General features: G+C 35.8%; 7 protein-coding genes across 10 annotated transcripts; 6 read left to right on the top strand and 1 right to left on the bottom strand.

The window, feature by feature from the left end:
• The first annotated feature begins 5,243 nt into the window (after positions 1–5,243).
• Positions 5,244–7,358, top strand: LOC116171636 (adenylate cyclase type 6-like). Of its 2 annotated transcripts, none has more exons than XM_031488584.1 (10): positions 5,244–5,357; positions 5,407–5,491; positions 5,544–5,660; positions 5,710–5,814; positions 5,862–6,025; positions 6,073–6,212; positions 6,261–6,367; positions 6,420–6,639; positions 6,686–6,942; positions 6,992–7,358. In XM_031488584.1, exons 1-10 carry the CDS (start codon positions 5,281–5,283, stop codon positions 7,235–7,237), a joined length of 1,518 nt encoding a protein of 505 aa, XP_031344444.1. In that variant the 5' UTR covers positions 5,244–5,280; the 3' UTR covers positions 7,238–7,358. The 2 variants fall into 2 exon arrangements, with proteins under 2 accessions (XP_031344444.1, XP_031344443.1); XM_031488583.1 differs by having other exon boundaries at positions 6,414–6,639.
• A 2,486-nt stretch (positions 7,359–9,844) lies between these two features.
• Positions 9,845–18,931, bottom strand: LOC116170861 (dual specificity protein phosphatase 14). 2 transcript variants are annotated; one of them, XM_031487395.1, is made up of 3 exons: positions 18,744–18,931; positions 14,681–14,939; positions 9,845–10,355 (listed from the first exon to the last, which is right to left on the bottom strand). In XM_031487395.1, the coding sequence occupies exons 1-3, from the start codon at positions 18,839–18,841 to the stop codon at positions 10,032–10,034; spliced, it is 681 nt and encodes a 226-aa protein (XP_031343255.1). In that variant the 5' UTR covers positions 18,842–18,931; the 3' UTR covers positions 9,845–10,031. The 2 variants fall into 2 exon arrangements, with proteins under 2 accessions (XP_031343255.1, XP_031343256.1); XM_031487396.1 differs by lacking the exon at positions 18,744–18,931 and adding an exon at positions 15,008–15,120.
• A 5,996-nt stretch (positions 18,932–24,927) lies between these two features.
• On the top strand, positions 24,928–31,918 carry LOC116170858 (vesicular glutamate transporter 1-like). Its single transcript, XM_031487391.1, has 8 exons — positions 24,928–25,037; positions 28,382–28,553; positions 28,623–28,856; positions 28,906–29,080; positions 30,632–30,886; positions 30,933–31,209; positions 31,255–31,375; positions 31,425–31,918. Exons 1-8 carry the CDS (start codon positions 24,979–24,981, stop codon positions 31,608–31,610), a joined length of 1,479 nt encoding a protein of 492 aa, XP_031343251.1. The 5' UTR covers positions 24,928–24,978; the 3' UTR covers positions 31,611–31,918.
• A 2,984-nt stretch (positions 31,919–34,902) lies between these two features.
• On the top strand, positions 34,903–39,065 carry LOC116170856 (sialin-like). 2 transcript variants are annotated; one of them, XM_031487388.1, is made up of 8 exons: positions 34,903–35,055; positions 35,772–36,003; positions 36,054–36,287; positions 36,339–36,513; positions 38,063–38,317; positions 38,364–38,640; positions 38,691–38,811; positions 38,861–39,065. In XM_031487388.1, exons 1-8 carry the CDS (start codon positions 34,931–34,933, stop codon positions 39,044–39,046), a joined length of 1,605 nt encoding a protein of 534 aa, XP_031343248.1. In that variant the 5' UTR covers positions 34,903–34,930; the 3' UTR covers positions 39,047–39,065. The 2 variants fall into 2 exon arrangements, with proteins under 2 accessions (XP_031343248.1, XP_031343249.1); XM_031487389.1 differs by having other exon boundaries at positions 35,744–36,003.
• Positions 39,066–41,119: 2,054 nt separating this feature from the next.
• On the top strand, positions 41,120–45,323 carry LOC116170859 (sialin-like). Its single transcript, XM_031487392.1, has 8 exons — positions 41,120–41,257; positions 42,290–42,461; positions 43,464–43,697; positions 43,747–43,921; positions 43,975–44,229; positions 44,275–44,551; positions 44,600–44,720; positions 44,774–45,323. Exons 1-8 carry the CDS (start codon positions 41,193–41,195, stop codon positions 44,933–44,935), a joined length of 1,461 nt encoding a protein of 486 aa, XP_031343252.1. The 5' UTR covers positions 41,120–41,192; the 3' UTR covers positions 44,936–45,323.
• A 7,089-nt stretch (positions 45,324–52,412) lies between these two features.
• On the top strand, positions 52,413–61,789 carry LOC116170860 (sialin-like). Its single transcript, XM_031487394.1, has 8 exons — positions 52,413–52,551; positions 59,611–59,782; positions 60,004–60,237; positions 60,285–60,459; positions 60,514–60,768; positions 60,817–61,093; positions 61,145–61,265; positions 61,317–61,789. Exons 1-8 carry the CDS (start codon positions 52,493–52,495, stop codon positions 61,476–61,478), a joined length of 1,455 nt encoding a protein of 484 aa, XP_031343254.1. The 5' UTR covers positions 52,413–52,492; the 3' UTR covers positions 61,479–61,789.
• Positions 61,790–65,193: 3,404 nt separating this feature from the next.
• Positions 65,194–68,860, top strand: LOC116170857 (vesicular glutamate transporter 1-like). The gene is made up of 8 exons (XM_031487390.1): positions 65,194–65,351; positions 67,002–67,170; positions 67,282–67,515; positions 67,562–67,736; positions 67,783–68,037; positions 68,090–68,366; positions 68,415–68,535; positions 68,589–68,860. Exons 1-8 carry the CDS (start codon positions 65,281–65,283, stop codon positions 68,769–68,771), a joined length of 1,485 nt encoding a protein of 494 aa, XP_031343250.1. The 5' UTR covers positions 65,194–65,280; the 3' UTR covers positions 68,772–68,860.
• Positions 68,861–70,718: the final 1,858 nt, after the last annotated feature.

Below are 70,718 nucleotides of genomic sequence, written 5' to 3'. Positions count from 1 at the left end.
CCTGCATAACAACATGTTTCCATTTTCCCTAACTTAAAAATCGGAGAAGACCGAGGTATGTTTTAAGTGCACTCCTAAAGACAGGGGCAAAAATCTGTATAAAATTCATGGTGTCAGTTTATGGATACTAGACTTTCATTTTATCGTTAAAAAACAATGTACCCAAATGTACATAAGAGAAGCAAACAAAACGCAATCAATTTCAAAAGATATTTTGTGCATTCTGGGCACGCTTTTATACTATTACTCCCTAACAATTTTCTATACTTTACAGAAGTTGTGGCAAGTGCTGCATCATTTATGTCAAGAAACATTAAGCGTTATATCGATTTCGCACCAAATTCCGTAACCGATGTACTTTAAAATAACTTCGACGTGCCGAATAAGTTTTCGCATTAACGACGTACCACAACGTTGAATATCTCCATTGATTTTATATTATCCTGCTTTTCGTTTTTCGCCCGTCCAATATTTCGCTCCGTAGCTTTACATACCTAAATATTTTGTTTCCCTATGAAAAACAGTAAGCTAATCTAAAACCATCAATTTCAATTTGATACACATCATCCAAAACGAACTGGTAGGTAAGTGTTTTTGCGGACCTTTTTTCCCTTAACCGCTTCTGTTCACTTTCTCTTTCTAGTCGCCCTGAAATTGGAGTACAACTTTTTTCCCAACTATCAAAAGCAAGAAAGTATATTAGGCGATTATAATTAAGTGGTGTCTGTAAATAAATAGTGCTTTACACAAAATCTATCTGAAATTGAATGTAATTAAGTTATTAAAATAGGGGGGGGTTTGAATTACTCTTGCAATGTACCTCAATGTTGCTTCTTTGCATATAAGAGGGCTGAACTTCCCTTCTTGAAAGAAAATGTTGGGTTTCTAACTGAACTTGGCAATTAAGTGACCAACGGCTAGCTCATAACACAAATTTTACTATGGTTTACCCACTTACTGAACATCTCTCCTTTTCTAATTCCTTGAAAATTAACTTCAAATGTTCTGATTTACTTACAAAATTCAAACACTACATCACCATACAGTTTTTGATCTGTTGACGAAAAAATTAAATAGTGAAAGAATTCTAAGTTATATTTCACTTTACAATTTTACTAGTTACGTTTTCTCTATACATTTTCAATTAGCTAGGTTAATTTTCATGGCTACGGTTTTTTAACTAACCTGAACTTAATATCGAATCTAATAACAAATATACGGCACATTTTGTTACACACAGTTCACCCAAAGCATAATCACATGGACCCACTAAATTGGAAGTTCTCTTAATTGAAGTTTGAACGAACCAACTCTAAATGAAACTGACTATTATCTAACAAATTCAATTCTAGTGGGTTTCTAAATGAAATACATCCAATACTAAAACGGCTTCAAATACCCATAAAATGATCTCTTTAAGAACGTACAAATCAAAATTTTAAAATCGGTTCAAAAATAACAAAGAACGTGCGCAGCTTTTCACCAGTTTAAAAGTGCTACTCTTAAAAATTTCAGTAGGATCTGATTACAAATAAGGAAGTTACTTCTGCACATGCGTGCACGCATCTTTTTACATGTACCAATGATTTCGAATAGAAAAGTTGCGCATCAAACCGTTACACGTTCCGAGCGAATTAGAAGATAGAAGGGCGCCTGGTCACTCAAGATAAATACTGCATTTCTTCCGATTTCCGAAAATACTTGCATTCGAAAAGAAAACTCCAGCCGCATAATTTCTTTCCTAATTTTCTTCTAATTTCTTACACATGTTGTAAGATCTGTAAAATCCGCACAGATTCACAGCTTATTTTTAGTTTGTGCGCGAGTTTACGCACAGAGCGCCCAGGGCTACGAGTCAACGCCGCTCTCACACACTTGATGTTTTCTGGTGTTCTTGGGCGAAAATCACTCAGGAAAAATAGACAACGGAGCTGCAGTTCCGTCGGAAAAACTTATTCGGTGATGCAAATGTTTTCCGGGCATAGTTTTCTTTTAACGGCGAATCCATCTGATTAAGAGTTACGAGCAAGTCACAATAATTTTATTAACACAATGGTTTGGTGTTAACGAGTTTTAATAAAAGTCGAAACGTTTTTTTAATTATCCTAAAACAGGAGAAACTATGTAACAATTTTGCATCTTTTACGACTACGAAGATTGAGTTCAAAATATACTCGCGCACTTAACTAGTTTGTCCTTGACCGCGCACGGTATTATAATCTTCCTATGGAACGCGTTTTACTCGACGTTAATTGGTTATTGCTTCCTCGCTAAATGCCCAATAATCCGTATTTTACTGCTTGGATGAAACTGACACGTTACAACTAATTCACTTTGTTTGTTTAGCGAAATTGTGCAAATTGATTTGTGAAACGGTAGCTTTCAATTTATTTTGGCCGGTCGGCAGGCTGGATGACAGCAAATGCGGTCCCGTATATAAATCGACGAAGAGTGTACATGTACCTACCGGTGCCGTGTAATTAACAACTTTAGGGATGGGGCTACATGATGTGGGGTTGATGATATCTGGGCGACATCCCAGAGCGCGGTGTACTAACCTAGTGATTTTTCAGTTTCTGACCATCTTCTACAGTTTTAGTCCGATTTTTTTCCTCCTGCGTAACGAAATTTTGTTTTTTTTCCCAGGGGCGAGATGAACACCTTTTGCAAGACGCACGTTTTCGAGGGGTAGTCTACTTCGGACGCCCCAAAGGTATCTTCCGCTGCGAATTTTTTCACGCGATTTAAAGTTTCTTAAAGCTCGAATCGCGGTCTATCTTTCTAGTGTGGCCAATAGAATCTCGAACTATGGGAAGTGCCACAAAAAATGAGGACTATTTTATGGAAGGATTTTAGCGAAATCCACTAAAATGTGAATCGCGGGTGAACGGGCCGTCGGAAGGGGTTACCGACAAAGGGTGGTAGCATTCAACAAGATCGTATTGATCGCGTGGGAGCGAAACTGACTAATAGAATACTGATCTACCAGACAAAATTACGCTGAAGTCCCTTCGATCTCACACGAGTACTTTGATACTTTTTTCACTTACAACTGTAAATCGTGTTGTTAAATTTTACGTTCGAATAAAGAAAAAAACAAAATACTCGTAATCACCACCCGAAGCTCTCTGAAAAGGTGCTCTTTTTTTTATTACTCTGGTAACCCAAAACCCGAACTAATCTCGCGTATTTGCTCGAAATAAAACTAATAACGCAGATTACGTGTTAACTATATCGTTGCCCGGGACTGAATGCATCCCAAAAATCACCCTGTCAGGATCAGTATTTTCTCATTAACTACCAGTCACAAAATGTCTTCCTATCAATGAGAGACGGTAATCTTTACTTGTTGATTCGTTTTTTTTTTCATTTCTGCACTACTAATTACATAAAATCCCACAAGACCAACATATACCACGCAGCATTTTCCAAGATCCTGAAATGATTAAGACTCTCCGGTGCTACCTTCCCCTGCAGTACGTTAACCTTCCCCCCTGACGTTTCTCGGAAACTAAAAAAATTGTTAACGGATTTTGAGTAATATCACAGCACGGAGGTGGTATGGGATACCTCCAGCAAAGGAAAATCCGTTTATTATTGTAGCAACTGATTTTGGGTATAAACACAGAACCGAGGAGTCTGAGGTTTTTTTCCACAGCAAAGGAAAAGATTATTATTAGGGAATTTTTCAATTTTGCTATTAATACCCCCCCCCAATTGTACGTAGATTTCGTTCGAATGACTATACCACTGATTTCATGATGATTGTAGAAAACGAATTCCTTGCTGAGGCTGAATAAACGTAAGATAATAATAATAATAGTATGATATAGATTTATTCCACTAGCAACATATTTAATGGAAATCTTAAAATACAAAATAAAGTAAGGTATATATTTCAGATTAATATGTATTTTTAAAAAAAGTAAGTTAATAACAGAATGTGAAATGAAATCGATTTCTCAAATAATGGGAATTCTTATGTCCACCAGTGGGTAACGTAAATGTTAAATATGTCGACCATTTTACTGATGTTCGATTACCAACCGTTCCTCCAAATTGTACACATAGGATTTCTATAAAATTCGAAAAAATAGATCCAAATTTAGAGCTACCGTTACACTACCCTTGGCGACCTTTATTTAACAAAAATGTGTTATATATTTGAATACCTTTCAAGCCATTGCATTTCATTATCGTTTTATTCACTACCTACTCTCACGCAATGCCATAGCCTCACAAAAATATTGTAGTATTCCAAATATAAATTAATCTACCTTTTATATGAAAAAATAATCCTGAACAAATAAACCCCAAAAGCGGCAGAGCAGTGTGACTCCACTGGGTATTTGACCCAATAGGCTGGTTACATGTGGTATGTACGAGTCAGGGTACGAGTATAATGTCAACTGTGTAAAGCTTGAACCGAATAGGTTCAAGCGTTTGCCGTGACTCTACGGGGTCATTAGATTTGACCCATTTTCAATAGGCTTGTTACATGCGGTATAGGTCACCTGTGCAAAGTTCGTTCGTGTTCACGGACAGACGGACAGGCACATAGCTGTAAAAATTAAATGTGTGTGCGTGTGTTAATTCTTGCGAAAAAATTCGATGTAGGAAGTAATATTCCGACTACTCGTTAGGAAAGGTTGAACCCTGGATTGACCATATACGAAAATGTGATACAATTAGGTTGTTTTCTGTTTATGATGCTCTAAAGGTGAGCGCCCTACACTTTTTTGTATCAACATTGTTCATAGAACTAAATCATTTTTTTGCGTGCTTCCACAATTCGTTAACTCCCTAATGCACTTTCAATCGCATTGATGTCATCAAGATTACACTGCTATTCTGGCGTACATTTGAGGATAGCATTTCAGCAGTCCAATCAGGCGTATAATCGAAATTTAATTGAAGCAATTTGAAAGCCATTTGATATTCACTTTATGCAAAACTTTGGTTATGCAATCGAATCGATCCATTCAGTAAATACTGACCATAATCTATACATAGCATCAAACTAATAGCTAAAGTATGAAAGGTTGTTCTGCTCAAACCGAATCTGTAAATAACAAGTTTTATCTTATTTTGGAGGCAGATGAGTGCAAAATTACGTTCCATTAAAGTAATTTAATTAAAAATACTCAATTTGCCAACTCAAGGTTTGAATTATTTAAAAGATTTACTTCTTGAAAAATGAAATTTACACAAGTTACAAATCAATGAACTAAAATTCATGTAACCAGATTTATTTTTCAGTACGTCAAGGAGCGTGACAGGATGCTCAACCTATACTTCTTCTGCTCCATCATATGCTTCTTTACAATTTTAGTTGTCGAATTCACCATTACTCATATGTAAGTGTTATAACCCGTAAGACTGTGGGTGTCATCTGGAAATTTTTAGGAATCTGATGGTGGTAGGAATTAATCTGGCAATCGTGTTCATTTTAGTTGTAGTACAGCTCCTAGTCTCCGTTGAAAATCTGAGCGTAAGAGAAAAGTAAAACACTTCCCGATATACATTCCCCGCTTGTTTTTCAGAAAGTGAACGTGAATCTACGAAATATTTCTAAACGAATCCACGAGAACCGAAATCTTGCTCAAGGAATATCATTCATTATAATTTGCTGCGTGTACTGTGCTGCCCTTTTACCAAGTGTAAGTACACTCAAAACCAGGCAACGCGGGGTTACTAGAACACTTTTAGTTTTCTACTTCCAAGCTCGCATTCTTCTGCGTCAACGTTACAACGACCGATTTAGCTAACTCGACAAGCTACAAGCAGCAGTGCGATTCAGCTACATATATTGACGTACGAGACCATACTTCAATCTTTATAACAGACTTTTTTGTTTTTAGCATGTTTTATTGTTAGTAATATTGTCAATGACCACTTGCGCAGTGTATCAAGTGCTGGTATCGTTACTTAAGACAATCATACTGGTAGGAATTGTAGGGAGCTATTTTTTTATTTGTATATACGTCGACGAAAAATGTGGAGGTACCTTTAAGGACAAACCAGGGTTAGTTAGCGCGTTGGTGTTAATCGCCCTAACTTTTTTTCTTTCAGGTCTTTGATAGATAATACAATTACAAGTCAATACATCAATGTCATTATTTTAGTAGCATTCGTAGTGGCGTTAATTATACATGGCCAGCAAATTGAGGCTACGTACAGGTTAGACTTTGTCTGGAAACTGCAGGCAACTGGTAAGTTTAAAGTTGTGAACGATGCAATGTAACATTTGGATGTTGCAGAAGAGAAAGAGGACATGGAGAACTTGGAAGCATACAATAAAAAGCTCTTGGCTAACATACTGCCAGTACATGTAGCCGAGCACTTCTTAAACAGCGACAATAATGACGTAAAGTATTAGATTTTGATAGCTTACCTGATAATTGCATGATCAGTTTCAGGAGTTGTACCACGAACAATGTGATTTTGTATGCATCATGTTTGCTTCCATTCCCAATTTTTCCGAATTTTATGTCGAGTTGGAGGGCAACAACGAAGGCGTTGAGTGTTTGAGGTTGCTTAACGAAATTATTGCAGACTTCGACGAGTTGCTGTCGGAAGAGCAGTTTCGTTACATTGAAAAGATTAAATCGACTGGAGCAACCTATATGGCTGCGTCAGGTGGGTCGCGACTGGTTACCAGCTTGTAATGAGTTTCTATCAACAGGCCTTACTCAGAACACTTGTGATATGAAACAATTTCAACACGTGACTGCGATGGCGGATTATGCGTTGCGTATACGAGAACAGCTGGCTGTGGTGAATGAGCATTCTTTTAATAATTTCCGGATACGAATCGGAATTAATATTGGACCTGTGGTTGCTGGCGTGATTGGTGCCCGAAAACCGCAGTACGACATATGGGGAAATGCCGTTAATGTTGCCAGCCGTATGGACAGTACTGGACTAGTTGACAAGATACAAGTGTGTTATTTACAAAATGGAATTGTATACAAGGTTGTGTTGATTTTAGGTGACCAAAGAAGTCTACCAAATATTAAGCAAGAGGGGTTACCCGTTAACGTGCAGAGGGACCATAGAGGTGAAAGGAAAGGGAAATATGGAAACATACTTCTTGAATGGTTATCGGCCACCTCCGAAACCAGATACGAACATTAGACCAAATCCTTTGTACGGCATAAACGCTTTAGGCAAACACCTCCCTTTCACAAACCTTGCTGCATCCTCAAGTAACATACTTAGCGATGAATTTGTGTAACTCGTTAAACATTCCAAAACTAAAGCCAAAGATGTACTAGTTTACTAATGTTATAATGCTCCCGACCTCCTCTTCTTAAGTTACAGTAAATAGTTTTCTATGTGAACATATTAGTTTACTATATGTTTATAATAAATATTTTCTTAATTTTTTCTTGTAAAATTGTATTACCCTTCTTAACCTTATATCAGAATGCTAAAACGACCACCCACTTTATATGTGCGTCCGTATTACAGGTTGATAATAGAATTTTAAGATCACCTGCAAAATTTTGGTGTAAAAACCAAATCCCCTATCTCATATGGATAAACTACGGATATTTTGTACAAATTTGGTTTGTCATAATGCAGTAATAAGCGTTTTTCGTACTCAAAGGGCTCTTGACCTGCACCCAGTAACTTTTTAGATTTGATCGTTTCGGAGTTTCAAAATCAAATTAAATCATATTTTGAAGACAAATGGAGGAAAGAAGCAATCAGCTACTAGAATCTACAACTTTGAAGAAACTACAACAAATAAAACATGACCACATTGGGAGAACCTCGAGGGGTGTTTTACCCGTAAAAGTCATTAAACCCTTTCAATGCCCTGTAACTGTGGTTCATCTCCCGTACTTTCAATGCATTTCCCTTGAATCGATTAAAATTAAAATATACAATCAGTTTTCCAAATTTCATCCAAGATCGTTTGTCTACACACTCTGTCAAAACGAGCCTGTTAACACTGCCATCGAAGGATTTGAGACTCAGTCGCTTTACGCTGTTCAAAGCGAAAATTGGAAGAGAAGAGCTCCTCGGGAGGATTCGCTTCAGAGGGAATAGAAGTAGACATGAGCGAGTGAGAGCGTTTAGAAAAAGTATAGCCGATCTCTTGCAATGAAGTTGCCTTCAACCACGTCGGATAGTCAAATGGTCAGATTTTAAAAGGCATATCGTAGACACACCGCGGATTTATCGCTGTCAACGGTCGAATACGATGTCGGTCAAATAAGCCAACTCTCCATGTGTTTTATTTATACTGTGGTACGACTGCTGTTGTCTCTAGAATTAGGACACTTTCACGCTCCTTTATTTTATTTGGAGGTTTGTGTAACACAGACTCTGGATTTCCTCAAAGCGAAATATTGTAACACTCTTCAAGTTTCCAAATGAAACCGATTACAATTAACATGACTTACGCCCTTAAAAGGATTCTTCCGACCAATTCAAACAACCCCGTAAGAAGAACCAATTAAATCTGTCAGCATTCGCGTAGGACAATGACAAATGTGTTTGAGTCAGGTCGGCCGACCTAATGCACAAACCTAAAATGTGAATGCAATATTACGTAATGTGAAGTCCGCAGGTTTATATAACCTACCAGAATTCACGCTACGGATAATACAGGCCATTAATTAGACAAAAAGTTGGCAAAAATGGGGGTTGGATAATTAACTCGATAATTAATTAAAGTGAAAATGAACGGAATACAGTTTGGTCGGAAAGTAATCTGGAGAAAAGTCATAAGTGAAGTACAAAATCACGCTTCTTTGAGACAAGGAGGAGCACAAACAAGCGGGGAGGAGCAAAGGAGGTACTTCAAAGAAAATAAGAACCGTTTCATAATTAAATAAAAATTATTGCGTCATTATTTATCCCTTTCCTCTTTACTTAAGAGACCAGAATAGGATTAGTGACTGACAACTTGCCGGCGCAAATTTATTTACGTAATTAGTAATTACATAATAAGAACCACCACCAATTTAATTAAGATATATGGAGATAAAGATCATTACATTAGTGTTAAAGGCTTTTCAGTACACGGTACACGGATCGATGCCTATGCTCGTCCTCGTACTAATGAGAGTTCTGCACTAAAATAACCATCTGCTTTGGAGTTTCCAAAATGGAGATTTTTGCTTTAAAATAGATTCGTAAAGACCAAATTTTAAAATAATTCTCCAAAACTGCATACCCTTACTGTTTTCCGTGTACGGTACCAAATTCAGCAATGTACCAGAGCTCCTCGATATACTTGGTTATCTGAAAAATTTTTCCAAAGGGGGATGGAGCATTTCGTCAATGAGCTGTAAGACACAAAAAATATTCAAGCAATATGGCCACAATCAGTGTTGTGACTGGTTCTGATAGGTTATTAATTTCCAAAAGGATGGTTCTGCGAACTGGAAGTTGTCCCTTGCATCTATAGACCATATTTGTATAGGAGATTCAAAATTGTCTCAATTCATTCCCAAGCCAATTACACTGAAGGAAAGAATGCGCAACTGTTCCTGAAATTAAATAATAGTAACAGAGTGTATTTTTGCATATTAAGACAACAAAAAATGTGAAGCAATGTATACCCGTCAGCCAATTATACAAAAATGCCACTTCTCTGCGTTCTCCCAATTAAAATAGTACACGAGTTTGTTTAAACAACATTATTAAGCTAATCGCGCCTATACTACACACAGAACAGCTTATAAATTGTAAATATTTGCACAAAGGAATGAATGCTTCATCAAAATGCTTCAGATGATATCCGTAATATTCTGCCAAAATTCTTGATTGAGACAAATGCGATTCCATATTTCTTTGCTAATCGTGACAAAGGGTGAAGAAGCAGTAATCTTAAACTATACTTTATTATTATTGTCATCGTATACTATTTTTTTTTATATACAATATTGGTCCACATCTAATAATATAATTAATTAATCGATTAGATTCGGTTATAAAACTAAAGAGCAATGTCCTTTTAGCTATTCACAAAAATTACTTGTCGCATTACAACGTACGGAAGGAATATATCTTCTTTAGTCCGCCGATTTCTTATATTTTTTTCGAAAGTGATTCAGCGACTTATATTCGCAATCGTAAACATCTGGCAGTTCCAAATTTAACATCTCGTTATAAACTAACTTGACCGTATTATTGCCAAACAGTTCCCTCTCGTACTCGATTAGCTGCCGAAAGAATCCGCAGTTCGGTTTGATGATCGGTCGTCTTAGTTTGAGATAATTGTAGGATTCTATTAGGGATAGTTTGTGGTACTTCATCAAGTAGGCGATGCATAGGGTTGCCGATCGGCTTACGCCCGCCGTGCAATGTATTAACGTTTTTCCATCCCTCAGCGAAATCTGTAATGGAAAAGAGTGTTACGTTTACAGAAAAGACGAATTAAATTATAAATAACTATAATGCTCTGTGTTGAACGAAACTCTAACCTTTTTTTTTGAATTTAAACAAGAAAAAAACTGAGGAGAGAGCTACGCATTTGATACCATAAAAGCTTTCGGTTTATAAAGTCAAATTTTACTCTTGCGATGGTGCCAACAATTTGCTTAATAAAAAAATAAGCGCTTGGTTGATTTTAATAAGTATCTAAGTTTGAAGCCCAATATATTTTGTATTATACCTACTTTATTGAATGTACCCTTAGTTTGAGTAACTGGATGCGGTTTTAATGTGTTAGGAGTGTGGTTGGTAAAAATGGGGGGAATATCACTTTTGCTTTTGGTATTGTAATGACAGCTTATTATTTTGCGAAAGAAGTTGAAATCTAAAGTGGAAAATTTCAGAATCATCATGCTAAAATTGGTTAAATTATCTAAACGTACGAACTAAACTCATTTTCACAGGATTCCTTATTTGGTTAACAAAGTTTTTTTAGGTTATGCCATGTTTTCATTTAATTAATGAAAAGATCAGTTCTTAATCAATTAAAATTGGTATAAGAACGCTATGTAAATAGTATGTAGCGATTTATTAATAATAAATCGAATTGCGCATGCGCAAAACAAATTTTTTTATCGGCATTAGTTTTACTTTTATTTGAGGTGCCCATACACAATTTCATTTAAAGTTCTTAACAAATAACAAAATTGGAATTGTGCAAATACAAAAATTGGGTTGCGCATGGCAATTTTTTTTTATTCATCTGCATAGATACCAGAGATTTATGGAATATTTACTGACACAGAAAACCGGATATTCATATGTTCTTTGTAACAAAAATTATAAAAGAACCCCTTTTTTGTGGGTTTGGGCAGTTTTTGGGCTGTAACTTTTTGGCCCGTTAGTCTACATAGCCGAAAAACAATATCGACTTTTCTTATATCCTGAAAAAGATGTTGTATCAATCAAAGCGATCGGACGTCTCTACGCAAAGTTATCGTGCACACGGACAGACATACGGACAGACGGACGGACAGACAGACAGCCATACAAAATTACCTATAAACGATCTCGAGGGTCGTTAATAATGTCCTTGCATTAAATGGGATATAATACATTAACATATCTGACACTGAAACATAAACACACCTCAGAATGCCAACGTTTTTTTTTGTGTTTTACTTAAATTTAGAAATATAATAAATACAACCTGTCTGACAATTATTATCATCGCGTGTTTTTAAATACTTTAAATGAATCACGTGGAAAATCTGCCAAAAGTGTCCATGCCAAAAATATGGTCAATTTTAGTAAGTACAACAAAAGAAAAATGTTCACACTATTTTTATACTGGCACATGAACGATTTACGAATTTAAAACCGAAAATTACGTGAACAATGGAAGACCTGAGAGTCTATCGATTATTTGTGTGAAGTTGCTAGTGCCAAAACTTTCAAGATGTAATATACAATAGTTATTTTTATATTTCAATGTTAAGGAGATAACTGTTTACGTGCCATTGCACGCCTACAGGGCCAAAAGTACTGTTACATAGAATAATGAGGATAATACAGTAGGTGCCTTTCAGGGGTAAATAAATGCAATATTTCTTGAATTCCAAAATGAAAAGAGATCATTATTTTTGTTGACTTATTTAATGCTCAACAGTTACCCGAAATCTATGTTCAAAAATAGTCGTTTTTTTTATAAAACGTGTTTTAAAGGTACATATAAACAAACGCTTTGAGAGTACAAAAAGTTAGATTTTGGAACGTGCAAATGCTGTAGGTTTGTTAAATAGATTTCGAAAATAAACTCATCAGAAAGTTATAGGTACTCGGGAATTAAAACAATGTCTCTTACTATTGTGTGGCTCATTAGCAGCAATCGATTTTCAGTACTTAAAATGGTTTTTTTCAATAAATGTGTGCAATTCTCCCACAAAATTAATGTGCTACGTTTATGTTATCTTTCTGAATTCTTAACTGTTTATACTACCATGTAATTCTTCATATTTGTATTTCATGGTTATGATTAGGGTGGTTTTTTTGTGGAGACATGTTAAAACGGTTTACATTTAGATGAAATTAATTATGATAATTCCCACTGAAAAACTGAAGAAATTCATAAATATTGATATACAAACGGTTGCAAAATTAAAACTTTGTCATGAGGGTTTGACAAACAAACAATAGTTATTTGTACAACTAGTTTTGAAAGTCATACTTTTTTTCATGAATTTGCAGTTTGATTAATGAGGGCGAACTATTTTCCTTAATTTGTGTTTTTATATTAAATTTTGTTAAGTAATATAATAGTTTTTTACATTTCTATACCTATCCAAAAAGGTGTGCATTTTGAGAATAAAAATAGTGTTTAGTATTAAAAGATGCAGACGCCACTCACCAGAATTTTAAGGTATGTAGATTGGCAGCTAACCTTTTATAATTGTGGATACCATAAAAAGCTTTTTTTTACACTGTTGGGTTCAAGATTTACCTACTAGTGCGCCATAAAGTTAGCGTGGGATTTTGTTAGGGCGACTTTAAATAAAGAAAATTAATGAGTCGATTTTCCAGAAAGTCTTTAAATCAGGACAATTAATAAATAATTAACGTGCGATTTTTTGGGGACATCTTTAAATAAATACAATAGGTAATATGCGTTTTTTTTGGAAACGTCTTCTAAGGACACTCAATAATTAACGTGTGACCTTTTCTGAGACATTTTTGAATATGAAAGGTTACGGTAATTTTATGACGTGAGGAATCCTGTGAAGGGAAAACAAGTTTATTTTTAAATTAATAATTAACTTTAACGTGTTTTAAATAAGCTCAAATCACGAGAGAGTGACTACTCGGAATCATAATTAAAGAAACTGTCGCCAAGATTATAAAAGCATAGGTACTGATAATGTGATATAATAAATTATATATTATCAATGAGAACTGCTTAGAATAGCTACCTGGAATTTTTCGCGGAAGGTACTTGTAGCTTTGTTGAAAATAATGAATGTAGAAATAGACATTAAGATAATTGCCGAGGGAGGAAAAACTGACAATTAGGGGGTGCAAGAGAAAAAGGGTAGCTTGGGGTATATTTTATGTTAACGTAATTTAGTAGAGCCAGTGGAGTAACAAAAAAGTTTTAAATTACCTTCAATTAATTATAGGGCAATAATTTTTTGCGAGAAACTTAGGTATCGTAATTTTAAAGATTCAAGCGTCCCGACGGCAATTTTCCCTTAGGAATAAATTACAATTCTCTGGACGTGAGGGAGCTTGTGTAGTCTTCGAAAATGCAATGGAATTATTATTTTAAAATAGTCCACGGAAATATATTATTACTTTTATGTTATTTTTGGTGTGCTCTTTAAACGTCAAACTGATACTTTGTAGATTAGGTTTAATTTGACCACATTTTAATAAGCAAGATAGAATTTGAGAGTATGTATATCCAAAAGCAAAGGGTTGGGGGAAGTGAGTTATATTATCCCACGGGCCACGGGTACGTATATAAGGAAATTTTGCACTCTTTCTCTTCTAATGCCAAATAAGGCACGAGGATTGAACCTCCAAAGGCAAGAGGAGTAAAAATTTGGGCTGGCTTGGTCTTTGCCGAAACCAAGGACGAAACCGTGAAAAATTTTCATGTTGATCATCAAACATATCAAATTTACCTGCTGGGCTTCCAAGGATAGGTACAATAACATTTTCCGCTGTATGAAGGGGATGTATGCCACGACGCTTATCGACTTTACACGTTTGTCTATAAATAGTTATATGATTGAAAAATGAGCATAGGGGCTGTGAGTTAGAAACCATATTAGGAACGTCAATGGAAGAGCTATACCTCCGAATTCAAGTAGGTACAATAAGCTATCGTTTTGAGACTCATCTGAGTTTCTGTAATTCGTTAAAAAAGCTTAAAAATTGGACAAAAACGGTGTCTCTTTAATTCCTAATAAATCTAATTCTTCATTTAAAATTTCGGACAATACATTTTTGTGCTACTTTTCAGAAAAATAGTACAGAAACTGTTCTTTATTACCTCGTGGTTTAAACAAACCCCACAGAGTAAAATGAGTAGGTAACTTCTTGGTACAGAACATACTAGGTATATTGAACTGATACAAGGTTTCATTATGTTACCAAGGAACGAAACAAATACGTCTAGTTTGACTCACTTTTCTAAATTTAGATCATGATTGAATTTCGAAATGAACATAACGGCAACAACGGGATAATTTTAGAGCGCAATAAATAAGATAAATTGGAGTAAACTTACTTGATGAATTAAATCAGCGGATATGTCAAAATACTGTCTAATATTTTGATTAGGCGAATCGAAGGCTCGTATTCGGTAATATTTTACGGTTTTTTCAGGCAGCGGCGTGTCTGGAAGCTCAACGGTAGCATTAATCACAAAGGAGACGCCGAGAAGTTGGAGCGTAGAAGTATGTACCGAAGTGGCAGAACATAAAAACAAACTCCTTGTAACTTCTGTAATGTTTAAATTTAGGTCAACGGTGCACGATGATTCTGAACTGAAACGACGAAGGAATGTTAAGAATTGCGAATGTTTGGTTAATTTGTTAGTGTGTCAAATTATTACCATGCACGCCAATTACACAAAATTTTAATATTAATAAACTTATCCATGGTCGAGTATGTGCTAGACATATGTGTCCCCAATGTTTGTCTGTTGATAGGTATATGTTATGACTTCGTTTAAGTTATTGTGATATTTATAACTGAGTGTGTTTATAAACTATCTCAAAAATTGGAAACGTAAAAAACACCAAGCAGTATTTCATTCTTTAGATAATTAAGAAAGAACATCTTTTGAACGACCCTTAATAATATAGATGAAACATAGAAATTCAAAAATTACCCCCTTAAATTTTTATATCCATCCTCCTTCACAATGTGACTTGAAACGAAGTAAAGACAGATTTCTGAAAAAAAATTCTCGACTGTGACTAATAATTGTAGGTACCACATTCTCATTCTCATTCTTTTTAAGCCGTTCTTCTTCATATTTGTTACATTCTCACTGTTTATGTGTGACAAATTACCAAATCATCGGGATCCCTGTTTAGAACTTATTATATTCTGGTGTTTTTTAATCTCCTCTTGCCATTTCTCTCAATGTTATTGCAATCTTTCTTATTTTTAGTATGGCTACTTTTTTTGCCTTGAGAAAAGAACCTGAAAGTAAAATGAGAACGACTTGACGAAATGGAGGGAAACCTGGGGTGGTAGGTACATGAAAATGGAATTGGAGGACTTGGATAACGATGCGAGGTAACGTGTATACTGTATAATTTGCGTTGATTTAATTTTAGGTTTTACCCTAGTAAATTGTATCGAAATTCTGTCGGTTCTTAATTCAACAGAGTGCTCTGTTGTACATTTCAAAGGTTGGCTTAATTGTACTCGTATACCTAGTCTCGTATTTTTGGTACATTTCGGTTGGTTTGTGGGATATAAGGAGAGGTAGATATAGCACGTGACGAACATTTAGAACAGCCCCTATATCACCTAAACTATGTAATTTTGTTGTTACTTTGAAATTCATATCACCAAAATTCACTTTGTATTGCGATCAAGCACTAATTAATCGATTTCAATTTCCCATTTGCCTATTTATCATCATTTTTTACTTTCCATCTTCGTTGAAATGATTTATTTTGTTTTAAGATCATTTTGTTATGAATTGGAGTACTGCTATCTTAGTATATTTTCAAGTTTATCGTGTACTTTCAGATTATGGAATGAACATTTGCTTCCGCAGAAAGCTCTAAAGAAGTCGAAGAACTGTGTGTAAGTCCATTTTAATCCTAATTTGTTGGGAGATCTTACATTAGATGGTTGTACATTTGTGTTGGTATTTTTTGCCCACATTATATGTTGCTGGAAAGCGTGTGGTAAACAGGAACAAGGACCCCAAGGGATAAACTTTGATTCTCCTTATTGACCAAGCTTCCAACTTCCACTTGCAACCACCTACCCTACGTGAACTTCAACAGAGTGACATTCAAACTCCTCTCCAAGACGAAGGTGGATGCAGAGGAGGTGATAAATATGGAGTGCGAAGAGGCTACATCAGTTGAGGGGGCTCAGGAGAACCACAACCAACTGTGCCAACCACAGCACAAATTCCAGAAAATGACTCCAAAGAGCCTTACAAAAAGGAACAGAGGGTAGAATCGGTTTCTTGAAGAAAATTGAAGGGGTTATACCTTGGAGCTTTTACTTCAACAACACTTTCCGGGATCAAAAACCCTCGCTCAAAATAACACGGGCGAACCAATTACTTTTCAACCACTTCTCAGAGGGAACAGACTAACAGAGGAGATTAGGTTTTGGCTCTACAAATAGTGAACCTACCCAAAATTAGGTGGGCAGTGAAGACTTTCCATCCGTATAAATCCCCAGGGATGGATATGGAAAATACCGGTGGGCATAAGATCCTTGCCCCATTTACTTCAAATGAAATTTTATCTAATGCTTTCGTAAATAAGGAAGTTGGCATTGCGCATGCGCAAAACAATATTTGGAAAACGTTATTAATTTTTCTTATATTCGTAGTGTTTGCATATAAAATTTCATTTAAACATGTTTATAAATAAAAAATTTGGCATTGCACATGCGTTAAACCAAATTTTTCACAATGCGCATGCGTAAAACCAATATCGGAAACCCACAGGATCCTTGTACCAAGCCCTTTTAAATGACCCCATATCGACGGACGACCGGACGAAAATATGCCAATAGCGATTTTTCACTTTGAGGAAAATACACTAATAATAATAATAGTAATGGGGGAATATTATAGAGGCACTTGGAATAAAGTTTAGGGGAACAATGAATTTTAGAAGTGAGGATACGGATTCAAACGTAACTGAAAAGGAACGTGGCGCCAAATGGACACTTGAGAGGAAATTGAGCAGAGCTTAAGTGGAACATTGAAAGAAAACTTTAAAGGTACTCGAGGAGAACTTGAGATGTATTTGTAAATTGAAAATAATTGATAGAAACTTGAGCGAAGCTTATAAGTTAATTGAGAGAAACTTGAGAAACTCTTGAAAAGTAACGAAGGGAACAAAAAAATTATAGAATTGGAAAACTTTATAGAACCCTACGAAGAATTTTAGGGAGACGATGAACTTAAAACGATCTTAGGACAAACTTGATGAGCGCTTGAGTGGAAATTTGGGGAAGCATACTTGAATTACGCTTCTTGTACATTATACTTTTTTCGTCAAACTATAATTCCGAAGCTATGTTTCTTGGATAAAACATGAGAAATGAAAGGGAGAGCTTCAAGAGGAATTGAGAATAATTTCAAGGGAGAATTTGAGAGAAATCTTTAACAATTACTTGACGATATTATAGAAAACTTTGGAGAAATTGAGGAACGTGTTTTTAGATTACTATGGAAACTTTGTAACAATAATTTAAAAAGTAAAATTCTTTATTTTCTTTTTGTTCAAAGAAAAATTCACCCTCACCCCGCTACTAAGAAGTTTGCTACAAAATTGTAAAAATGCCCACGCAAATTCGCTTTCAGTATATTTTTCCCTGGAATATTTGTCCCAAAGAAAATCTTTCGAGAATTTACCGGAAAATAGCATGTTGCTACCATTAAGCCAACACTATACAGTTGTCATGCAAACTCTCGGGAGAATTTTCGATAAGAAAAATTCATGAGTTATTCCAAGGGCGTATTTTTCAAGAGCCGTCATTTGGAGCCGAGCTTTCCAAGGTCAGGCATTATTTTTCTTGGGGTGATTTGGTTTTCGCCTGATCAGTTTAATTAAGTAAATTTAACTATGCTACTTCCAGGGCTACTTCTAACATGTAGTGTACATTTTTTGGCTAAAAAAAGGAAATATTATTACCATGTAGGGACGAATCCTTTTTTAAGGAGAAAATTCTAGGAGCATGTATTCTTCCATGAGCGGAAGCGAATTTACCTGGATGAAAGTTTTTTTGAGACGAATAATCAGGTACCGAGTATTCTGGGAGCGAACGCTACGCAACGAAGCTTATGGGTAAGCTTTCCCCAATTATAACATTTTAGGTGAAGTGCGAAAAAGAATTAGACACAATATAACTAAAAACCAACATAGTCAGACAGGTTCATCACCAACGCATGTACGAAACTAAGAGGAAATCGTGGAAAGCATCAACCTTGTATTTATTTTCTAAGGTCAACATAAAAGACCTACTTTCGACAGACAACAAAACATGTCACTTGGTTAAAAAAAACTATATCAAAACAGCAACTAACTTTGCTAAACTCAAATACCACATAAAGCTCGACAAGCACACATTCAAATTACCTGGAAGTAGAAACTGTTTCCACACTTTTACTTAAAATATCTTGCACCTCATTATCTTTTCGACCATTAAACACATACTCAACATTAATAAATTCCATGACTACGTTTTTTTCGATAAAAAAACGTGCGATCCACCAAACCCAAGTGAAAGTTATAACATCTGAGAAACAAATGAAGAAAGCGTGCCAAGAGTTTGAGTCATTCGTATTGGTGCTCACCTGCGATTTTCCGAAGGAATTTCATATAAAAGTCGCGCACGCGCCCGAACACGTTCATATCGGTGACCAGAGGAGAAACATATCTTACATTCCTAGCAATTTTTTTTCTATTTCAAACATTTGCCACCATCGTGTTTAATCTCTAAAAATACACTAACTTTAATAGTACACATTAATAGTAACAGCGGCGAATGCTTTTCATTCATAAATTAACAGGCCGCACCATGAACCAGTTCGCTAATCAGTATCGAGGGCAATTTATTGACACCACGATATTGAAATAACCCCAAGTTACTGATGTTCTACATATCCATAAATTTCCGTTGACTAATTTTCACCACATGGCAGAAATTCCAGTCAGGTATTTTATTTAACAGGTAGAGTAGAGACACTTTATTTTTCGACGTCGTGTTTGTACATAAACGGACGCCGACGCTCTAAAGATCAAAGATGTAAATTAAAAGGTACTTGTGGCAGTCAAAAATTTGCGTCAGGATACATTTGTTAGACTTTTTAATGCGTTGCAACACTTTAAAAAAACTTATTTACTTGGCAACATATTTCTTTGACAAGTAGGCTTTAGTAATATGTCTTGAAAGATAAATCGGTAACCAAGCGCGTTCTGTTCAGATTGAGTTATATGCATATATCTTTCAGATGTTTCTTTTCTAATAAAGAAAAAGCTATGTCTAATAAGAAAAAGGGTTATTTTTCATTTTTTCAATCGCCAAAGATATTTATATGTCTACAAATCGGCTCGATTCTTTTTTTTTAATTGCAATATTTATTATTAAATGAATTTTATCTTGAACCATTTCCAGTAGTGTAAGAAGAGCAAATTCATAGATCTCAGACTATTCCAACAGAAAATATCTCTAGTTCGTCTTGATTAAAGACAACTTCAAAAAAACTGGAGAACTTTAAATGAAGGTTAAAAGGGGTTTGAAAATAGCTTGACAACAATTTAAAAACCCCGAAAGTGGCTAATGAGGAAATTAAAAAAAGCTAGAGCATGAAGGGAATTTGGAAAATATTTGATAGGAACTTGACAGTGTGGGGGGAACTTAATGTGGGAATTGAACAGTACATGAGGGGAAATCGATTTGACCACCTTTTGTTTGGTTAAAACCTTTGCATACTAGACTTCTAGTTCGTTTAATGATGTTTACGGCTTTAAGGGTGGCTCGTTATTCATAAAAAACAATTTTTTTTAACAATAATTTGATACCACATACTTAATGTTTTTAGTTCAATCTGCATTAAAAAAGTCATTTTAAATTATTTTCACTTTTATGGAAACGCCTACTAGGTTTCTTTACTTAAAACGAGCTATAAATTGGGTATGCAAAAGTTTTAAAAAACAAAAGGTGGTCAAATCGATTTTCCCAAGTCACATTTTAACATAATCATAATACACTAGGAGAGAATTTATACATTTAAATAAGATTAAAATGACAAAAATTGACATATGAGCTGTCATTGTATTCCAAATGTAATAATAATAATAACGGTCTTTATTGATTATGTTTTTGCTAGCCACGAAAAATACATTGCCTAGGGCGAGATTCAGGAGTAGAAAGTCTACCCCTGCTCTTCCATCTAACCCATAATGATTCCACTTAATCGACAATGTTGTGGTCATTAGTACGTAGATATATAACATGGATTTTACAAGACATTGAATCACAGAAAAGAAATAAAAATATTAAAAATAAGATAAGTAAAATAGAAACAAAATTCAAAAGTGCTCTAATTATTATTACCGTAGCAACTTCGAAATAATGCGAGTTCTAAATGCTTTGAAAGTGTACTTACTGATGTCCACATCTAGTGTATTAAACCATTGCGTTAAATTATTATATTGCCGTTGCATGAATAGGTGGTGTAAGCAGCCCTTTATGGCGTAAATTTAAAGTATGAACATCAGTTCGAAATTTCAACTTGTTATAGAGATAAGGAGGCGTTTTATTTATTAATAGTTTATAATAAAAGCAGGCTGCGTGCAAGTTTCGTAATGTTCTATCGAAATATGTACCTAATAATATGCAGGGGGTCCATTTAAAATTCATAAGCTGTTATCATTGTTGGTGAAACCGAAGGTCACAAAAAAACTATTGAGTCTTTTCATGCGTATTTACTTCCCATGCACAGTTGCTAAATGTCATTCAATTCAGACAAAAACTGTAGACGCTACAGCATGTGGACAATTTTTAATGAACCCTGTATACTAAGCAAGTAAAGTATGCGTTTTAATCCCGAGAAGCAGTTTGTTGCACCAAACATAGTTAAGGGTAACATGCACCCGGTAGCTATTCTGTACCACTGCAATCAGTTAGAGCAATTTAAAAGTCCAAATATAATTTTATTTTAATTGTGGAGCAAAGGTAGATTGTAATATTACGTTTGGTACAGTACAGTATACATTCTTGTACAAACCGACTAGCCTGATATGATTACTTGAAATATAGCAGAAGAAAATATAAAGAAATTATTTTGCTATTACCTTAGTTCTATTTTCGCCGCTAGAGTTCACGCTATACACCTTTCTGCACTTCGTTCCATCCCTGCTTCCTAAATGTTGCCTTTCGCATTCCCTGTATTTGAACCTTTGCAGAGAAAATCTTCCCTTGACAGTGATTACGTGTGAAGCCCTCTCGATACGCCATTATTGCTATCACTAGATTTCTTTGGAGTGTTTCTCACTTTTTCTGATGTATTGTGGCTGCTCCATTGAATACGCTTAGCGGATTTATGTTTGCAAGTGTGACGTATGTACAGATATGGTTCAGCATTATGTATTTTTTTGGGACTTTCTCTTCTCTTTGAAGTTTCCCTCATTTTCTTTATTTCTTTCAAGAACTTATTTTGTTTGCCTAAAATTAGGCGTCTTTCAGGAGACTTTTTATCATGTAAAAGTAGACATAGGAAATTCCTATAGGAAATCCCTATGTCTACTTCTACAGGAATATCACTGTATGCCATACTTTCTAATATGTATTATGTATATATAGAACGTAATTGAACAAATTTGTTTTAATTATCTTACATGGTGGTATATAATTATTACTTATTAGTTGGTATAACAGACATAACAACTAAACAGGAAATGAAGTAATTAATTTTTAATTTCTTACATGGTGGTATATAATTATTACTTATTAGTTGGTATAACAGACATAACAACTAAACAGGAAATGAAGTAATTAATTTTTAATTTCTAAATATCATTAACCTTGGATTAGATTAAATGTAAATCCCTTTAAATTTTATTTATTATTATCAAAAAAATAGTCGTATGTAGATGGACTGCCAATCGGAAACTAGTATAGAGGTATAGAGATACAGCTTTGTCTTGGCACGCGATGTAAAAGATGCGAAATTAGTGTACGATATGACGATTTTCTTTTATATTTTCGATGTGAGCTTTTCACAATGTCACATCTAAAAGGATAATGTCCCATTACCAATTAACATTTCTTCACTTCGATATAAATGCGACTTTTGTGAAAAAATACGTCACTATTTCCGCACTAACTATTTTTTAACGACTATCAAAGCGATTTAGATGCTGTGAGAAATCTTGTAAATTTATAAAATATTATCGTAAGTTGCCAGAGAAGTAGGTATAAGGTATTTGCGACATACATATTTCGCTTATTTTTAGACAATATGCAGCATCTTGTAAATACGCGAACATTGAAGTATATTTACTCACATTTCTGGAATACTTCCACGATTTATAATAATCGCATTATGATATTTGTGGTTAATGTAAATTACAGTGTGGAATGCGAGCAGTGATTAGGTATAATAGATGTTCGATCCAATCATGTCGGCTTTAACATCTGTTGCCAACTATTAAAGATCGTGTCAGATAAGAATTTTGCTTTATTTATTTATTGAAGTATTATTTCAAGCTACGCGCCTGATTGTTTTGTTTAAATAGATTATTCTTTAAGTATTCGGCTTCAGCAAGGTTTTATTGAGCTCTAAAGAAAAAAAGCCGTAAATTTCTTGGCGTGTCGTTAACTTCATTATTGAATCATCGAATAAAAGTAATTTTGACTATTTGCCAAAAAGTAAAACGTTTGGATTACTTAATGCGGCTGCGAAAATTTAGTATAGGGAAACGCGTCTTACTTCAAAAACTGCATAGCGAAAACGAAGCTGCATATAAATCAGTGAACATTAAATTAAAGGGGTGGAGTAGAAAGTCGTATGGAATCCTGCCAGTGTGAAGTAATTAAAAGAGGAGGGGGGGGGGGGCAGTGCACCTCCAAGCATCAGGAATTACATAATTATTTACATAAGATTTCGTGCAGTCCATAACAGTAATCGTTAGGTTCCTATCTATTAGGTTTATTGATATTTGAACAAAATAAGTCCTGAAAACTTAAGGACTTTGAAACAGCTTGTGAAGAAATCGAGAGAAACTTGAGTGGAAGTATTTGAGAGGAATTTGATGGGAGGTCCATGGGGAATTGAAGATACCTGCGAGAAAAATGTAAAGATGAGCCTGATAGGGGAACTATGAATTGCAAACTCGATCGTTGATGGTACAATATGAAAAATGCGGTAGAAGGATCTGAGGGAAGCTTAGGAGAGGATAACTTGAGACCGTCAGATGAGGAAATTTAGAAGCTTTAGAGAAATTGTAAAGAGAATTTGAGAGGAAATTGAGGAGAATTTTAGGTAAACGCAAAAATATGTTAAAGAAAAAGTAGTTCGGGGAAATCTTAAAGAAGGGCGTCAGATGAACTTAATTTGAAGAATGAATTTGGGAGAAGCTTGAGAGAAATTTGATGGGAATAAGTAGAAGATCTTGAGGGAAAGTGTACGGAGCGTGTGGAAGGAATGAGGGGAACATGAAAGAAGTTTGAAAACTAAGAAATATTTCAAGGGAGCACGAAGGCCATGGTGGACCGATAAATTAAGTGGGGAGAAAATAAAAGATTTCCTTTTCTACATTCATTAATATCACCTAATAATTCCGAGTTCTCATGTTTCATGACACTTCTGAGCCTTGTTTATGTAATGTGAAACATCGAAAACATTCTTTTACTAGCTTTTTCGCCCATGTCAGTATAAATTTGTTTACGACAGAAATACAAGACGATATAGGAACTTATATATAAGGTGTGAACAATGTAAACAAAATTGGTTGGTAAATGAGGCCCAAATAATCTAAAGGTCCAAATGCTTCATTTAGAACCAATTCACAATTCACTCAATTTCAAGGTAAGCGCAAGGTGGATTGGGCGGAGGACTCCCAAATTTCTAATCAATTTTACTACATGTCAGGAAGAAGATTTGTATATAAAATTTTACAAAAGAAGTATGTAAATTATGAAACATATTGTATGAATTATATAAACGTAATTATCGACCGACTAAACAACAATCTTGCAATTAGACACCTGGATTAAATTAAACAGTTACATTTCAAGGTTTTTAATTATTGTATTTGTATATCATACCTACATAATTTTAAGAATGTCTAATTACCCCATTAACGAAATCCTCTTAATTCCATTGACTTAAGTATATAGGCATCATTTGTATTTTACAACTCTCAATTTATACAAATTAACCATCTTTATAAACGGGGTGGCTTATTTATTACACAAGATTGATGACGCATATTTCAGGAACATATAAAAGGATACGGTTGGTGCAGAACCACGGTATGAAAGCACGGTTATTGAAATCTTTTCAAGTAACAAGGAAATTTTTGGCAATATTTTGGGAAATATAGGAAGCTTTCAGAGTCATAGTTTTTTTTATAAATAATGGCATGGGCATGGCCATTTTCCAGCCTCTCCCGTCTGTTATACTGCTATCGTTATGGAAGCATGTGTTTTTATAGATGTATGATCACACATACGTAAAAATAAACAAATTTGATTATATTTTCACTTGATTTAAGAGATAACACAGGACGCAAGGTTAATGAATTTTGAGTACAGTCGTCTTTTGTTATCCAAGGTGTCCAAAAGTATTTGTGTGCTGTTATCGGTATGCTACATAAAAGTAAAACTTATCAAGTTAATATCAAAAATAGTGATCCAGACACCAGGTAGGCATTATAACTCTTTCAACAGACTTAGGTACTTTACAATCAATTACAATCTTCAATCTGTCAAAATTGTAATGAAATAGTTAATTTATAGTGTTACTCGGCAAGTAGTCTTCCTAAATGGTGAAAGCGCTATGGCAAATTTAATTAGAGAAAATTACACATTTCTGTAGCTTACAAAAAACTACATCACTAATGTTCAGCGTTCAATATTCACTAATCCCAAATATTTTTGGTTACTTATTCGCTCTAAAAAGAGTGACTCGAGAATACCAAGTAGGATGGGCATTGGGCAATGCAATGCAATGCGCATGTACGAGCGCAATTGTTCAATTTTGTCAGCAAAAAGATTGATGGTAAAAGCTGCGGTGTGGCAAGTTGCAATCGTAACCAAACTTCCTCGAGATCCATATCTACCCATTGCTGCCAAAATGCTTCACCATTTTACGAAATTTGTTGTGTGTTCGTTAATTATTACATACGTCAACGTTAACCAATTACAGTTACACACCGATTAATTAGTTAAGGCTGGATTACTTGAATGCGTTTGTTGTAATTTTGTAAAGGTACCTAATGGACGACAATTTCCTTTGTCTGTGCAATGCGCATAGAATGGTTACACTTTGAGCATTTTTCTTCTACTATGTTCTTGTTGCTTTTGGAATTGGTTAATTGATGGTATTGGGCTAATCAAAATTCAATAAAGGTTTATTTTTCACTAATATGATTATGCAAAAATCCTTGCAATTACGAAACTGGCAAATATAATGAACAACAATTAGCGAGGAAGCTACTTAAAGTACCTTTGCAAAAAAAACAAAAAACCTATATTTATATAAGTACCCGTGCACCTTTAATTAACCAACACAATTATGAGGAATTGAATTAGGTATTTATAAAATCATGCATAAACATAACCAAATTATTAATTTAATTGTGCCTTTCATCAATGTTGATGACGAAGATCGTTCTCACACCATCGAAGATAACTGCAAGTCTATCCAAATCTTCCACTATACAGGGTCATTCTTGACGAGCGTCAGTTAGAAAGATATGGAAAACCTTTGAAAATTAAGCTGAACTGATAAGTCCTTTAAAGGTTTTGGCACATGATGAATGAACTAAAATATTTTCAAAATGGCGCCACTTCCGGAAATACCGGAAGTAGCCATCAACTTTGTTATTTTAAATAGGGACCCCCTATTTTTTCTACATTTTCGGATTCTACGTCGAATTTGGAGTACAACGATACCCCATAGTTGACTCTTTGCTCCAAGGGCTTCGCCGATATTCAAGTTTTTGTGTCAAAAATTGAATTTGCAGGGGTAACTTTAAAAATTTATTATTCGAAAACGGTGAGAGATATTGCAAAACAGTTTTCAATGCTTTATTAAGGAAAGATCAAATTTTCTTATGGTATGCGTAACCGTCTAAAAAAGTGAGACTACGTCACTTTTTCAAAGCTCTCAACTTTTAAACTTTTAAATATCCGTAACTCCATTTTTTCAAATGGCACCCCCCATTTTGTTCTTCACCCTTGTTTTCCTTTTTCCCAGACCTTTAATTTGATGCAAAATTTCAAAAGCTGCTTCAAACGGTTTCCGAGATATTCCATGTTTTAGTTACTTCTTGTGGTTGATAAAAAAATTAAATCGCTTGATGTTATTCTTTTGTTTTTATTATGATAATGTTTAAACGTCAAATTTTCGCTGCTTTTCCTGGCAGCTATTCGATTACATTCACCGTGTATTAATATTAAATTCAAAAAATCTTCATTAGTGTAACCCAAACGATCCATTATTGACGAGAAGTATAAGTTCAAGCAGCGAAAATTTGACGTTTAAACATTATCATAATAAAAACAAAAGAATAACATCAAGCGATTTAATTTTTTTATCAACTTTCCACAAGAAGTAACTAAAACATGGAATATCTCGGAAACCGTTTGAAGCAGCTTTTGAAATTTTGCATCAAATTAAAGGTCTGGGAAAAAGGAAAACAAGGGTGAAGAACAAAATGGGGGTGCCATTTGAAAAAATGGAGTTACGGATGTTTAAAAGTTTAAAAGTTGAGAGCTTTGAAAAAGTGACGTAGTCTCACTTTTTTAGACGGTTACGCATACCATAAGAAAATTTGATCTTTCCTTAATAAAGCATTGAAAACTGTTTTGCAATATCTCTCACCGTTTTCGAATAATAAATTCGGTATTTCCGGAAGTTGCGCCATTTTGAAAATATTTTAGTTCAATTCATCATGTGCCAAAACCCTTAAAGGGCTTATCAGTTCAGCTTAATTTTCAAAGGTTTTCCATATCTTTCTAACTGACGCTCGTCAAGAATGACCCTGTATAGTTTGCCGATGTGCACGGATAGGTTGTAACGGCTTAGTTGCATTTATAGCGCTAGGAAACCCCTCTTGTAGAAAATAGATTCTCTACGGCACTGGTAAAAATTGTACTGTAACAATTAATTTTTCCTAATGAAATAATTAATGCCACGGCTAACTCAGTAATAGGTAACTTTTAATGACGTTTACCTTGCGAAAAGTTGGTTCTTGATAATTTAAAAAGTAAAACCTGATATCTACTCTGGTTTGATCACTCAAATAAATAATTTGGCTTGTTTGAACATTTTGGTGGAAATAAAATCGTGCACTTTTCCTTACATTTTAACACACACAAAAGGAGGGTATCAATGAACTTAAAATTCAAATTCACCATGAATGAGAGAAATCGCGAATTGCCAAAATCTTTTGTTTTGGTTCGTTTATCAAATAACTTACGTTTATTGATGAGTGGAAGTATTCTCCTAATGACATTTAATTCTCTTTGAAAGGTAGCCACAATTCAGAAAATTGGATGCTGGAGCGTCTTGTGCAATACAATCGGACCTTTTGTCTCGACTGGTAAATTTAACTGCTCGTTGAAGCGAATTTTGAAGGGCGGTTGACTACTTCAAATCAGGAACAAACTGAGCTTCAGTTAAACACTGGAATAATTTACCAATTTTTCACAGTAGGGAAATTGCCCTTATAACTCAGCAGTCAGCAATTATGCGAATTAAGTGTCTTTTTTACCAATAACCGCTTTATTCATGATCTATTTCTCGTATACACAATCTTGATTAATAAACTTTCGTGATAACAATTTATTTAAACGCACCTCCAATAATGAAACGAAACGAAAATGTTCGGAAGTAAAACTCCGCTCAACCTGTAGTTAGTCATAAATGGAAGAAAGACTGAATATAATCTCAATACTATTTCCCCACGTACGTTGTGTTTAAGGGCTTGTCGTTGAAATATTATTTGTTAACGGTTTTAGAAGTGGTATCATCTTGTTTTAGTGAAAGGACATATCCAGTATGGATGATATGGAAGAAACGACGATATGTGGTAGCAATAATGACCTTTTTTGGATTTTTCAACATATACGCGCTAAGAGTTAACCTCAGCGTAGGAATAGTGGCAATGACTACGAAACACGAAGTGAAATTGGAAAATGGAACTGTCACATATGTACGTAAGGACATTCTCGCTCAGATTTTGACCACCATGAAATATTGACCGATACTATCTTAATTTTAGGTCAGAGAATTTGATTGGGACTCAAAGGTGCAGGGATACGTACTGAGTTCATTTTTCTACGGTTATATTCTCACTCAAGTCGCCGGTGGCTGGTTGGCTGCAAAATTTGGTGGAAAACACGTCTACGGTATTGGTGTCGCCGTAACGGGAGCCTTGACCGTGATATCGCCATTCGCTGCTAAGCAAAGCTACTATTTACTTATAGCAATACGTGTCATAGAAGGCATATTTGAGGTAAGTAAACGCTAAATTTCTGTAAATAGGTTTACAATGATTGCGACAGGGAGTGACATATCCTTGTATACACGCGGTGTGGGCAGAATGGGTCCCGTTGCTGGAAAGAAGCCGCCTAGCGGCCATAGGATTCTCAGGAAGTTACGTTGGGACGGTCGTGGCGATGCCGGTGTCTGCAATATTGGCGGATAGATTTGGATGGGAATCGATGTTTTACGTATTTGGTACGGGTATACAATACGAATTACCGGCTCCCCCTGACCACCCCGGCTCGTTTTTATGGTCCTTATCTCACCCTTTCTGTTGGTTTCTTCTTTTTTTCTTCACTCTTTTTTATAACCGTCTTCAGCGCTTATTCCTCTTCATTTTTTCCTGCGCTTTTTCGTGCTTTCTATCTGTATTCTCCTCTTTCTCGTCATATAGCGTGCATTTTCTACCTTTTTCTTCTCTCCTTGTCTCTCCACATTTCCACATCTGAACCTAGTTATTATTTTTATATACTTCCGTCCTTCTTTTAGATGTCTCGGCTTCCTATATCCTTTGTTCCACCGTGAATTCCAGCTTCTCTATTGGTGCAATTATCTTTTTCCATACTCTTTCTCCTTTTATCTTGTCGTATTTATATTTTTTGTTTCGTATCTCGTATCTTACCACTTGCATCCTGTTCTTATTTTTACCTTCTCCGTCTTCTTTTCCTATGTGGTTTGGTGTTCTTCTGTTTAGGCTGAATATCCACTTTTAAAACCTTTTTAGTTTTCAAAGTTCCATCCAGCCCTTACAATTCCTTCCATCGCCATATTTCCGTTCCATATATCAGGCACTCTTTTTACCACCGTATCAAGTTAGTTTCTAAACTCATTGTTGCATTCCATTTCTCTCGCTTCATTATCATTTGCATATCGTATGTCTCACTTCTTCTGCTCTTTCGTCTTCGCACTCATTTTTCTCTCCCCCCTGCCCCAAATCTCATTACCTTCAATTTTTGATTATTTGGCTCCATTTAATTTCTTCTAAGTAGCTCCACATTCTTCGCATCTCTTCCTACATGCTACATCTGTTTATCCTCTCTATTACTGCTATTAATAGGTATAGCGCTCGCGCATAACAGAGACCATATCCTATTTCTTCCTACTACAATTTCTCTAAACTGATCTCCCCTTAATATTTTCTCCGTACCTACCTTTTGTATATGCAGTGAGTTCTTCTTAAAAGTGAACATACATAATGCAATAAATATGCATATAACTCTCGCTAGGAAAGATTGCCGGTCACACCACACCTTGTGTTGATCTGGAATCTATGTTTTTCTTAAGATACGATTGACTTCCGGAATAGGATGCCAATGTTGATCAAAAAGTCTTTTTGTTCAACATTGACATGATACTATCCCGGAAGTCGCTCACATCTTTAGAAAAACATAGATTGTAGACCAGGATCAAGTGTTCTGTGACCGGCAATCTTCCCTGGCGAAAGGTTTATATTAATTTTAAAAAGCAACCTATCAACTTAATTGGCGAGTCTTGTACTTCTCCATCTCTGAAATACGGGCCCCTTTTTAAAGCGACTATTACTATTATATCAATTACAATCAAGCATTTCATTTCACATCCATTAAATGAGATTGATCCATTTTTTTTAAGTTAACAAATGCATCGTCCGTCCACTTTTAAGAAAAACCCGCTCTATGTTAAATTACCATTACCTAGGTCCTTTATCAACTGATTTTTTTGGCATAACTCAGAAAAAACTGTACACTGCATAATGTATTATTCTAGGTTGTGTGGCATTACTGTGGTTTATAGCTTGGTGCATTATAGTGTCAGATTCTCCCAGCAGAGATCCTTACATAAGCAATTCAGAATTAAAACACATTCAGGAATCGTTAGGAGAACAACAAGTCACTCGAATCGCAAAACATCCTTGGAGAAGTATTTTTACCTCGATATCAGTATGGGCCATCATTGTGGCTCACTTTAGTGAAAACTGGGGAAACTATACTCTATTAACTCAATTGCCGATGTTTATGAGAGGTTAGTATGGCACATCCGTAACGGCTTACGCGAAGATAGCTTTAAGATGCACTGCATTTTCAATTGGCTTCGACGGGAATAATGTCCGCTATACCATACCTGGTCGTCTCTGTAGTAACGCCGAGTGGTGGTCACGTCGCTGATTGGATGCTAGAAAAGAAAATCTTTAACGTCACCCAAGTTCGAAAGATTTTTACCTGTGGAGCATACGTTGGACAGGCGGTCTTCATGATAATGGCAGTCTATATTTTAACACCAGCAGGAAGTATTACATGCGTATCAATTGCGGCTGGTCTAGGAGGGTTAATATGGGCAGGATTTGGGTAGATTGAACCGTACAATCCTTTTACTAATCACTATGCTTGTAGAGTTAACCATTTGGATATCGCTCCTCAGCATGCTAGCGTGCTAATGGGAATAAGCAACACTTTTGCAAGTATACCTGGAATAATTAGCCCAATTTTAAGTGGATATATTGTCACAAATGCTGTAAGTTTTACTTTAGAAAAGAAGTGCGGTTACATTATCCTAACCTTAGAGTGCGCATGAGTGGCAAACAGTTTTTGTTATAAGCAGCAGCGTGTACCTTTTTGGTGCCATATTTTATGGTATTTTTGCCAGCGGTGAATTACAGCCTTGGGCGATACATGTCGAGGATGATGTTATGGATCAGGGACATGAAGAACACAAACACGAGCAAAACCTCGCTCCCACGTCTAGCTAATGCTTATTTTGGTCCATGTTTCCAAGGATAACGATTATCATTTTAGAAAAAAACAGTTGAATCTGAATAGATTGTGTATATATTATATCTTGGGTATCTAGTCGATTAAAAAAAATTATTTCAAAAACTTAACAAACCACATGCGTACATATAATTAGATGTTGTCGTGTAAACCCTACGTCACGCAGACTCTTATTTTGGCCTTAGCGCCAGCGGTAATACTGAGGACTCATGCATTTTACGTGCAAATCTGGTGTATTTACGAATAAACACAAGGTTAGGTTATTTTATTTGAATTTGTATCTCGTTTGTTTTTTTTTTCATTTTAGAGTTGTTTGTAATAGCGTAGTTTTAGTTTTAATTTTTGTTTAAATTTTATCGCTTTGTAATTTTTCAATTTAGATTAGGGGTTAGAAGTAAAACACACTCTAGTCGTTTGCAATAAGAATTTTTATTATCAGGCGAAATCTAATTAACGCACGTGTTTTATCGCGAATATTTGCGCGTTTCATGTGGAGAGGTGAGGCCGCTTTGGTGCGTTACTCGAAATCTACCGTGAATAAAGTCTAATTGTGATTGGTGGTTTATTGGAAATTTCACTGAAGAAATATATTATTTTGTGATAGAAGTGGTGGTCGTTTAAACTAATCAAGGAAAAAAGGCGGCTGGTTTCGCGACGGTCGAGAACGAGGTCGAGGAGCAGGTACATCTTTTTACGAGCAGTCGGCACTATATGTTTAGTTGAAGACGCAATTCGTAATTTTTATAATACATTTTGTACAAAACCAACTGCCCGCGAGCGGGGTAATATATCCAAACAGGCATTGTAAGTTTTTCTTCCTTTCAGAGATTATATTTTTAATGAAACTTTAGCAGAATTTGATGGATGTTTCATAAAAATTGAAGAGAAACATGAAAGATACTTAAAATCCAGGCTAAATAGCTCTAAAATAATTTATTTCCAAAAAAAATTAGGTACCGGGCGAAACCGGGTTTTTCAGGCAGGTGAAATGAATAGAAATTGGGAAAAAATAATTAAAACAGCTGAATTTTTCCGCGGATGAAATCCCGGGGGTTGAAAGGGGTGGAAAGTGGTGTTTGAGCATAGGATAAAAAAGAGAATATTTAAGCAAATATTAAAGAGAAGCAAGAAGACAGATTTCGAAAAAATATTTATTAACATCCAAGATACCTATTGATTTATCATGCCAAAAACCGTGTACATCTTAAAACTGTTTTTCCAGGTGACTTTCTCGAATTTTTGCTATAGGAATATTTTTTTATTTTTGTTTATTAAAATATAAGTCTTCCTGCTACCCCGCGCACCTCTATACGAGGAAAAAAATAGATTTTCATCCCCTTGAAAAAGAGGTGTTTTTTTTCAGAAATCGTGAGATCTGGTAAACGGTTCAACTTTACGGGCCCAAAAAATTCTCTTTTTATCATAAAACAATATTTCCTCCAAATTTCAAACCCCTACGACTTTTTTCGCAAAAATAAGAATAAAAAATACTGCAGATACAACAAGTTGCTCGTTTTTTTAATTTCTATAAATTTTACATTGAACATTTTCGTCTAAAATTAATAGTTTTGCCACAATTTGCAAAACACCACTTTTCACCCCTTTCAACCCCCGTGATTTCACCCGCGGAAAAATTCAGCTGTTTTAATTATTTTTTCCCAATTTCTATTCATTTCACCTGCCTGAAAAACCCGGTTTCGCCCGGTAACTAATATTTTTTGTAAAAAAATATATAGCCTGGACTACTGAGAGGTAGCAAAGAATCTTTTTTTCAAAGTTTACAAAAACATTTCGTCCAAACTTTACAAGTGATGCATTTCAAGGTGCAATTATGCAAAGTCTCTACAAGACTTGATAAATAAATGCTCCTGTAACAAACAATACTTTTAAGAAATGTATAATGATATTTTTGAAAATACCTAAGTTTGTCTTGTTCTTAGTATCTAAGGGGATAGTAGAATAAAAGAATAAACGATTTTTTATTTCCCTAGTGGCAACGGGTGGCTTTCTTTAATTAAGCTCTATCCGACGGTATATTTACCTTTAAATTTGGAGGTAAGTAATGTAAGCCGTAGCTTATTAGTGTTATTTTGATGACGCAGGCAGACCAGACTACTTTTCCTGCCGCCTGTCAAATTACCGGCCGCAGATGTCACTTTTCCTGCCGCGTCTGTCACATTGCTAAATGTGTATAATGACTCCTGTCATCATTGACAGATTAGCATAAATCAAAACTTCCGTATGAAAATTGAAATTTGATATTAAAATAAGATTTTGGGTAGAGTGTTAGTACAAAACTCGTCAGTAAAATGACATTACTTGACTCGGCAATTTTCCTGACTTTTATGTAAATAACTATTACCCAAAATCGTCCTGAAACCTTCATTTTCATGCCTACTTTCTGTCAGGAAATTCCATGACAGAGGCAGAACACCACTTAATATTAATGTAACACCATTTTTCAAGTTAATTTTGTCCTTACGACGACTTGCAACAATCCATTTTTGAGAAAAGTTTTCAATTTTCCGAAATCGAAAGTATTTTATTTCCGTTCCTTTTGTTTTTCTATTAGAATTGCCCCATTGAGCCACTACAGAACCTGGCATTTTGGAAATTTCACTAATGATTAATTAGCTATCAACAAATTAACGCTAAACCTCGTAGATACAAGATACTTATAAGTTGCAAAACTGTCACGCGTGACATGTGTACTACTAGATCGGTCCTGGCGTAAACATTTGAATTTTGGCGCCACATGTTGGCAGGTGACGTAATGGCCCCAGTAATAAACGGTTGAAGTAAAAATAAGTGAGCAATACGTGTGTAAAGAGTGTATCGTTGGTTTCAGTTAGTTTTGGCAGGAGTTTTAATTTTGGTTTTGAGTTGCACAGTCGTTTCTCGACGGGTTTTTACAGAATTTTGTTACCGTGACCAGGATTTGATCTTGGTCCATTACGAGTTATTAAGGGAACAATTTTCAGTGGCAATGGTAAAAAAAACGCATTAAGTTGTTCCAAAAAACCAAGGAACAACACGTTCTCTGCGTCAATATTAACAGAGATGCGGAATTTTTGTCTGGGATTATAAGTTGGAACTTGGAAAGAAGGTTTTAGATTGCATCCAAGTTCTTTTGTGAGGCATATGAAATGGATCTACTGTCTGAGGGCTACAATAAAGGTTTGCGGTAGTGATTGAAGTACCCATCTCAACTATGTTCGTTTTGTGTCAGTTTGACGTTTTGTGCGCGATGGTTTGACTGAAATGCAGAATAAAATTGAGTACCCGGAGGTCTTTGAACATGAAAATATCGAAAATTTGGTCGTTGACCGCCACAGAGTGCACCTCTATCCAAACTCCTGCACGTTCAATTGACCGACACAACGAATTGGATACACCAAACATCACTGAACGGGCACACCTGAGGTAGGTACGTAAAATTTAGAACACAAATCGGCAAAAAGAAGCAGAATTGACATTGTAAAGTTGAACTCTCCGGTAAAATTGACGCAAATCATAAAAAACGAACGCAATTCACTACGTAACAATCATTGATGTTTATCATCATAAGTCAGTGACAAATAAAATCTTATATCTACAAGACCTATACCCAAGGAGGCTAGTGAAAACCTCTTTGCCATGTTAATACTGTCGAATACTATAACATCCATCTAAAGTATCGTGATACTATTCGTCACTATTAAATGTCAGCGCAAAGCGATGCAAGCTTTTTAGGGGAGTCGATGGTGTCTGTTCGTGAATATGAACTACCACCAGGAAGCAGTGTCAGACATACAATTTGTTTTTAATTAAATTTACAGCGTTTCTAAAAAGGTTAAATATCCTGACATAGAAACTTATTGGAATAACATTAATTGTTTACGGTCACTGTCATAAATATAACTTGTTTAGTCGAAGTATTACCGCTGACATACAACTGTGTACGCAGCTTCACATAATCAATGTGCTTGTAATGAGCAATGCAAACTGTTACAAATGCTTCATGGTCTATACACGAAAATAAATTACAATATTCATCATGTCTCTAGTAGCTATTTATTTCTCTGTGCAGCTTGCGTTTGAGGTTTATTGTTGAAATTTTATTTGTTAACAGTTTTAGAACTGGTAGCATCTTGTTGTAGTGAACGAACATATCCAGCATGGATGATATGGAAGAGACGACGTTATGTTGTAGCAATAATGGCCTTTTTTGGATTTTTCAACATATACGCGCTAAGAGTTAACCTCAGCGTAGGGATAGTGGCGATGACTACGAAAACGGAGGTGAAATTAGAAAATGAAACTGTCACACATGTACGTAAAAACCGTCACACCCAGATTCTGGCCACTACCGAATATAGAACTGTCACAAATGTACGTAAGAACATTCACACCTAGATTTTGGCCACCATGAAATATTTTAGATCAAAAAATTTGATTGGGATTCAAGGGTGCAGGGATACGTACATAGTTCATTTTTCTACAGTTATATTCTTACTCAAGTCCCCGGTGGGTGGTTAGCTGCAAGATTTGGTGGAAAATATGTCTACGGTATTGGTGTTGCGGTAACGGGGGCCTTGACGGTCATTTCACCATTCGCTGCTAAACACAGTTACTATTCACTTATAGCAGTACGTGTCATGGGAGGCATATTTGAGGTAGGTAAACGCTTAATTTCCTTAAATAAAAGTTTACAATGATTATGGCAGGGAGTGACGTATCCTAGTATGCACGCGGTATGGGCTGAATGGGCCCCGCTGCTTGAAAGAAGTCGCCTCGTGGCCATAGGATTTTCAGGGTGTTACGTTGGGACACTGGTGGCGACCCCTCTGTCTGCAATATTGGCGGACAGATTTGGATGGGAATCGATGTTTTATGTATTTGGTACATGTATATAACACCAATTAGTAGCCGCGTTTACTTAAGTCAAAATGAATTTAAATTATTTACGTTTTGAGCCAATTATTACTATTCATTGACCGCCTTTCGACAGAACATTATACGGACATCAGAATGTTTAAATATCATTCACGCAGAACTCTGACGTAAATATTCCTTCCACGATTGTACTGCTTTCACCTCTCTATTTCTTATTTTTATCCTTCCGTTCTTCCTTTGGATATTTTGGCACTCCGTTATATATTTTGTTCCTCCGCGAAATCTATATTCTCTTCCACTATTCTATACTTTCTCCCCTCTCTCTCACCCTCTCACCATAACCATTCCTTTCTTAATATTTTTTGTTTCCAACAATTTCCTTTAATGTTGCTAGGCATTCATTCACAAATTCGCTTTTTCTATCCTCCTCATATCTTACTACCTTGCGTCCTGTTATCCTTATCTTCACCATTGTTACATCTTCGTTTACTGTGTGGTTTGGTACTGTTCTGTTCAGGATCAATACTCACTTGTAACCCCTTCTTATAGTGTTCCGTCTAGCTCCTGCAGATCCTTTAATGTCTACATCTCCTTTCCATTATTCCGTCCTCCCCCCTTCCCAAATCCCTCAATCATTTAGTTCCATTCCTCCTTGCTTTTACTTTAGGCAAATCAAAAGTATTTCAATACTAAATATTTTGTCGTCCAGCACGAGCAAATACTAAATGTAGATACAAGATACCTACTTTGACAAGTACCTTTCCTAGAAAGCAATAAATCCTAATCACCACTTTAAAGTTAAATGTTTATAAATGGCAAACGCACATTGCAATTGATAGACGCGATACCGGAAAATGTTTTTTATTTCTTTCTAACACGACTAACACTCCTCTATACATTTGCAGTCTGAGAAAGACGTAAATGAGTCTAAAACACGTATAAAACTAATAATTCCCAGGGTATGATCTCCCTCCCTCTCTAAGAAGGGGATTCCATACCACCTAGACCCGCCCTTTATTTTCAAAAGTATTCAAATACTATCCAAGGTATTTAAATACTTTAAAAAGGATTTAATTACTTTCAAAGTATCCAAATACAGTAAAAAGTAATCAGATACGTTTCTTTCAATCCCTTTGATAGTTTTTAAATACTTTCCATTGAATACTTTAAAAATATTTAAATAGTTTTCAAAGTATTAGAATAACTTAAAAAGTATTTAAATACTTGGTGAAGTGTTCGAGTAAAATGCTGCGTCCATAAAAGTATTAGTTACAAAGTATTTGAATACTGTAAGTATAAAGTAACTCAATATCAAAAAGTATTTACAACATACAATACTGCCCAGTTCTGGGACAATGACAGGGATCACAATTTCAGGAAATTTCCTGTGATGACGAAATTGTCGAGCAATCATTGAATACGAGGTACTCACCTCCCAAACGAAACATATGCGAACCTCGAGGTATCTAAAAAATGTTGGCTTTGGCCCTGTATCACCTGATTCTTTTGCACCACTCAGACGTAGCACTCTATAAACTGCATATTTATTCCTTAGGTTGTGTGGCGATACTGTGGTTTGTAGCTTGGTGCATTATAGTGTCAGATTCTCCCAGCAGAGATCCTACCCTAAGCAATTCAGAGTTGAAATACATTCAGGAATCCTTAGGAGAACAGCAAGTCAGTCGAATCGCAAAGCACCCTTGGAGAAGAATTTTTACCTCTGTACCTGTGTGGTCCATTATTGTGGCTCACTTTAGTGAAAACTGGGGAAACTATACTCTATTAACTCAATTGCCGATGTATATGAGAGGTTAGTATGACACACCTGTAACGGCTTACGCGAAGATAGCTTTAAGATGCACGGCATCTTCAATTGACTTCGACGGGAATAATGTCCGCTATACCCTACTTGACCGCGTCTATAATAACGCCGACTGCTGGTCACGTCGCTGATTGGTTGCTAAAAAAACAAATCTTTAATGTCACCCAAGTTCGAAAAATTTTTACCTGTGGAGCATACGTTGGGCAAGCCGTGTTCATGATAATGGCAGTCTATATTTTAACACCAACAGGAAGTATTACATGCGTGTCAATTGCATCTGCTCTAGGAGGCTTAATGTGGGCAGGATCCGGGTAGATCGAACCGTATAATCCCGTGCTGTCACTAATCTCTATACTTTTAGAGTTAACCATTTGGATATCGCTCCTCAGCATGCTAGCGTGCTAATGGGAATAAGCAATACTTTTGCAAGTATACCTGAAATAGTTAGCCCAATTTTAACTGGATATATTGTCCCAACTGCTGTAAGCTTTATTTTAGAAAGCAAGTATGGTTACATTATACTAACTTTAGAGTGCGCATGAATGGCAAACAGTTTTTGCTATAAGCAGCTGCGTATATCTTTTTGGTGCCACATTTTATGGTATTTTTGGAAGCGGTGAATTACAGCCCTGGGCGATAAATGTCGAGGCTAATGCTATGGATCAGGAACATGATGAACGCAAACATGAGCAAAACCTCGCGCAGACATCTGGCTAATGCCAGCACACGTGGTCATCGAAAATGTATGCTGAATTCATGGATATCGAGTTCATTCGAAAATTTGGTTGATAAATACCTTTTTGACATCTTTTGTAAAAGTTGATTAATATAGTGTAATGAAGGGTAGTAAAGGGTAGTATTTATAAGAACAAGGGAAGCAGCTAATTGATTTGGTCTAATTGTTAGTCAGAACTCAGGAGAAATCTACTGTAAACTCAACTTCCATCACTAACGTCCCTCTGTAATCTACGCGTATGGTCATAAGGGGTGGCATGTAAACAAACATCGCGACTGCTTATCCGCGATCATCGCCTTATCAACCCCGAGCTGGCGCATAAATCTCATGGACCTCCGAACACTCCGGTTGGCTATTGGGATTGAATGCGCCAGATCATGTCATGAAGGGTTAAGATGGAGCTCATACCTATTTGCGGTTACGCCGCGCACATGCGTTATCTAGGATACACATCCCGCCTCTACCCTCTGACTAGGATCCTCGACCAATTATAGAGCAACTACCATCGACCTATGTCTCTCATTGCCCTCCCTGCGAAGACACATGCAGGTCAGGCTCACCCCCATACTCTTTTTGCTAGCAATGAGGCTTTGAATTATTCATATTGGGTCGACACCATCCCCTACCCTTGCCACATTTATCAAACAGGGGTTGACATTTTACTTTTTCATCATTATTAGGGACTACCATAAAATATCGTTCTTACAATATAGACACGGTGGCGAACGACTAGATGTATAATTAATGCGGATTGCTTCCTAAAATTTTGTAGGTACAGAGAAGTTATACGTTTTTAAATCATGAAAAAACCGAGGAAAAAACTTTAATGCTGGTTATGGGAAGAAGCATAAGGATTCTTGGTGCAGACGCCGACAACGGTAAACGTTTCGACTTACCCGAGCGCAAGATCCCTATGTGGGCCAAAAAACGCACCATTGTACAGGCAAGGACTAAAGTATTCATTGCGGTTACTTCAAGAGGCACCTGTGATGGTGTATTTGTTCAAGGAAACTTACCAGCAGTTCCTGGCAAAGAGCACCTCTTGGATTGCTGCATAACAAACTGCAACGATGGGTACGTATGGATAAACAACTTATCTCAACACGTTATTGAGGTACCTAAGTCCCAAATTATATCGAAAATGATTTAAAATTTAATATCAACTTGACGCTTTGGCAAGTTTTAATTAACGAATACGGTGATTGTTTTGCCCGAAGCACCAATGAATTCGGAAAAACAGATGCGTTGAGAATGTCGATTAAATTAAACGATTATGGTTTTGTTGTTTATGGTCCCTATAGGCTCTCATTCGATGAACGAAAAGTCGTGAGAGAGATAGTTGACGATTTGTTGCACAACAACATAAGTCGCGAATCGTATTCACCGTACTCTAGTCCGGTATTGTTAAGGAAAAAAAGAACGTGACCACCGTATGTGCGTTGATTACCGAGCTCTAAAAAGAAAAACGGTTAAAGATAAATTCACATTTCCCCATGTTGGTGATTTTCTAGAAAAATTGAAGAACTACTGTTATTTTACGAGTTTAGATCTTGCGAGCGGATATCATCAAATCCCAATGGAAGAGTCTTCCATACCAAAGACTGCATTCGTAACGCCTGACGGTCATTACACATGTTTAAGATGTCCGTTTGGTCTTAGTGTTTTTCAAAGAACCATCAATAGAGTTAGGAAATTGAAGGTATGGGAAAGCCCTAGGAAAAGCCTTAGCCTATATGGATGACATATTGCTACCTTCAGATAGTTTCGAAAGTGGACACTTTCAGAAACACTCGACGTGTTTGACCTATGACTGTGAGGTAGTATCTTGAGAATGAAATAAGATTTTTTTACTAATTTACGTTTTCATTGATGGTATGCGAACAAATTTTCATCCATGTGGAACTGAATGCATGTGCGAAATTCTCCAACAAGTTTCATTTGTGTTCGGCGCAAAATTCAAATCGTTGGAAATCTCTGCGTGTACCATGAGAAACTGATGTTACGTAATGTTAGAATTTATAATGAGCGAGTTTAAATGATAACATAACCCAAGGTAAATGAATTTTTGTGTATCGTAAGCGTTGGTGATCGAAGGTGTAGAAAGGTATTGTGTACGGTGCTCTCAGTATGCTACACAAATGTCGAACTTATCACATTAACAATAACAACAATACAGATACAGCAGAAACCAGGTACATATTATATTATAAAATTAAGATTTCTTGTTTGGCGAAAATGTTTTGTTGATAATTGGTATCGCAACGCATTAGGTAACAATAGAAGTACACATTTTGAAATGTGTAGGTATAAAAGTGTAAAAATAAATATAGGAAACAGTTAGCAACAACAACGTAACTTTTACTAACTTATACATTTATAATTGCTGACAAATTTAATCATTGTGAAAAATAAGGAAATCCCAATGTCAATTTACCATACTTAATACACGCGTACAGGTTTTATGATTTAGATAACTCCTCATAGTAAAACCAAAGTCAAATGAACCGATAATTTTTCTGTTAAAATCCGCAAGTGGTTTTATAATACATGGTTTCAAGTATTTGTGTATGTAGTTCCCTTTTTCAGTGGTAGTTTTTATCACAGAAATTGACCGTATCTCCACAATCTGAACCTGGAAGAAGGCGTTACGAATGATAGCTAATGAATTGTTTTTACGAAAGTAGTTATGTTACCATTTATAAAATGGTTTGAGAGAAATATTTCAAAAGCCGGAACCGGGGTCAATGGCGGTTTTACCAGCAGGCTGAGTACGATGGAACCTAATGCGGCAGATTTGTCCCAAACATTTTTGTTTTACAAAAATCAAAAAACATTCTTATACTGGGTGTGTTTTTTTTCCATTTTCACTATGGAGATCTCATAAACCGTAGCAGATACAAAGTTGCTTAAATGGGCAAACTGAACTCTCGTCCAAGAGAAAGCACTCAGACGATTGGTATGCAGAAATACCGCTAACTTTAGAAAGTTAACTAACTATTTCTACCGTGGAAAAAATATACCCGTTGCTACTATAATGGGTTCATATACTGGTACAATTCGTCTTTATCAGTCCTTGGAAATGCTGTAGTAGGTAAGTATATCGACATTGGCTTCACGACATGTACCTAAACGTGGTGATATAAACAGCGATTCTGATAAATAGATTTCAGTTTATAAATACAGGTGATGTTTTCAGCAGATATCTGAAGATTTGTATATTTTAGTGATCAAACTTATCCGGTATGGATGATATGGAAGAAACGACGGTATGTTGTAGCAGTAATGGCTTTCTTTGGGTTTTTTAATGCATTTGCATTAAGAGTCAATCTTAGCATAGGGATAGTCGCGATGACTGCCAAACACCAAGTCATTCTAGAAAATGGTACCACTACATACGTAAGTACGATCATTTTTGTTATCGAACAATCTACCGAATGTCATGTACAGGGAATTTTTAAAATGGAATAATGGCTATAGACAACCCACAGTACACGCTACAAACGAGTGTTGTTTTTAAACTCTTTCTTTTTCCAAGAATTTAATTTAAAATGAAATCCCTAAAATTTCCGAAACCCGTTTTAATGCTCTTCTCGAACTTTTGAGACCCCCCTCGACTCTTTCCTTTTTAAAATTAATTAAATACGCGTTCGGCATAGTTCGTGTCGAATCGCTCACTTGACTATAACCATCTATTCCAGAGCCCATATGTATGCATTTAAGAAAAATTCCCTGTATATTTGACATATTATATTTGTTAATGCAAGACAGCTGTTTTTCTTAAAAAAAAGCAATGAGAAAATGTTATGTATGCTGTGTTAGAGCTATTGTTGAATCCTCATCATTAGTTTTCTGCTAATGCAGATCTCTGATTACTCTTCTCTACGACTTCATGTCCTCTACTCTTCTCTTTACTTCTTCATATCCTTCTTGACCTCCTTCAGGACGTCAACCAATTTCCTTCTTCTTCTTCTTTAGTACATGCCCAATTCAGTTCATTTGCCTTCGCTTTATGATCTTGGAATACATCATTCCTTTCCAATTCTACTTAATACTTCTACGCTACTTATCTTACCAGTCCATTTGATGTTCATCATTCTTCTCCATATCACCTGATGTCTTTTCTTTGTTGTGCACGATTAACTATCGTATATGTTAGAATACTCCAACCAAAACATTTTACCAATTTCTTTCTTAACTGAATTTCCATCTTACTGCATAAAATCCTCCTCTCGCCGAAAAACAATCTGGTAAGAGAGATACTATGACTCTCGAAATTCCTCTTCCAATCGAGATATGTATTCAAAGTCAAGAATAGGAGAACGAGCCTTGTTAAATTAACATCTTACCCAATGTTGATAGCTCTTATATAGAACCACTATGATAATTACCAACTTTCAGGTTAAAGAATTTGATTGGGATTCGAAGGTGCAGGGATACGTACTTAGTTCCTTTTTCTACGGTTACATTCTCACTCAAGTCGCCGGTGGTTGGCTGGCTGGAAAATTTGGCGGAAAGCACGTATTCGGCATTGGTATTGCAGTAACAGCAGCGCTTACCATCGTGTCCCCATTCGCCGCCAAGCAAAGTTACTACCTTTTCATGGCGTTGCGGGTAATAGAAGGTATATTTGAGGTAACAATAGGGTTGATTGAAATGAATTTGCAAACTATGTTCTGGATAGGGTGTTACGTATCCGAGCATACATGCGGTATGGGCAGAATGGGCACCACCACTAGAAAGAAGTCGCCTAGCAGCCATTGGTTTTTCAGGAAGTTACATTGGAAACGTTATTGCGATGCCTTTGTCCGCGTTATTAGCGGATAAGTTGGGATGGGAGTCGATATTTTATATTTTTGGTATGTATATACAACTTTCGCTTACTTTACGATCAATTTATGGCCAATTCTAGGAAGTGTAGGCCTACTATGGTTTGTATGCTGGTGCACAATCGTTTCGAATTCTCCCAAGCAGGATTCTAAAATAAGCAATTCTGAACTTAAATACATTCAGGATTCCTTAGGAGAACAACAAGTCAGTCGAATAGCTAAGCATCCTTGGAAGGAGATTTTCACCTCATTGCCAGTCTGGGCAATTATTTTCACTAATTTTAGTGAGAACTGGGGCAACTATACTCTGCTAACTCAACTACCAACGTTTATGAGAGGTTGGTACAGCGTATACATGATAAAGGTATACGAATTGCTTTAAGACGTGCTGCACTTTAACTTGGCATCGACGGGCATCATGTCCGCAATACCCTATCTCGTCCTGGCGATATCGACTCAATGCGCTGGACAAATTGCCGATTGGTTTCTAGTAAAACGCATTTTCAATATAACTCAGGTTCGAAAGATCTGTAACTCTGTGGCATTCCTAGGGCAAGCAGTGTTCATGTTGCTGGCAGTGTATGTATCATCCCCTTATGCTAGCGTTATATGTCTAGCATGTGCCTACGCTTTAGCCGGATTTATATGGGCGGGATTTGGGTAAGTTTCACATTTGATGGATTAGATTGCTAACCGCGATATTTTTAGAGTCAACCACTTGGATATAGCTCCCCAGCATGCCAGCGTGTTGATGGGCATAGGTAATACGTTCGGAACTGTCCCTGGAATAGTTTCCCCTATCCTAACAGGACATATAGTCACAACACAGGCAAGTGTCTAGTAGTTTCAACAGTTGAAAGTAATCAACCTTTTTTCCTTTAGAGCGTAAAAGAATGGCAAATAGTTTTCATCACAAGCACTTGTATTTATATACTTGGTTTTATAGTTTATGTTATTTTTGCTAGTGGTGAATTGCAACCGTGGGCCATACATACTGAAAGTAAGGATAAAAACGTCATTGCAAGTGAGAAACACACGGACTAGCAAAACGACACATCCAGCTAGTTAAAGTTTTAGAACTGTTCTATAGTTTACCTGTATTTATAATTCAAAAATCGCGCCGGTTTTTACTTTGGGGTTATCTCAAATCATTAGTTTTACGTCGATACACCACTAAAATCCACGAATTAAAGAAATAAATTCGACGAGTTTTCGGCGAAATCTAAATGCAAGTTTGTGAAGCAGTAATTAACAATGTTACGAAGAGAGTTTTGGAATTCCAGCAAAGTAGAAGGCTTAAAATGCTTAAAATGGGAATGCTCGTTGTCCACGTTAAATGTGTTTTAGTATACATTTCTTTTTGTAATATATGATACCAGCGCGATTTTTGAATCAACCATTAGTGTTGATCAAAATATAATTTTTTCAATGATTCTAGTTTATAAGTAGGCAGCGCTAATATTTATTATGCAAGACGATAAAGGAATATTTTAACCATTGAGTGAAAGGTGTTAATGTCACTCGTGAATTAACTTTCACGAGATGGTTAGTTTCCATTTATCGTCGTACATAATTCAAAACTTTATTTTATAGCAGAATCCATATAAATCATTGTAAAGATTCTGACAATTCTGAATGACGTCAAGAAAAGCAAGCGTAGGTACTGCCGTCGCGATCGTTTCCATAGAAACAGAATTTTTGTATGTTCTGAACGTCATTTTATATCGTGCATCGTGAAAATAATGTCATTAGAATGCACAATCATTTGTTTCATTTTATCTACCCTTCGCCTATTCTTTCAAACGTATTAACATTGTATTTAATAAATACAATGGTATTAATATGTCAATTTAACGTATGCTATAATAGTTATCTATGTATTAAAGGCATAAAATAGTGATGTTTATATTCTCGATAGCTTTTTAGTCGCCCGATAGTATAAACATCAGTTTATGCCCGTGGTACATACAAAACGTTATATCTTACAATTAGTTTTCTTCGTCAAAGTAAATATCCATCCATTAGCATAGAAAATGACAAAGTTGTGAACTTAGAGACATTTGTGTATGGCAGGGTCCTATACCCGATGCCATATTCATTATAGCAATCGCAAATTATAGGGTAACGCTTAGCGGCGAGCCTTGGAGAATATCATTTTCAAGGACCTTCGACGTCGAGAAAGCGTTCCCACAGTTCACCTTTATCTCTCTCAAATAGTCAGCAAGAAAGAGAGGCAAATTTTCCCCTACTTCCCCAACTATCCAAGTTTCTTAAGACATCGTATCGCCATCACATATCATAGGCCTTTTCAAGATCAAAAAATATAGGCACAATATTAGTGGAGCGAAATCGGGCCAAAAATGTGACAAAATTTTTTTTCGAGGTATAACAAGATCAGACCTAGTAGAGTATGTAGATATTGTAATTCTGCATCCGAAATGGTCTTTTACGACATTTTCCGGTGGTCATGACATTTAAGCGATTCTAACTATGTCTATTATATCGAAAACATGATATAACTACATTATCATAATTGCCATCAAAGTCGATAAATCGATTATTGAGAAGCGTAAACTTCACTCTGCGAGAAACTTTTTTATTATTTGAGGAATCTCTATACATGTATCGTACGAATTGTAGCTGATAGTCACCAAAAGTTTTTGGTGAAAGAATTTTAGTGATAGGTCCTACCGTTTTCGAGTAAATGATATTTCTATATGCAGCTCGTGCACGTCCGCGATCCGCCTAGCAGCGCACTTGCTTGGCTGCTATCGGCGCCGGCTTGTCACCCGTAGTGGAGCGAAATCATGCCAAAAACTATACTGCCAAATGGAAAACGGAGCTGTTCTGCATATTATATTGAAAACGTAATGTAACTACATTATCAGAAAAAATACGAAAGTCGATAAATCAATTATTGTGCAACATAAACTTCACTCTGCGGGAAATTTTTTTGAATCATTGGTAGTTCGTTTTTTTGCTTCGGAACTGCTTCCACAGTAAAATGATATCCAAAATTCTTTTCCATGGACCCAAAACCTCCCATTTTATCTAGTGTTAGTTTGCATTGTTTGCAGTGGTACCACACATTTAATTGGTATATGGATCTAGAATTTTACTGAGTGTATTGTTGACACAACACATTTGGTCTAAATCGAAAGTTTACAAGTACACACCTTAAAAAAATAATGTAAGAAAGCACCATTACAGAAGTGCCGAAGTTCCGACGATTGTTTATTAGTTGTTTTTGCTAAATGCAATCTTAGGTGATTCAATGTTGCAATATTTTAATTTTTATTCCGGTAAACCAGTATAGTACGAGCAAAGAGTACTCTTTGGTACGAGTATATATCGTATTACTAATTCTAAGGCTTCTTTTTGTAGCAGTTCATCTAATTTGGGTATAAGTCTTTTAAAGTAGCAATATTGGATGTTAGTAAATCAACCGCAATTTTCTCGCGTATTTTGAATAAGGACATTCGTTATGTCACAACCCACTTGAGCATGAATTCCCAACAGGCAGGCGGTTCAAAATTTCATTCAATAAAATTCTAGATGCACATGGTACGGTGAAAACGAATGCGGGAGTTATTCATAATAACCGGTGACTGTGATAACTGAAGTAGGAAAATGTGTTGAACAGCCTCCAGAATGATTTTTTTAAAATTCAATATCTTCGTAGTTTCCTAAATGGCAGTAGTTTCCCTTCCCCTAAAGTTTAAAAAGGAAATGAACCCTAAATTTATCACAATGACATTAATTACTTTCACCGTAACACATACTTTTACCAATTAAACGTGTGGTACCGCAGGAAACAATGCAAACTAACACTCGACAACATCGAAGATGTTGGATGGTCCATGTAAAGTAATATTTGGATACCTGTCCATCTTACTGTGCTAACAGAAACTGTAACACTAGAAGTACTGCCAACAATAATTCAAAAAAATTTCCCGTACAATAATTGATTTTTTATTATACCTGAATCACAATCTCCGTTTTAAACACTCAAATGCGTGCGAAAAAGGGCCTTTAAAACACACGTGCTTTAAAGTTGCTAAGTAACAATACTTCAAGTATGACTTTTGAAACTGTCATCTGGATGAAATAAAAAATCTTAGGTCGCTTTCTATAAATGCAGAACATTTCTTTGGCTTTTGTACCTATCCTTTCGTTGAAGCTTTCACAAACGCGCGTAATTTAGGGTATGCTTCCAAATCTGTTCCACTTTTTAATCGCAGCATTGCTTTAAAGTTTTGAATAAATGCACCAAAATATAGAAGATTTAAATACTTTTGACATTTCCTTCATATATGCCAGCATTAGTGTGGTGTCACACTATGCGTTTTTACCGTTCCCGCTAAAACGGATGCGGTTTGACAGGATGAGATCTACTTGTCACACTATTCCGGTCTAACGGGATGCGTTTTTGCTATATTTTGGCAGTCTAAGTAGTGTCATGCCTCAATTATTGTTAAAGATGGTTTGTGCGTTTGAGGCGGAGGGGTTATTGCGAAAGCAGAATATCCTCAATATTGGATTGATCTTTTTAATTCAGGACGAGAATCTAATAATAAAAAATTCGAATGAACAAGAAAATTTTTTTTGTATATTACCGTCCAAAAATTCAATTTCTACCCATGATTTCTCCCTACAGTTTTTATCTACATACTCTTTAGATTGTTTTTCCCACAGTGCAGTTTTTGCATGCACGCACTCGATGAATAAACCGACATCAAACATTGTAAACCTAAGTGCTTGTTCACAATGGACATAAGCGTTACAAAAACATAACAGATACATAAAACATAATATTGACATAAGACATAATTTTACGCAGGTGGAGAAAGTGTTCACAGTGACCGTAAGATTATAATTATCTGCGTAGGCGCAAATCCAAAATTTAAACTCGGCAAAACGTCAAGAACATAGCAATATTATTTGTGGTGTATATGTGTGTGTCACTGAGATGGAAATTTCAACAGTTTTATTGCTTTTACTGTTAAGAAGACAGAGAGACAAAGTTGTTACAAAACAAAAACGGCGTTGGTGGGTCAGACCTATAAATCGATACCGAGAGAAAAGGGGAGAATTTAAGAATTTAAGCGTGTCTAGAAATGAAGCTGCATGATGAAGAATGGTTTTTTTCATACACCAGGATTATTCGATCACCTATTAACCTTATATCTTTTGTCCCCTTTATTAAACAATTAGGGTTTTAATCGCACCAAACTAATCAGTAATTCGACGTCTATATGTTTTCCATGCCGTGTTGGATATAATCAAAGAACAACACACGAAGGACCAAACAACACCAAACTATGAAATAATGCGCCAAAAACTGTGTGCCAATTTAAAAATAACCAGATTATGTTGGCAGAAGAGATGTCATCGACGTTAGACGTAGTAACTGAAATGTCAAACCAACAGCGCAGTGCTGCATCTTTGCACCCAACAGAAATACACCTAATTCCACTAGATTTTTCATAAAACCTACGTAAAGTTGAAACCGACCCAACTTTATGTATTTTTTATGTACCCTTTCGGTAGGACATAAAACATACGCAAACATTTACAAAAAAATAAAAATTATGTAATCATTGTGAACACCTACGTTGGTTTGCTACTATTCAACATTATGAATTATGCATCTGTTATGTTTTTGTTACGCTTATGTCCATTGTGAACAAGCACTAACAAAACACCCGATTGCAACGCTCAGTATGACAACTGATGACAACCAACATGCAACAACACGTGGTTTCATGTCATTGTGGTTGTCATGTCATCCTGCGCAGCGGCAGCAGGATGCGGTTGCATCCGGTTGGTGCGGCGAAAACGCATATATGTGACTGGTACCATTTAATAACGTGTGATATTATCATCCCATCAAACAGGAGCGTTTTAGCGGGAGCGGTAAAAACGCATAGTGTGACACCACATTTAAGACTGTATTCGTAAGTAACGTCCTATTCATCCATGGAAACAACTTTTCATATTCTTTATAATAGGCTTTACTGGAGTTGGATTTTACACCTACCAACGTTTGTTTAGATTTTACAACAATCGATTTAATGGACGGTGTATTATCTTTTTCAACGGAAATCGTTTAATTCACAAAGACGATGATTTTTATAAGCAAACGTCAAGTGACATTTCCATGGCAATCGTGAAATTACGAACACCCAGCCCACTTAATTAGACACGTATATTTGAGTATAACGTCAATATGACTTCATTGTATTTCCTATTTTTAAATTATACTGCAGGTATAATAAAAAATACTATAAGATACACGTGTATAATTGGTCTTTAAAGCACTTGCAACGTTAAAGGCACTCCGCTTTGCGTCGTGCCCTTAAACTCGTTGCGCGTGCTTTAAAGACTTGATTATACACTTGTATCTTAATATACTATATCGACTTTCGTATTTTTTTCTGATAATGTAGTTGGATTATGTTTTCAATATAATATGCAGAACAGCTCCGTTTTCCATTTGGCATTATAGTTTTTGGCATCATTTCGCTCCACTACAGGTGACAAGCCGGCTATCCGGCCGGCGCCGATAGCAGCCAAGCAAGTGCGCTGCTAAGCCGACCGCGGGCGCGCACGAGCTGCATATAGAAATACCATTTACTCGAAAACGGTAAGACCTATCACTAAAATTCTTTCACCAAAAACTTTTGGTGACTATCAGCTACAATTCGTACGATACATGTATAGAGATTCCTCAAATAATAAAAAAGTTTCTCGCAGAGTGAAGTTTACGCCTCTCAATAATCGATTTATTGACTTTGATGGCAATTATGATAATGTAGTAATATCATGTTTTCGATATAATAGGCATAGTTAGAAGCGCTTACTATTTGGCATTATAGAACTGAAACAATTATAACAATATCTCATGCGGGAGCCGAGATATTCCGGGGTAAATCTCTAAAAACATAAATTTTTATGAAGACACTTTTGAGTGGTTTTTTGACTATAAAAAATGTCATGACCACCGGAAAATGTCGTAAAAGACCATTTCGGATGCAGAATTACAATATCTACATACTCTACTAGGTCTGATCTTGTTATACCTTCAAAAATTTTTTTCCCATTTCTAGACGACTTTTTTGCCCGATTTCGCTCCACTTTATGTTCCCTGTTCCCAAAAGTTGCGCTGTACGCTTTCCAAATACACTAGCTGATCAGTGGTGGATCGGTTTCGGCAGAAACCCGCCTGTTGGTGTAGTACGAGTCAATTTAGTTCTAACTACCATATCAGTCCACTGTTAACCATCCTTTCCAGAAGCTTATACCCATACAACAAGCTACACTTATGGACCTATAACTCGAAGGGATCAGTGGATCCTTACCGTATTTGAGGATAGGAGCGACAATGGACTCTTTCCATTCACTGGGTATGTATTTTCAGTCCAACACCGATTATAAGTCTAGTAAGAACTCTCAAATGGATAATTCTAATAATACTCGTGGGAATGGAATAGATATTTTGGGTTTTGTAATCAAAATGAATGTGAATGCGGCGTTGGTAGTGTATTTGTGCAGTCTGACTAAGTGGTATATAGTTGGGATTCCCTCTATAAATAATAGTTCACATTTGCCTAAACGGGAAGTTCGGATTTGATGCTGTACGCCAGTTGTATATTTCTCTTTCAGTTTTCAATTAAGTGCAATCTGTCAAAAGGTTATTTATTTTGCGTACGATTTACATAACTCAGTTCACATAACCTTGATTATTTCTATAAAAATGTATTCTTGTAGTTGTTTGTGATTAATTTAATTGTGATTAATTACCAAAATGATTGTGTCAAATGCAAACGCGTCATATTGCAGTTGGAATAATTAAAGATGTGTATTTTTTTCGTTCTTATTTCTTTTACACAATGGCCCGTATGAATAAAAGTAAGCAAATGCTTATACTTGCAAAATTCAAAGTAAATACTCGTAACTGCCCCTTCATACTGGTCTGTTTAGCATGGTTTAGCAGCGCTGCACTGCGTCCTGTCCTTCTGCTTAGAAGCGCTGCTAAGTCGCCCAGTGCGAAGGAGCACTTACGAGTATTTACTTTGAATTTTGCAAGTATAAGCATTTGCTTACTTTTATTCATACGGGCCAATATATCGTCTCCAAGTCAATATAGTTACATTTTATTTTATCTAAATCAAGAAATCCAAGTTATAATTTTATCTGAATAAGAATTCCGTTTTTAAAGATTACAAAATACAATTTAAGAACGAAAGAAGTTTCAAAAATGTTAACATAAAGCCTATCAAGGGAGCTGTCATCCCTATACGCCTATTACCTTTGGCGACAAAACTACGTAGAATACCAACTCCGTCCATGTGTGGACATTTTCCCAGCGTATTCTCTAGCTGCAGAGCCACCAGGCCAATGAAAACTGTAATGTGGAGGTAGTGGGTGAATCCAAAATACGTTCCCAAAGCTACGTATGCGAATAATACAATGAATGACAATAATTAAACTTTGTACATACACTATGATTTGATTTAAATGAGCTTTTTAGTAATAATTAACAAGTCTCCAGTCGTAGCTCTCGAATGTTGTGCATAGCCGTTATAAGCGAGTGTTGATATGTTCCCCAAAACTGATAGCTACCAGGTTAATAATAACCAAAATGATGCAGAGGTCGGGTAAGATATGTAATATATGTTTTATGAATGGCCTATGTAAATTGTCAACACGCGCCGTACCATCTCGCCCTGTCTTCAACCATCGTCATCTTGCCACCGTCGCGTTGACATGAAAAGTTACGACATACGTGGGCAGTAACTCATATCTACTACGCACGTTTTAACATAATGACCATGGATATAGTGGTCCAGTCGTTAGGTGAAAATCGGAGGGTTCTAGTGTTTGGTAGTGTTGCACTCCATATATCAAAAAAAATCTTATGTTAACTTAAAGGGGCCTGAAAATCACGAAACTGATTAAATTTTTTCCGCTGACGATAATGAGTAATCCTAGGCCGTTATTAACAGATGTGGTTCTTTAATGGGACATGCTATGACAGTAATCGCAGCGTCAGAAATTCTGTAACCTGTTCTTAAAACCTTTCATGTTATTTAATGTCATTACATAATAATGCTATAAATCCCCGTATTTAAACAAACAATAATGAACGTTATTTACCAGCATAGTTATTTATAGTTCATTAAAAAATCATTGTGCGGTTTTAAATTTATTTGTTGGTAACCAATTAAAAGAAGACAATCGTAAATTCGTTACTTATACCCATGGTAAAATTTTTTTTCTTCTCTTTTCCACGAAAGATTGTTGTTCATATTCTGCATGCAGATTGCTGTCAGTCGATATAGATTTATTTTTCAATTTATACAGTGTGAAAAGCGATGGGGTATACAAGAGGTAATTTTTTTAAAATATTTATTTATGAAAAAAATTTATTCTTCATCATATTTTTTGCTTGCTTTGAAAGTACCAATAACGTTTCGATTGTTTGTGATTTGATAGCAATACGCTATCTTATTATAATGTAGAATAACTTTCAATTAAAAAAATTAATTTTATTATTTTTCCAGATTTCTATAAATAAATTTTAGATTATCGAAACGTTATTGGTACTTTCAAAGCAAGCAAAAAATATCATGAAGAATAAATTTTTTTCATAAATCATATTTTTTTTTAAATTCCCTCTTGTATACCCCATCGCTTTACACACTGTATACTCGCTCAGACTGTTTTCGTTCCAGGTCAAGATGAGCTTTCATAAGACGTATCAATTAAATGTATCAAAATATTGCGGGTGGGCCAGTTCCGCCTTATATCTATTGGTGAACAAAAATGAAGAACCGTAAATTTTGTTAAGTCTTGGGGACGTATCTCCCAAACGACACGTGTTCGGCACTTAGTTTATTCGTTACCAACCCAAGTTATTGACATACTAACTTATTACAGATGGTGCAATAAAAAAGGATTTTTCTTTAAAATGTAATCACTCGCAGGGAAGCGAGTGATACAGATAGAATATAGATCACGCTATGGTTTGTTTGCAATAGCCTTTTTGCCAATAAGGGGTTGATAATCTCTTTCGTAACTTAAATAATCTATGTTTGAGGTGGTATAATTGTATTTTTTTATTGTATATGCAGGAAATATTACTTTGGTCCACGACTAACTAAAATCGAAACAGAAAATTGCACTATCCATTAGTAGTCTGCCCGCAGGTAACGTATACAGAAATTCAAATTTGACCCCATATTGAGAAAAACAAAAATGGAGCCAAATTTACACGTCTATTGACACCTTATAACCATTACTATGAAATTCGATAAAATGAGCCTACCTCGTGGGCCGTAGTCATGTTCCTTTTTAATTATTTTTAAAAACTACTCTTTCGGCAAAACTTTCACACGAAATATACGTTCGTCAAGACTAGCAAGAGGTGAATCTATTTACAGGGATATTTTCTTTGAAACTAGGGCAAAATAAATTTTAACTAGAAAAAAAATAAATAAATGACTTCGCATGATACAATTTATAATACACTACAGGGTTTTTATAAAACGAAAACTACCATGTAATAATTACACCTACGGACAAGCTCGGAAAATTATAATTACTTCCTTCAGGTCTATTAATTTTTTAATTTTCCTTCGCTTGTCCTTGATATAATTATTGCATTGTCGATGTTCAGAGTAAGAAGGATGATTTTCTCCTGACGAAAAATATAAATAATATAGATCCTTGACAACAACTACATATTACCAATAATACCATTATAACATTATAAACAAGTAAGAGATGTCGCAAACTTATCATTCGGTACTTTTATGGCTTTATTATAAAAGTTAAAAAACGTTTTGGAGGAAAATGTCCAGCCCGCGAAATCGTATTTGTTCTATACTCGCCCCTACTCTGAACGCGGCAGAGGTTTATTTCAATTTTTTCTAAAGTTACATGGATATTATCCAGCTTGATTAGAGAAAGAGTCTGTACTCTACTGGCTGAAGTTGGAATTTGTGACCTTCCAACATAACACAGAAGAAATACCAACGCAAATGAAAATGCGACGGAACCGCTCCCATAGAAAAACTAAAGGATAAGGTCGAATACCGGAGGCGAGCTGCTCAGGGTTTCCTGACTCTTCAGCCAGAGAACGGGAATGTAAGGATAAGTAAAGTTAAGTATGGGAACGAAAGGAACGGAGTAAGGGTGCTGAGAGGGAAGAGTACTGCTCTAGCATTCGCCTCGTAGATTTCAACATAATGTGAAGCTACGTATGCCTGAGAAAAACCCTCTGACAAAACCACACTGTTCTTTTGGGGAATAACGCACGTGTTCCCTTTGCAGCAATTAGTCCTTAATTAAAATGGCCTACCTGTAGACTACTCGCTGGAACTAGTCGAATCGCTGTCTTGTATATTTTATAAATATTCCTGCATTTTCCGTAACTGTCTCTTCAATCGCTTTTATTACGGGATGATCGACCCCTGCTCATTTGTTGAGGGAAAAATTCATTTGCGTCCAACCGTTAACTATAATCCTTTGTTAGCGCATTTATTAACGGCACATCTAATTAAACTCGCCCTTGACCGATAACGGCTGTCTTTATTTACTTCCACGATTAAACACGCTAGTTCAGCTTAAATCCTTTCCTCAACTGGGTAATTTTTTTATGTGCGAATTTCTGACGGAAAATATTCAGGCGGTTATGATTTTTCGGAAAACTCGCGTGAAATTAACGTTTACAACAATGCCTGAAAAAAGATGTTTGTGCCGGACCAATTTTTCTTGTCCAAGATTTTTTCGCTACGAAGGCCAGAGATTGCACCTCCCAAAAACTCTTTCCGGATTACTCCCTACCTATCTCTTTTCAATTAATTAATGCCTCTTTTACAACGGCGTCTAGTAATAAATTAAGTGAATCATTTCTTTTTAAGAACAAACCAGAATCTACCGATTCGAAAGGTAGGTTGTTCCTAGAAAACCTACGCACCGAGTTTTATGTTAAATTGCATTCTTACCATACTACTGTATCTAATCCTGATTTTGCGGTTTTTGAGCACGCAAAAGTAATTAAGATAAATTTATTTCTTGTTATCGCCAACACGCTGGAGCCCACGACATTCTAAGGCTATAAAAAGGCCAACACGCTCTGGATCTCAGATGATGCATAAAAAACAATCGCCAACTCAAAATTTTAAATTCCTACGTCTATAGTTCACCCTGCATGCTCTCTGCCACCAAACTTACCATACTCGCCCCTAAAAATCCCCAAAATTACAATTTCGAAAACACGTTCGACTGGTGTTATAGCCTACTAAATCAACGACAAATCGAATTAATTTTTCTGAAATGTTAGTATCAAATTTTGTTTTAAATGTCTTAATCATGATTCATTATTTCTTTTTGAGTGTAGGATTTTCAGGAATAAAAGCCATCGTAATTATTTAACGTATATTTAATGTTAAACGAGGGCCAAGTATGGGGAATGATATTTCATTAGACTAGAAATGTGCACATACCACTTCTTCGTGATCAATCAACTGCTTGTTCCTTCATTAATGATTGCTAATCGATACAAATGCTTAGATGCTAATCCAACTGCTATATATGGTGGCCAATGGTATGCCTACTATCATTACAGTAGGCTATATCCTGTACGAAGACAATAATAGCATAAATCAATCCATCGCAGAAAATAGCTATTTATGTTACAAGTACATAATCTATGACTTTAGTGGACGAGTCGAATTTATTGGCAGAGCGCGCTTGCGCGCGAGGCCAATAAAAAAGACGAGATAATAAAGTCTGATTATGTACGAGTAACATACTTAGCTTTATGTTCGACTCGGAAAATGTAGTTCATGTATGTATTGAAAATTTGCTGAAACTTGGTATAGATTTCACTATTTAATAACCAGAAATAACATAGTGTGCCTTTTGTGTTGTCATAGATACGTGTTGTTTGGAAAAAAATCTGTTGATGTGTACCTAGTGTCAATTTCGTTGGGTATTAACTAATTCTCTGTACCTAATTATGAATCCCAAGATGAGTCCAGAAGAAATTGATGGGTCCAACAGTATACAACAATTAGCCTGCAATGCCAGAGAAATGCTTTTACCAAGCAAATCAAAAACTGTATACGAGGCGGCATACAGGGAATACAGAAGGTGGTACTAGGGGAAGAAAATCAATTGCACCACGGAAGACTGTATATTGGCGTACTTTAGTGAGTTGGTCTCCTATAAAAGTTCTTCTTTATGGAGTAAGTACTCGATGTTACGATCGACAATTAATTTAAATGAGGGAGTGGATATAAGCAAATTTCCCAGCCTAATTCCTTACCTCAAAAGAAAAGGAGATTCTGACAGAGATCTGACAATTCTAAAATTAGTGTTGCCAGCAAAATTTTGGGAACGGGAATCGTTATGGCAAATTCTTCGTTCAGAAATTTAAAAGCCGTAGAGACCACCGAAATATTGCATCAAAAAGGTACATCGGGAATTAACATTACCAACAACTGTGTTGTTAACATTAATTGAGTACCTATCTATAATTATTGAAATGTATAATATAGATATGTGTTCTTTAAATTATAGCATTCTGTTCCGTGTACTTCTTCTTTAAAACAGATCGTAATTTTAAAATGCATTTTCCAAACAAATTGACAAGTGACAGGAGTCCAAATTACTTTATCATTATGGACTAGTCCAATAAAGTAGCAGATTATGGACGCTAAACAGTGTCATAACTCAGCGTATTATGATCGAGTCGAACATAAACATTTTTTTTCCATTTAATTTAGTCTGTATAATTCAATAATACAATACAATACAATAAGACAGCATGTAATAGGGAGACACAAAGAATTTATCGTCCTCATCACATCACACATCATGTTTTTATCACTTATTGGATCTGTTTATCACCTTATGATAAGATAATCCATTTAAAGTTTAAAGAGTAGATTAGATTATAGATTAGGTACGCTAAAAACGATCAAGCAGATTGTAAAGTTTTATGGAGAATTGATCTCACAAACAGTAAAAAATAATGAAAATGTAATACAATGTATTAATTAGTACAGCAAAATAAAAACGACAATCTAAATGACGGGACCGTGAGTACTTTATATAACTACTTTATTCATATTTTGGTCTCAACTGTAATTCGAATGTCGCCGCGACGCCACTGTACTGCATTCTTAGTTAAATTGTCATATAGTCACACATGTAGTTCAAATTTTACGTTTTTTACCTGGGCATATTAATAGTAAGTACTTTATACAATATTACATAAGCATATTTTTGTCTGCACGGTGTAATTTGAATGTGGTCGCGACGCCAATATATTTTTAATTATATGTATTACCATATTACACTCCAGAACCTTGGGTGATAACCCCCTAGGTACAAATTAAAATTTTGGAAACAGACGATCATGCTGAATGACTAAAGCCAGAAGCTCAAATATGATAAAAGTAGATAGGTAACAAAGAAACTTTAACCCACGAAATCATTGTGGACTGCTAGGTCTTCCCAATTTTGAATAAATGAGTATAAATGAGGTATAGTGCTTTATTTCCTTTAAAATTAAGGGTTGTTTTTCTTTAAGAAAAATGGTTGTAAACTATGTTTGATTCAGTTTAACATTCTTTCTCAAGGAAAATTTAAACTTGCGTGGTCTTAAAGATATCAATCTATGGGTAAATTGAAGCTGTTTGTATTACATGAATTTTATCATTTATGGAGCCATTGGAGTTGGATTTGATAGAAAAAATTAGAAAACTGTTGCAACACATGAGTGTCGTAGATGCAATCTACCAGGGCGATTTAGTATTTCAGAAAACTTCTTTTGTACCTCTACAGTGCATAGGCTGTTAAATAGCAAACACAGGAAGCGGTCTGTTGTTTAAATAACAAGAATGGCATTGATTCGATAACGACCTGTCAAGAACGTGACGGTTCTGTCAAATCGCATACAAGTAATAATTTAAAATGCTACAATAGCTGCACAATTTTTTTACAAAAACACTTTATTTCAGATGTAATTACAAACTTCAATTTATAATTCATTGGTCAACAGAATAAAGAGAATTTCCATATAAAAAGATTCGCATTTTCAATTTCAACTGTGAAATTTCGTATGCATTTCCGAACACTATACATATTTTTGGACAGTTTTTACGTCTTAATTGTCCTTATTTCAACAGATCTTAAAAATAATGGCTCGTTTGTCTTATAAAAGGCAGTTTATTTCGTGAATTTCCGAAAATTTAATTTCCGAAAAATAATTCAAGAATTTCTCAACTTCAAATTTTGCATAGATTTGAATAGAAACTGGGACATTTGAAATACCGAAGTGTAAGAAAACACGCGGTATATAACCGCAAGTTACCTCTTCTTCGCGAAAGTTTTATGTTCAATATTTGGTCCGATAGCAATAAGGTCATGCGACTACTATACATCTACATATAAATGTGTCAGCGAAATTAACTCTACACAGCTTTTAAGTGTTCCATATATTGTTTAAATATACAAAGATAAATATGTTTAAGGAACACCGAATGCGGAACAGCCATTCTATCTATTTTGTTGAAAATAGTTGAAAGAAATTCATTCCCCGGTACACTACAGACAATATTTAAGTACGATGTACCCTTTCTAGTGGATTATAGATTAAGGAATCTTTTAAAAACTAAATACTTGATATTTTTGGTTTATTTTAGGGAAAGATATTGGCCAGTATGGATGATATGGAAAAGAAGAAGGTATGTGGTAGCTATAATGGTATTCTTTGGGTTCTTCAATAAATTTTTATTGAGAGCCAATCTTAGTGTAGCGATTGTGTCTATGACTTCTAAAACAGAAGTGATTCTAGAAAATGGGACTGTCGCATATGTAAGTGTAAATATATAATAATAGACTGATAACACTTATTTTGAAAATTCAAAATACAGCACAGTATAACCTCAAAATCGACTGCAATGATCTGTAAAAAGTTGATGCTGTCCCCTCTTACATAGTTTCATTACAATATAAAAGATCACATGAATCAGTTTATATTTAATGAATGCCCTAAGAGAAAATGACGCCCTTTAGAATGCTTCCAAAAATTTTAGATTCGCGAATTTGATTGGGATTCTAAGATACAAGGATATGTACTAAGTTCGTTCTTCTATGGTTACCTAATAACACAAGTGGCAGGCGGTTGGCTAGCGGCAAAGTTCGGTGGAAAGTACATATTCGGAACTGGTATTGCCGCAACAGGAGCATTGACAATAATTTCTCCATTTGTTGCCAAACAAAGTTTTTACCTTCTGATAGCAGTACGTGCACTAGACGGGCTATTTGAGGTATAAGTGTTCAATTATCCGACAGATTATTGCTATGCTTTGTCAAGGGTATGACGTATCCTTCCGTATATATGATATGGGCGGAATGGGTACCGCCATTAGAAAGAAGTCGTATAGCATCCATGGCATTTTCTGGTTGTTACATTGGAACATTGGTAACTATACCCTTAAGCGCATTGTTAGCGGAAAAGTTAGGTTGGGAATATATATTCTATGTCACTGGTGTGTTTCCATAGTTTTCTTTTTCATTTCTACATTAATTATTGTAATTTTTAGGAGGTATTGCTTTACTATGGTTTTTATTGTGGTGCATTATTGTGAAGGACTCTCCTACCAAAGACCGATATATTAGCAACTCGGAGCTGAGCTATATCCAGGAGGCGTTAGGTGAGCAACAAGTTTGTCGAACTTTCAGTCACCCTTGGAAAAGTATTTTTACGTCAGTACCAGTGTGGGCCATTATCGTAGCTACCTTCGGAGACAGCTGGGGATTTTACACCCTATTAACTCAATTACCGATGTTTATGAAGGGTATTTATAACCATCTTTGGCAGATATTGTTGCTAAATGTTCCTTAAGATACTTTGAACTTTGATTTGCCATCGACGGGGATTGTTGCCGCGATACCTTACCTTGTCCTGGCCATAACTAGCCTAGTTACTGGATATCTCGCTGATTGGTTGCAAGAGAAGGTAATCATGAACACTACTCAAGTTCGAAAGACTTTTAACTGCATAGCACACATCGGACAAGCTGTGTTCCTGTTATTAGCGGTCTACTTACTATCTCCAATTGAGAGTGCAATTTTCTTAACGTGTGCTGTAGGTATAGGAGGATTTCAAGCTTCAGGATCTGCGTAGGTGGCACTTTACAAAATCACAAATTAACTCAAAACGGTGATTTACAGAGTGAACCAATTGGATATCGCCCCCCAGCATGCTAGTGTAATATTAGGAATAAGCAATACCGTGGGAACTATTCCTGGAATAATAAGTCCGATTTTAACTGGATATATAGTTACAACGCCGGTAAGTATACAACATTTTTACGAATAAAATGTCAAATATTTCATATCGTAGACTGCAGATGAATGGCAAACAGTGTTTATTATAAGCAGCGCATTGTATATATTTGTTGCTATATTTTATGGAATTTTTGCTAGTGGTAACGTGCAACCTTGGGCGATCTATACAGACAATGCCAAAAGCAATGTTATATACGTGAAGCACAGTGACAATTAAGACTACGTATTCACATCTGACAATTCCTTTTTGTTATTCCTTTAAAAATAACAAAACGCACACTATTAATATTCTTTATATAAAGGGTTCAGATAATGTTACTAAGATGGTAACCTATGGATGGTGCTCTTCCGGCGAGGTACTTCTCCAAAATGACCTTGAGTGTGCTTCAATAATAAACCCAAACATTCTCAAATCAAAAAAATGGAACAGAATGATAAGGGGATTGCAATGCATTGTTCATTATCCGTCATTTAATTAAAATGTACCTACCTATTTATAATTGTATAGTAATTAATAATCTTGATAATAATAAAACTTTGACACAACTTTTTAGACGTTTTTAGCCGGTTCTCGCTTTGTCTCACTGTGTAGTGCCTAAAACGTCTTACTGTTGGCGTAAAAATAAGGTGTAGACTCGAGTCTAAGGGTTAATAAAAAATAGCTAACATTCATCTAATTCTATACGCAGATCAAGTGTAATAAAAAAAAATGTTGAGGACCTTTGAGCACTAATTTTTTGAGTGGCACACGGAAATACGCCCTGTTGGGCTTTTTTCATGCCATTAGGACCTCATAAAACGCAAACTTCTAAACAAAAATATGACGTATTCTAAAATACTAACAGAACTACGCTTTTTAAATCTGTGTTACTGACACCCCAGCGTAGGTGGTAAAATGTCATATCTAATTTCGAAAATCATGATATGTCAAAAATCGGCTCCTATAGCGACAAAATAGTATATTATTTATCCAGGAACTAAAGTGTGTGCGGTTATAGTCCCGAGGGTGTCCTGTGGTATATACCCTATTTTTGTACTCCTGTAATCCGTTACAGTAATTTCAATATTAACATCAAATTTGAAAGAAAAAAATTGCTGTATGGATGCGCGATTCTGCCAATCAGCTCTTTCTTTCATCCCTAAGACAGTGGCGGATTCAGCAGGTGGCAAAAGGAGCAATTGCCCCCTCCGACAAGACCAAAAAGGTTATAGACAACTTTACAGTACTACCATTACTTTTACAGTATTATCAGTACTTTTACAGTATTACCATTACATCCCTAACTTAGTTAAAAGTTTTATTTTCACAATATCCCCCCTGGAACAGTTTCTCTAGGTCCGCCACTGGTCTAAGGATATGTGCGTCAGGAATTCCATTATCTTGTGCAGGGATGGTTTTTTGTTTGGCATCTTTAAGGACTGCTCGAATAACTTATTTGATTCTGCTTCCCAGATGTCCCTGCTATTATTCTGGAGAGAAACTTTATCTACTATATAAATGCCTGCTTGTTATGTTAACAAGTTGCCTATTTTAAGACACAGGAATATAAATATTATAATATTGGATCCCAGGACAATCTCACGCACAAATAGTACGTATTACCTCTTTGAAAGTTTAACATTGTCTACCTAAAACCTCCTGACAATACAGTCTCTCTTGGTCAAATTCTCTTTTGCTACGAATTGATCTTGTCTCTCCTTGGAAAAGGTAGTTCTTCATAGAAATATGGAAACAGATCCTCCTGCACGGTACATCTAAACCCCTGTACTTTATCTTCGTGATGAAGGCCAATTTTAACAGAAGTAAAATTCGTATGAATGGCGAATCCAAACAAACTAGCTTCAACATTTGAAAAAGTAATACTCGAGAGCGTGGTTATTTATGCTTAGCGATAAAATACCACTTTTTCACTGTATTGGCATTAAATTTTGCCCAATCTTATAGGTTTTGTTGCGAGCAAGAAGCACGAATTAATTGTCTTGGAAATATTTACCGTATGTCTTTAAACACAAAGGTTATTTCTAGTTCCCGAGGTGTAAAACAGTCACCTCCCAATAAATTGATTTTTAATTTCGCTTAAGTGTATTAGTATCAACGAACCTTGCACTAAGATTTCACGACCTTGCTATGCATCAGTCCGCTAAAAAAGTTTCCTTCGTCCCACAATCTACTGCAATTCGTCTTTTTGCACAGGTATGTACATTACCTGTAACTAGCCATTAGTCACGAACCTGAACTTCTCGCTACTTAATACCGGTTGTTAAACTGCTAACTCTTGACTATACCGTATAAAATTTACTCAAAAAAATGCACATCCCGGTTCTTGATACCGGACCACGAATATTCCCACATACGCGGAATAAAATCTCTCATACACAAAATGGCACGCGCCCGCACAATCGGCAATCGGAGTTCGGCTCACGAACTCGAGCCCTCCGAAACGGGCCCTATTTTATGAACGAAACAATCGCGACAAGCGTACCCTTTTAAATGAATTGTAAACCTACATTTTCGTCACGTGCTCGACTTTTCACAGAACGGATAGAAACGAAGAGATCGTGCCAACCGCGCTCGCTTGCCGCAATACGTTTGTTAATATGGCTTGTTACCTCCGCCCATATTTTCGTTCAAGTTCGATATGTAGCGGTACATGTATAAATTTCGTATGTTTACCAAAATATAAATTCGAAAAATTTCTTTTTTAATTTCAAAGTGACTACCCGCTACAATGGGTAAGGTAATCGAATGCAAAATATTGAATCGTTTCTTGTCGAAAAAGACAGTTTTATACTTTTATATCCCAAAGGCTTAGTAGGTTACTGGACAAGGTCGTTTCCTCTTCTCTATGTCTCTCTCTATGTAAAAATTAACTACAATGAGAGCCGCAATTAAAGGATCCCATCTGGAGGTATCTACATATCTCTAATGCATTTAAGGGTAATACGTTTTGCAGAACAGGTCGCACATTTTGTGGTTTTCTTAACATTTCTAAGTGATCAACGTTTGACCGTTGCGCTGCGCTGCGTTTAAAACGATTCATGGTATCCTGCATAATTACCGTCAAACTTGAGAGGATGAGAACCACCGACTTACCGCGGACTTTTATAACGCCCCAGGATCTACCACCTTCCTCCCTTGAAGTGCAACGTGGTTCCGTGAAAACCGGTTACTTTCTCCCTATGTTGTATTTTTATTTATTTTCTATTACGTGACTTTATTTATTATGTTATATTTAATTGCACATCCGGCTCAAAGGACCACATGTTCGTCGCGATTTATAAAAAAACACTAAAATAATAATAATTTACACCATAAACGTGTTTTTATGCAAAAAAGGCAGTCTCATATTTGTAGACCTGGGTACTCTTAAACCATTGTTTAAATACTTAAACATATCTTGACAGTTGTATTTTGCATTGAACGTTTTTTTGCCTACTTGTTGTAAAAAATGTGTTCTTATGATCGGTATAGAAACTTCCTACAGAGAAACCTAAAAGCTACGTGCTTTTTCGAGTTGCCGAAAGAATTACATTTTAACAGGTTCCTAGCTATTGTAAGAAAATATGAATGAAGATTAAGAAATAACGTCTTTTCCCAATACAGCATTTACGAGTACCTACAATACGCATAGTAGGTAGTATCGTTGAGTGAAGAAATGCTTTAATATCGATATGGTCATGCAATGGATATCTTGGGGTCTATTGTAGAATGATCTGTTAATGTGCTGACCCCAACTCCTAAAACCTATATTCTACGTATAATTAACGACCTTAAATACCTACTATTAATTTAATACGCACCACCTAGTGCAAGGTTAGATTGTTCATTACGAGATTTAAGGGATTATAAGATAATACCTTTGCAAATAGTTACTCAAGTTACGACCTCCGGACCTACGACGGTTCATACGTAATAATGTGACACCAAACAGCAATCTATTTCATTTTTGTGAAGGTACTTATCGTGGATGCATGATCAGTTACCATTGGCTATGCAAGCTGAGAGTAGTTAAGTGTCCATGATAAATATGTTGCAAAAAAGTAAAATTTATAACGTTAGTAGTAACAAAAGTAGTGATACGGTGACCAGGTAAGATGCTTAATATAGTTTAAATTATTGATATGGACACAAAAGCCAATTTTTTTGAAAAAAACTCGCATTTCAAAATAACATTAGGTACATAAAGTTTTCGTATCTGTCCAACCAAAATCAAGGTTATTCGTACACACATTATGCCAATATCATTGAAATGCTTTCATGGTCTTCCAATTATGCTCTTATTTAAAATCGATGAAAGTAGGAGAGGCAACTGAAAGTCGGCCTTTCCGCAATACATAATAGTTTACTAACCGGCAATTTTCCATCAAGGTGTACTACTACATGGGCAAAATATTTATTTATCGTTTTTAACAAATTAAGATTTATGAAGCAAGGCAATGATTCCGGTGATAATTCGGTGCCATACTTTGCGTCTTTTATCATTGAATTGAATTCAAAACTCAAGGTAAAGTATACGGTTTACGATTATGGTAAAAATTTCTAATTCATTTTTACTAACGGAATCAGACACGCAATGCCATTCTCTGTGCAAGTAAGTGTACCATTCAGTGCGTTGCTGTATACCAGTTGTCCATTTCTCTTTTTGTTCTCAATTAACTTAATTGGAATGTGTCCAAAAAATTTTCATACGGCTTACATCATTCACTTCACCTTGATATAGACAGATATTTGGGTATGGGCAAAAATCTTGTGTAAGAAGGTGTCTTGGAAATGAAAGACGATTATTGCTGACAAAATTCATTGTTGTACTTGTCCGCGATTAAAGGTAATTGCCAAAATGGTTTTATCAAATGCATAAAAGCGTTATATGATTGTAGTTGTTATGATAATTAAAGTGTACCGATGTCACGTAATAATCGTCTCCAAGGTAATTTAATTATGCATTTTACTCAGAAACCTAGAAAACCAAGTTTATGGTATACAGTGTGTCCAAGATAAGAATGAACATCGCGGGGACCTCGGAAAACATAAGAAATACACAGTCGGTTAAATTAGAAAAAGTTGCCGATTTTAGGGCTTAGTGAAATGATGTTTTAAAAATTTGGAAATTCCTATCAGTTGCGAGATATGCGAAAAAACCGAAATTAACACTATTCGTTTTTATTTTTTTCTGGGCTGAATAGCATTTTCTATTACGGATATAAATATATATGTCACAATATGATTCTTTATTAGTCATGCTAAACGAATATGGTTCATTTCGTTTTTTTCAGATATTTTCGCAACTCATCGGAATTTCCCAAGTCTTAAAACTTAAAAAAATTCCCCATGCTGTTCATTCTTATCTTGGACACACTGTATATGAGAAAACTCCAAAATACACATTGGCGACTGTAAGAATAAGAAGTTATATGCCATGCTACTGCGATACTATGTTCAAAACAATATCATATTCAAATTCCTCTTCTTAAAAAATGTTCCAGCGGTGTAATAGTCCAATGCGGGTATCCCGACAAAGAAAAAAAAGGTGAAAGTGTAAATTTAATTTTATCCAACTCCACTTTCTCTACCTTCGTAGACAAATAGCGACCTTTTACAACCCTCTATCTAAAAGCCTATTTGAACATAAATAACGAGAGAAAAAAGGCGTCCCACATCTCTTTCATGATCTTCACCCTTATACTGAAACGCCATAAGGCATACATTTTACTGTCGACTTATTATTCTCGACCATTTTAGTCAATCATGGCCGATTTGGATGATATGGAAAAGAAGAAGGTATGTGGTGGCGATTTTAACTTTTTTTGGATTCTTCAACATATATGCCTTAAGAGCCAATCTTAGCATAGCGATTGTAGCGATGACGGCGAAAACCGAAGTGGTGCAAGAAAATGGGACCGTTGCATTTGTAAGTATAAAGTAAATTATGTAATTTACAACCACCGTAGATACTAAAGCCGTAGGAATGTACGAAAATTACTACCCTTTACGCAGACGGTATCATAAATAGAAATTTTAGATTCGCGAATTTGATTGGGATTCTAAAGTGCAAGGATACGTACTGAGCTCGTTTTTCTATGGCTACATCGTAACACAACTCGTAGGTGGATGGATGGCCGCCAAGTTCGGCGGAAAACACGTATTCGGAATTGGCATAGCCGTAACAGGAGCGTTAACTGTGGTTTCTCCGTTTGTTGCCAAACAGAGTGTTTCTCTGCTGATAGCGGTGCGAATATTAGAGGGACTGTTTGAGGTAAGCATTGAATTATGTGCCTTGGTTTTTACTGTGGCCTACTAAGGGCGTGACGTATCCTTGTGTACATGCGATATGGGCCGAATGGGCACCACCGTTAGAAAGGAGCCGTTTGGCAGCGATCGCGTTTTCTGGTTGCTACGTTGGAACAGTTGTAGCTATGCCTCTAAGCGCTTTATTAGCAGACACACTAGGGTGGGAATCTATATTTTACGTAACAGGTGAGTTTACACTGACTGACATCTACCGGAACTTAACCATTTCTAGGTGGTATTGCTTTACTATGGTTTGTATGTTGGTGCATCATTATCGCGGACTCTCCCACTCTAGACAGTCGGATTAGTGATTCAGAGCTACGGTACATTCAAGAGTCTTTAGGAGAACAACAAGTGAATAGAACTGCTAAACATCCTTGGAGAAGCATTATAACGTCAGTACCAGTTTGGGCGATCGTTGTGGCTCATTTCACCGAAAACTGGGGCTTTTACACCCTTTTAACTCAACTACCGACTTTTATGAAAGGTGAGTGTGGCGTCAGTATACCATGAGGAAACCGATGACACTTTCCCCTAAGATACATTAAACTTTGAATTATCGTCGACCGGAATTGTTGCTGCTGTACCTTACCTGGTTGTGTCTATAACTACTCAGGTTGCTGGACATCTCGCCGATTGGTTACAAGAAAAAAAAATCCTGAACACTACTCAAGTGCGAAAAATCTTTAACTGCGTCGCTTACATCGGACAGGCGGTCTTCTTACTGCTAGCGGGCTATCTACTTTCGCCAATTGGAAGTACGATATGTCTTTCATTTGCTGTCGGCATAGGAGGATTACAAGCTTCAGGCTTTGGGTGAAATATTCAGTGCAAAAACATTCACATGACACATATTAATTTCAGAGTCAACCACTTAGACATAGCGCCTCAGCATGCTAGCGTATTGTTAGGGATAAGCAATACTGTAGCAACGATTCCTGGAATAGTAAGCCCGATTGTATCCGGTTATATTGTCACAACACCTGTAAGTATAAACCGTGTTATGGAATTGTTATTACTAAATTGGATTTGTTGTAGACCGCTTCTGAGTGGCAAATAGTTTTTATTATAAGCAGTTGCATATATGTTTGTGGTGCCATATTTTATGGAGTTTTTGCAAGTGGTGAACTGCAGCCTTGGGCAAAACAATACAATGCTTCAGACAATTCTACGACTGAAAGGCAAAGTAACGACGAACATTCTGTACATATATCTGATTAGTATTTTTTTTATATAATATCACTTCGATTTGCTATAGTCTAATTTTAACACATTATGGTAATAAAAGAGATAAAAGATAATTATTTGGAGACGATCTTATTTCTAGCCTTGTTTTGAAGAAATGACTCACATCCGCTTTTATTCCTTATAGTAGGTTACCGACTGGATGGCACCTCGAGAATATTCTAGAAGAATCGCTAGAGTGGGGTTTATTGCTTACATGTAAAGGTCATCTCAGTTGTAAGAGAAAGATTAGGTACTTATAAGTACATCTTACACTTACAATTACACTAAGGTAACATCGTGTTCTGCTAACCGAATGAAAACAATTTCTTAACGTTATATATAATAATCTGTTTTTTTTTAGAGAGAACGCTATAGCCATTCGTATATTTTTTGATAGTATCTCCATTGTACCTCTTAGTATAACCAAAATAGCGTAATTTTTCTCACTTTTGCTAACTTTTCGGGTTATAATCATTTTCCAATCAATCTAAAGCAAGTCAATTTTCTATTAAATTTAGGAGTAAGTGTATAACCTACTTTTTTTGGTAGTTTGTCTACTGTAGCTTTTAATCTAATCAAAGTAGCGTAGTTTATTTTACTTCCTGCTTGCTACTCGTATATAGGCTATAATCAATCCGATTACAAAAGCCCTCAAAGCTCCCGGATCACTTAAGAACGTAAATCACATTAATAACTACTTTATAGAATCTATTCCGAACACGAATCCAGTAGAAGACGAAGTAATCCCGACAGCCGACACAAAAATTGGTATTTCAAGTTATTGAAGAGTCGGATTATTGAGTAAGTCTATGTCTGCTCTATCTCTTGCATACAATAACACATATGATACACTTTTGAATACAAAACTCAGTTTTTCCAAAATGCTGGAAAACTGCCCATGTGATTCCACTAGGAACCATTAGAATTTAAAGATCTCCGTCCTATATCACTTCTACCCGTGCTATCTACGGTTCTAGAAAAAACAATCAACCTACAACTCAATAAGGTAGGTATAGCGAAGAGGAAATAAATGTGGGCGTGATATTATAAGTTTAAGGTTTAAGTGTCAGATAAGTATCAGATTCTGGAAATTAAGCCTACTGTACCAAAATCGAGTCCTTAACGTTAAAACTAAACGAATGTTATGTGAGAGTTTGGTTCTTTTTCAGGATATAGCAAGGTCGCTATTGTTTTTCGGCTACGTAGACTAACGGCCTAAAATTTACAGTCCAAAAGCTGTCCACCCTCCAAAATAAGGGTTTCTTTTATGATTGTTGTTACAAAGAACATATGAATGTTCGGTTTTCTGTGTTGGTAAATATTCCTTAAACCTCGAGCAATTATGCAGATAAAAAAATCGCGCGTACGCAGCCCAACGTTTCTATTTGCGCAATCCAAATTTTTTTATTTGTTGAGATATTTAAAAGGCATTTAAAACACACGTGTTTTAAAGTTGCTAAGTAACGATACTTCAAGTATGACTTTTGAAACTGTCATCTGGATGAAATAAAAAATCCTCTTAGGTCGCTTTCTGTGAATGCAGAACATTTCTTTGGCTTGTACCTATCCCTTGGTTGAAGCTTTCACAAACGCGCGTAATTTAGGGTATACTTCCAAATCTGTTCCACTTTTTAATCGCAGCATTGTTTGAAGTTTTGAATGAATACACCAAAATATAGAAGATTTAAATACCTTTGACATTTCTTTCATATATGCCAGCATTATCGATGCATATTATTATATATTATTCGTCAGTAACTTCCTATTCATCCATGGAAACAACTTTTCATATTCTTTATAATAAACTTTACTGGATTTGGATTTTACACCTACCAACGTTTGTTTAGATTGTACAACAAGCGATTTAATGGACGGTGTATTCTGTTTTCCAACGGAAATGTTTTATTCACAAAGACGATGATTTTTATAAGCAAACGTCAA

The sequence above is a fragment of the Photinus pyralis genome, unplaced genomic scaffold (genome assembly GCF_008802855.1).
Source record: "Photinus pyralis isolate 1611_PpyrPB1 unplaced genomic scaffold, Ppyr1.3 Ppyr1.4_LG5, whole genome shotgun sequence".
NCBI classification, from domain to species: Eukaryota; Metazoa; Arthropoda; class Insecta; order Coleoptera; family Lampyridae; genus Photinus; species Photinus pyralis.
Note: the sequence above shows the minus strand (reverse complement) of the source record. Positions and strands in the feature narration are given on the sequence as shown.

Excerpts from the sequence above, each read along its gene's own strand:
- LOC116170859 (XM_031487392.1), top strand. The coding sequence starts at position 41,193 with ATGCTACACAAATGTCGAACTTATCACATTAACAATAACAACAATACA. Across the intron at positions 41,258-42,289 it reads ACAGATACAGCAGAAACCAG|TGATCAAACTTATCCGGTAT; the intron begins GTACATATTATA and ends TGTATATTTTAG. Across the intron at positions 43,922-43,974 it reads GTCGATATTTTATATTTTTG|GAAGTGTAGGCCTACTATGG; the intron begins GTATGTATATAC and ends GGCCAATTCTAG.
- LOC116170861 (XM_031487395.1), bottom strand. The coding sequence starts at position 18,841 with ATGGAATTTATTAATGTTGAGTATGTGTTTAATGGTCGAAAAGATAAT. Across the intron at positions 14,940-18,743 it reads GAAACAGTTTCTACTTCCAG|TTCAGAATCATCGTGCACCG; the intron begins GTAATTTGAATG and ends TCGTCGTTTCAG. Across the intron at positions 10,356-14,680 it reads CCGCTGATTTAATTCATCAA|ATTTCGCTGAGGGATGGAAA; the intron begins GTAAGTTTACTC and ends TTTCCATTACAG.
- LOC116170860 (XM_031487394.1), top strand. The coding sequence starts at position 52,493 with ATGTTCCCCAAAACTGATAGCTACCAGGTTAATAATAACCAAAATGAT. Across the intron at positions 60,769-60,816 it reads ATTACCGATGTTTATGAAGG|ATACTTTGAACTTTGATTTG; the intron begins GTATTTATAACC and ends ATGTTCCTTAAG. Across the intron at positions 61,094-61,144 it reads TTTCAAGCTTCAGGATCTGC|AGTGAACCAATTGGATATCG; the intron begins GTAGGTGGCACT and ends GGTGATTTACAG.
- LOC116170856 (XM_031487388.1), top strand. The coding sequence starts at position 34,931 with ATGAAAATATCGAAAATTTGGTCGTTGACCGCCACAGAGTGCACCTCT. Across the intron at positions 36,288-36,338 it reads TCATGGGAGGCATATTTGAG|GGAGTGACGTATCCTAGTAT; the intron begins GTAGGTAAACGC and ends TGATTATGGCAG. Across the intron at positions 38,812-38,860 it reads GATATATTGTCCCAACTGCT|AGTGCGCATGAATGGCAAAC; the intron begins GTAAGCTTTATT and ends TACTAACTTTAG.
- LOC116170858 (XM_031487391.1), top strand. The coding sequence starts at position 24,979 with ATGCTACATAAAAGTAAAACTTATCAAGTTAATATCAAAAATAGTGAT. Across the intron at positions 28,554-28,622 it reads AAAATGGAACTGTCACATAT|GTCAGAGAATTTGATTGGGA; the intron begins GTACGTAAGGAC and ends TCTTAATTTTAG. Across the intron at positions 31,376-31,424 it reads GATATATTGTCACAAATGCT|AGTGCGCATGAGTGGCAAAC; the intron begins GTAAGTTTTACT and ends TCCTAACCTTAG.
- LOC116171636 (XM_031488583.1), top strand. The coding sequence starts at position 5,281 with ATGCTCAACCTATACTTCTTCTGCTCCATCATATGCTTCTTTACAATT. Across the intron at positions 6,213-6,260 it reads CTGGAAACTGCAGGCAACTG|AAGAGAAAGAGGACATGGAG; the intron begins GTAAGTTTAAAG and ends TGGATGTTGCAG. Across the intron at positions 6,640-6,685 it reads AACCTATATGGCTGCGTCAG|GCCTTACTCAGAACACTTGT; the intron begins GTGGGTCGCGAC and ends TTCTATCAACAG.
- LOC116170857 (XM_031487390.1), top strand. The coding sequence starts at position 65,281 with ATGATAAATATGTTGCAAAAAAGTAAAATTTATAACGTTAGTAGTAAC. Across the intron at positions 67,737-67,782 it reads ATCTATATTTTACGTAACAG|GTGGTATTGCTTTACTATGG; the intron begins GTGAGTTTACAC and ends AACCATTTCTAG. Across the intron at positions 68,536-68,588 it reads GTTATATTGTCACAACACCT|ACCGCTTCTGAGTGGCAAAT; the intron begins GTAAGTATAAAC and ends GATTTGTTGTAG.